Raw genomic sequence first — 72,089 nt, 5'->3', positions numbered from 1 at the left:
GTTCAACGTCCTGTCAACAAAATAAAAAGCTTAAGCTTGGATCATTTCTTTTGGGTACAAGGGAGAGCAAGGGCCTAGAGTTTAAGCTTAGATCCTTAAAGCACACTACCTTAACTAATTCCATTTTACAGTCCAACTACATATGGTAAGTTTCCAAGGAACTTAAACAAAGTTATAAGTATCAAGAATAGAGATAAAATGCATGGTCCATGGAAAGGTACTCCATTATTAGGCGTGTCCGCTCCAAAGTCCAATTTTTTATCTATAGGGTATAAGGAAAAAGCAAATAGCAAAGATAGCATGTGAGGCTATGAGGTTTCTAACTTTGTTTGATAATCAAATTCAATTTGAAAACATGGATGAATGTTTAAAACAAAACTCAAAAAAACATGAAATATGTTATGAATTCTTGGATAAATGAACTCTTCAATTGACAGTCCATTAAACTTTCATGGTAGTATAAAAAATCAATAAGTTACACCCACCAGAAAAGGCTTTCTAGCAAATGCATTACCTCTATGAAAGCCTTTGGATTAGGACAATGTTGTTGTTTAGATAATCTAAGTGTGGACTCAGCAGCACTGCAACCATTTAGAAGAGCAACAGCCTTAAAAAACTCCAGTAAATTCATTCGATCTGTCTTAGAAAGTTCAGCTGTCATGCCTACATCAAGTAAGATAACATGAGGCCTTGAACTAAAGAGGTGTTTATGTGCTTGCCTATCTTTTACACGAACAAGAATATTTCCAGGATGCATGGCTTCATGAACAAAATTATCTGCCTGGAGAAGGAAAAAAAACCCCATAAGTTTGAATCCAATCTTTAAATTTTAGCATGACTTATGCCTACGCTTTTCAGAGACAAAATCTTAAACCAAGAACAAAACTATAGGATAGAAGAAACCATACAAACAATCTAATGCAATGTAATTCAACATTTATAACCATCACAATAAGAATAAATGTAAAAATGAACAGATTGAAAGAATGAAAAAGGGAGCATAAGAAACAATGCCAAAAGCATTTTTAAAAAAGCATGCGTCCCAATGTGAGCAATGGCGCTTTTAATCTGCTCATGTCCTTCAAGGTCATCAACATAGTGCAAAACACTTTCTCCATGTTCAGAAGTCTCTACCAGAACAGCAGGGTGCACCAAGGGGTATAGAGGCTTTGGAAATGAGACATCCTTCCATCTGCGGAAGTTGTAGATAAAACTGCTTAGGTTTGCAGCTTCCCTAGCAAGATCAACTTGAGACATCATGTAAACTGCAAATTGTTGTAGACTTTCATCCAATTTCAACCATTTCAATGTAGGGATGAACTTTGAAATTTTAGCTACAAAACTAATAATCATAAAATCTCTTCTAATTGCTTCACTAACCCCTGGATGCCGAACCTTTACAGCAACTACAATGGGCTTGGTTTGTTGACCAGGGCACCTATATTTGTTGCTTTATGAACTTGAGCAATACTTCCAGATGTCAAAGGTTCCTCTTCAAAATTTGCAAAGATTTCAGTTGACTTTTGACCAAATGCTTTTTCAATAGATTTCTTTGTGAAAGAGAAACTATGTGATGGCGCTTTAGTTTGAAGCTGAGCAAGTACATCACAAAGATCTCTAGGAAACAGATCTGGTCTAATCGCAGCCCATTGACCCCATTTTATAAATGCTGGGCCTGCTTTTTCCAGCGTACGGTGGACAACGCGAAGCCACATTTTTTTGAATTCAACACCCAGAGAATCCACTAAGGGAGCCATTACTATGCTAGGTAAAAAAAAAAATCGCTAAATAGATTGCTCTGAATAACAAAATTACAATCTCCAAAAGGAATAATAGAAAAGATGCTAAATAAATACATCCATCTTGTGCTTGTATAAAAAAAGTATCCTTTGTAGAGAAGTCTCCTGCTTCCGCCCATTTCTGTTGGGTCCAGGCTATCTCTCCGATCACGAATGCCATAAAACCAAAAATTACCAGGTTCGACCTACTTAAAGCTAGACTCACTGCACGGGCAATTCTAGTTATTGGTGTCAAAGCTGGACCATCATAGTAAAATACTTGAAAAAGCCTCTTCCAAGTAACTTGTGCATTGTATGAAAACACATAGCTAGAAGAAAGGGTATGGAAGTTTCGAGGTGGATAACTCTTTGATAATCTTTCATTTACTTTGTAAAACGCATAAGGAGTGTCTTCCCTTAATGAATGTTTACACTGTGAGCATAACCTATATAGGGAGTAAGGGAACTCAACTTTTGTACGCACCACAATATTCTTTGTTTCCGGAAGCTAGGCTTCCAGTTTGAATGAAGGGATCGGGCAATCCTCTTTACATATCCATAGCCCAAACATCTGCACGATGTCAAACATGTTTCCATTTCACTTTGCCTTAATCTAACAAACTGAAAGGATAATAGAAAGAATAACAAAAAAAAAACAATAAAATTAACACTATCAATAACTCATTGCCGAAAAGATAAAGTTCTAGAATGAAACTAAGCTTTACATGGCTAAAAACAACAACGGTGGAAGCATCAGGGACAGCAAGGAATGATTTGGTTCGGCTGAGACCAAGGTGATTGGCGGCCAAAGAGTGGCAAATACCGCACGCACGTACCTAAGAGAAAGGCAGGCAGACAAAAGCTGTAGCTGTTCTGCTTCAGATCAAGTGATGATATGGTTGTTTAAGGGTTTTTTTCTTTTTTTTCTTTTGGTTTTTGCTTTAAAAAAGAGAATTTCTTTTGTAATTTGGTTTAGGTTAAATTCTCTATTAAGATGTAACGTTTTCTCAATTAATTTAGTTCAATTTAGGAAATGAAAGTTTTTTTAATTTGTTCAAGTAAAGACATAATTATAGTTGTGATTTACATACGCCATTAAGTCTACTATTCTTTTACGTTTGCTGTTAAATTCAATCCAATTAATGTCTTATTTTAGTAAACAAAACATAAATTGCAACCAAAATGGTTGAAAAAAATAAAAACTCGAAATACTCAAATCAAACAAAAACATGATGAGCAAATTGGTTGAAAACAAAATACCTAAAACCAAATCATTTTGAAAATGAGTTTTTCAAGCATTCTCTCTTCAAGGTTAGTATGCTTTTGTAGAGTTTTTTTCAATCATTGGTTTTAGGGTTAAAGATTTTTCTCTTTTCTAGTGACTACTTTTAATGTTGTTTTCGAGTTTCTATTTCATTTTTTTCAGTTCATCAAGGGGTGAGTTGAGTCACAGGTGTTCAATTTTGAGATTTTATAAGCTCATTATAATTAGCTATCATCTTGTATTTTATCATGAAGAAAAAAACCATCTTCTATCACCTAAGTAGATTTCAATGACAATTTCAAACCCTTGTAGAAGGTTTCATCGATGCAAACAATACCCAATAATAATTTTTTATATTTTTGTGAAAGAACAATACATTATTAAATAGTTAAATATATTGATGAAAAACTTTTATGTATGTGACTTTCATTTATGGTATAATCCAAGATTTTATGATAAAGCAAGGGAGATCATTAATATATTTTTTTTAAAATTTAAAAGTCTCTATATTAGTATTTATACCTTCATAAATATCCTATTTATTGTTGTACTTTCAATTTTCTCTTCCTTTCATTTTTCATTTTTCCATTACTTTTTTTCATATTCTTTCTGTAATTGTCATTTAAGTTAAGAAGAAAAGTATATTAAGGATTTGAGTGATGAGATAAAATATATATCTTGTTTCTTTTTGTGAAAGTTCATTAAAGTAATTATCTACATAAACCTATATTCTTAGCTATAATTTTTTTTCTATACAAACATGTTATGATAGACAAAAGAGGTAAGTTTTTTAATTCTTTTATGATAAAATTCTTAAAGAAGAAAATGATACATTTTTTATATATGTTTATGTCTAATTGATATTTTTTATAAGTTAAAGAAAACATTTATTATATATATGATATGGTCTTTTTTAAATGAACAATAAATTACTTCAAATTTGCATTTTTTTCACTAAATAATTTAAAGCTTCTCATATTATTATTATTATTATTATTATTATTATTATTATTATTATTATTATTATTATTATTATTATGCATAAAGCTTTTCATATATTCTGTTCTACTTTTGTTTGATGTTTTTCATCTTTCATTTTGTTTTTCAAACAATTCACACATTATGAATTAATATATTTGTGTGGTTCCTATCTTTAACTCTTTAAAAAAGCTATCAATTAGCACTCATTTTGTATGTTTATACTCCTATAAATATGTTGCAAATATTTCCTAACTTTTTTGGATTTTCAATTAGAATAATTAATTTTAACTTTTTAATTTTATTTAACTCTTTTTATATGAATGTGTTCTTATTAAATGAGGACATGACAAAATTAAATTGATTTTAACAAGGCATGACCATGTTAGTTTTGACAATGATTGCATAAATTTAAAGTTTGCACTCAATATTTGTCACAACATTAATCTTAGAACTTTTTTTCTTTGTTCAAATGCAATCATGATTGAAAATGCTTAGAATAAATGATCTTGTGGTAGCACAAAATGGAGTTGAATTCTTTGAAAATTTTTGGCTAAATGCTTAATTTTGAATATAACATTTGTGGATTTTCTCAATTAAAAATATAATTTTTGATTTGATTTAATGTAAGACTAAATGTTTTAGAATTAATTCAAATAAGGATTTTGTAACATCAATGTAACTCACGCATGTTAGGCTAAAGTTAAACTTAAAATACATATTTGCATAGGTAAGCATCCAAGCTTTATTGTACCCCTTATACAGATAGATTATGATTCTTTCCATGAATGAATGATGAATATTTTTTGTCCAAGCTTTATTGTACCCTTCATACAAATAGATTTTGATTTTCTTTCTACGAATGAATGATAAATATTTTCTTAAAAAAATAAATAATTTTTCATTAAAATAATCTTATTTATATTATAATGGTCATGTGACTAGCATTTTAGTTGCCATATTATCAACACTCACACATGAACTCAAGATAGACAATCATCTATTCAATTAACCATAATATCATCCATAAAATATAAAAAGAAAATTAAATTTTGCCATTAAAAAAAATAAAAGCAAAAAGGTTACTAGAGATTGGAGATAAGTGTGGATGAAGAGATCAAAATCAAAGAGAGAGGCATACATGCTAACGACATGTAAGATTGTGCAGAAATTGGTTTTGAAAAAAAAAAACAATCAAAAACTAGTTTATAAGTTAAATCGATTTCGGGTTTTTTGGTTAAACATATAAATTGATTTAGGTGGTCGATTTTTTGTTCTTAAATTCACAAACCAAACTGACCAAAAAACTTGATTAAATATTATTAAAATATTTTATATTTTTATTAATTTAATTTTTTATATTTTTTTTATCTTTTACATTTTATAATATATACAAAACTAAAACTCTAAAAGTCTAAAAGTGAAACTATAAAACCTTATTTCCTTGGTTACTTTCTCTCACTGGTAGCCAACGCAAGTACGTAACCCTCACTAGCTCACCCAGACACCCACTCAATCACTCACCCTTACAGCCATTTCTCAGTCAACCTTTAAGGCACAAGCTTCAATCAACAACCACTGACCACCAATGACCACCACAACCTTCAATCAACTCCTCTCACCTCTCACAGGTCTTCATCCGCTTGATTTTCTCTTTTTTACAACTCAACTCAACTCAATGTAAGATCTTTAATCCTTTTTTACCTATATTTTCGGCTCGATCTTCACATCACAAGTCAAATTTTGCTCACTTTGATGTCCTATTTCAACTAATTCTTATCATAATTTTTTAATCCTCAATCAAAATATATTTGATTATTTAAAAAAACAAATTGTGGACATTAATCGGTTCCAAGTGGATTTTGTTTGTAAAATTCTTATATATATAGTTGAAAATTGAAAGTGCTCTCTGGAGCTTCACTGTGGAAGAGAGATTATATTGTCATTACCATTGTTTTTATTTGATAGCTTTTGCATTAATCACATATTACCTTTGTTGGTGGACCAATCACCGAGACGCATCTTGCAATTTAGACCCTTAAACATGTTCTTCTCTCTTGAAGACATTTCAATCCCAATACCCCACCTATTTTTCATCCCTTAAATAATACTAATACCCAAAAATTTCTTCATATATAATTTTTCTAAATTTGTTTCTTCACTTATGAAAGTGATAATTCAATCTACAAAATTATGGATATCTGTGTGCCTTTATCACTTTCCAACCTTTGGTACCCATATTTTGTTCTCCAAAATCTATATATTTATATATATATGTGCCAATAGTTTTTTTTGGCTTAACCCTTTACTGCATTAATTCTAAGCCAAACTATAAATGTAAAAGGTTTGGCCCATTGATTTATCAACTTTTACAAAGATATACAATACCCTTATAAGTTACTAATTTTGGAAAATCTTTTGTGGATTTTGTTTTTTTTTTTTTCAAAGAGAAACAAAGGATTAAGCTAAGAAAATAGTACTTTCATATAGCTAGGAAATTAAGTTTCCTTAATTTTGCATGTTGCAACTTGAACCAGTGAGAACTAGCTTCTTATCTACCTTTGGCTTGTATGCCTTATTAAGCTCTTTTTATTGAATTTATATGTTAGACAACAAACTCTCATTGCAACCTTTTAAGTTAAAAATTCTTGTATCGATTTAGTAGAAATCTTTTTGGGTTTCGAGTCTAGGAAGAAGTACTATACGTTGAATATTATAACTAGTTAGTATTGAAACTTAAGCTTTTACTTTGTTTTGTCATTTTCAGCTTATTTTATTTATGTTCACATACCATTTCTAGTCTACTGATCTAATCATATGATCATTGAACCATCATATCAACAATTTTTCTATTCAATATTTCATGTTCAAAAGTTAGCAAGCTAGCTTACAAAAATATACTTTTTGATAAGGGTGGATATTTGGAAATTGACTTCTATAATGCTTGGATGGTTGGGGTGGTATTAGTTGGATGCTTTTTACAAACTCAATAATTAATAAACATCAATCTTTTGCTGCTATTCTTAAAATCAAACTTTTAGCTTTTTGCATAAAGTAGCTAGCTATAGGGATATCTTGGTTTGGATATGTTCTAATCCTCATCGAAAGCAATGCAATATGCTATGATCATAGATTTTGCTTTGCATTGTTTGTACCTAAACTCCTTACATTCATGGAAAAAGGACATAATGATGTAATGATAAATATTCACTTAACAAAATATTTCACAATAATAATTTCTATATATATGGTACTTCTCAATGCTTTGTACAAAATATTCTTTGTCGTAAGATTCCCAAGTCATGTCATGTTAGGCTGTCAAGAACAAAAACTAGCTATCACTTGGTAATGGAATTTGAGAACTTTATCGACTTCAATTTTGATGACTTCACTTCTTTGCAGAAATAATTAATGTTGTAATATTCGTGATGCTGTCATCAAATTTTTTCTTATAAGATTGACTTTATCCAATTACAAAGATTTTTTAAGGAGTTTCATCAAATGATGACATTATCCAAACCTAAAATTTTCTTATTTTAATATTTTTCACTTGAGTCCTTAAACTAAAATTTAAAAATAAGTGAATAATTATTTGAATGCATTATGAATATATAAGTACATATAAGATTGACTTTATCCAATTACAAAGATTTTTTAAGGAGTTTCATCAAATGATGACATTATCCAAACCTAAAATTTTCTTATTTTAATTTTTTCACTTGAGTCCTTAAACTAAAATTTAAAAATAAGTGAATACATTATTTGAATGCAATATGAATATATATGAATACATATGGATTAGCACCCAATTTAGGATTATTGTTGCAAGTGATTAAGATTCCCTTGACATACGTATTTAAGAATCACAATCTAAGAAAGAATATTTTAATACAAATGGTAAATCTACTTAGGAGTATTTAATTATTACCATGTATACAATTCCTTTAATTATTTATTTTTTGATTTGATTGGACATTTATTTTGTTATTTGATTGAACATTTATTTTTAGCATATAATGCATATTTGATTGGACATTTATTTTATTATTTTGTTTATTTGTATAAACTGTGTTTACTCTTGAAACTTACATTTTTGTTATTCTTTTGTTAAAGATAAGTGATAGAGGTACTACATAAATGGATACTCAATCAATCCCTCAATGTGAATGAGACACACATGGAACAAAAAGTGAAGTTGTGAGCACAAAACTGAAAAGAAAATGACCTAACATATGGTTGGAGGTATGGGATCATTTCACCAAATTTACTAGTGACAATAGCACTCTCAAAGCTAGATGCAATTATTATGATGGAGAATTTTATGCTCACCCTAAAAAAAATGGAACATTTGCGTTAAAGAATCACACAGGTGTTTGTAATAAATTTTCTCATGCTAGTGCTGATCCTTTCCAAATGGAATTAGTTTTAAGCTCAAGAAGATATGTGTCTTTAGGTACTTAAAAGTTTAATCAAGATGTCATTAAGAGAGTTATGGCTGAGATGATTATTATAAACGAATTGTTCTTTAGATTTGTGAAAACTAAAGGATTTAGGCATTGTATCTATTGCTTGCCCTAGATTTCTTATGCCATCATAATGGACTGTTGCTAGGGATTGTTATCAATTTTATGTAGATGAAAAAAATTTCCTAATGCAATTCTTAAAATCATTTATTACGAGAGTATCTCTGACTACTAACACATAGACCTCATTGCAAAGAGTCAATTATATGTGTCTTACTACTCATTTTGTAGACAACGATTGAAAACTTAACAAAAAGATTTTAAACTTTTGTCCTATTCTTAATCATAAAAGTAAGGCTATTAGTAAAGCAATTGAGAAATGTTTGTGTGATTAGGGGATTGATAAAGTTTTCACTATTATAGTTAATAATGCTAGTTTTAATGATGTTGCAATCTCATACTTGAGAAAAAATTTTAATAATGCAAGAACTAGTATTGTAAGAAACAAATATCTTCATTTAAGATGCATTGTTCATATTGTTAACCTTATTGTAGCTAAGGGTTAAATGAATTAACTAATTTAGTTGCTCATGTTAGAGGGGTAATTAGATATGTGAGACAATCACTCTTTAAGTTAGCTGAGTTTAAAAAGTGTATTGTCAATAAACATATTCAAAGCAAGAGCTTGTTATGCTTGGATGTTAGCACTAGGTGAAACTCTACTTTCTGGATGTTTGAACAAGCTTAAAATTTTGAAAGAGCTTTTAAAGCATTTAATGATGTTGATCCTTATTATAGAACTAAACCCTTGTTGGGAGATGAGGTGCCCATTCAAAATGATTGGGCCAGTGTTAGAAAATTATGCCTTTTTTTACAAAAAAATTTATAATCTCACAATCAGAGTTTCAGGTTCTACATATGTCTATTAAGGAGGGCATGGACTTTGATGTTCTTATCTGGTGAAAATTTAATAGGCATAGGTTTTCTATCCTTTCCCATTTAGCTCGTGATGTGTTGACAATTCTTATATCCATAATTGCTTATTAATCTACTTTTAGTATTGGTGGCCATATACTAGATACATATAAGAGTTCTTTAACTCCTAAACTTATTCAAGATCTTATTTGTGCTTAAGATTGGTTATGTGAAGCTTCATATTTTGATCTAAATACTTTAGAGGATGAAGTGGAACAACTTGATAAAATTGATTTGGGTAATTATTTTATTTATATCATTATTTTTCAATGCTTATTTCTTTAAATCTTTTAGTTAAAGCTGACTTTTTTATTTTTTTATGTATTTTTAGATTTATCCAAGATTGGATTAGACCCTGTAAGTAATTAGTAAAGTTTATTAACTAATTAAGGGAATATTGGCATTATTTATGTTGAATGTGATCTACACATTTAAATCTTTCTCTTTTAGATAGTTTTAAATAGAATAATTTTTCATTGAATTGTGTTTTGCTTTTATTTATTTATTGCTGAAATTTTAAAAGATGTTGCTCACTACTCACTGCATTCTATTTACTGCTGCCTGCTGTCCACTACTGGTTACTACTTACTGGATATTAATGTTTGAGACTTAGAATTTAAGTGATGTAATTGGTTAAGATGTTTGTTGTTGCTTATTGAATGTTGTTTGAGAATTAGACTTTATGGATTATAATTTGCTATGTATTTTATGTGTTTACGTTGTTTAAGACTTAGACTTAGACTTTCTGAAACTTGTATTTAGATTTTATTTAAGAATTGCTCACTAATTTAGAGCTTGTGAATTACTCACTGACTTAGACTTTATGAAGCTTGTGTATTGCTCATTGATGTTATTTAAGATGTAGACTTATTGTGTATTGCTCACTGATTTTATTTGAGACTAAACTTACTATGTATGAAGCTTGTGTTTATAAAGTTTGTGTTTATGAATTATATGAATTATAGTGAAAGTTGAATACAGGAAATAAGAAATAGAAATATGAACCGATTATACTAAAAAACCTACCGAAATTGACAAGATTAAATCGGTTCAATTTTCTCAATTTTATATTACTATTCAATCGATTCGATTTTATCTTTAGGCTAAGTTGATTAAATCAATTTTTGGCTTTTCTTAATTAAACTAACCAAACTAATTGATTGCCCAGTCCTAGCGACATGGCAGATGGTGGCATTAGAAAAGGAGCAATTATAGGTAACGACATTTTTGAATCCTTTTAACGAATTAGGTGTAGCCTACCCATCCTCTCCACAACATGGATCAATGCTGAAGTTTTAATCTTTCTTTCCTAGTACCTTTGCTATGTCTTTTAAATACTGCATTACAAAAATCAACAAAATCCCTATCTATACATACATAAACATCAAATAATTATTAAAATCAAAGGTAAATAAATAAAAATTTATACAACAAAAAGCCAATACTTTCATGGTTTAGAAGTGTAGCTCTTAATACAAAACTTGGAAGGCAACATATTAAAAGGATTGAAGCTAGAAAAAGTCAATGAGTGGACATTTTTGTTCTTCTAGAGTAGGAAATGAATCAAGACACTTAATTCACACTTGAATGCAAAACATGGCTAGAATGAGGATTTTAGTTGTATGAAAATGAAGCAAAAAGAAAGAGACTTTTCGGGTTTGTTCTATTTTTGAAGATAGAAAGAAATAGATCTTGAAGACAACTCATAAAAATGAATTCAACTATTATTTTAAGTTCGTATTACTATAAATAATTTTGTGTAGTCCCACTAGAATAATATCTAAAGTATCAAGTTATATGAAAAAAATAATTAAAATATTGTATGATTTGAGTGAAATAATCCTTCCATTAACAAAGATGGGGCATTGAAACCCATGTGTTTGCATAAACATTTATCTGGTCTATTAATAATGAACATTTATTTGAACTAAGGATAACTTGGCAAAAATGCTAGTATAAGGTTGATAGATTGTTAAGGGTGCCTATGGCATATAAGGGTCTTGAACATATGGTTATGTAAACTTGGGTGGATACAATGATTCTTTAATAGCTATTTCTTCCCTTGCCCTGTGTGTTTCAACGATCCCTTTTTCTTTCACAAGTTCTGCCAGTATCTCTTTTAATTATGCAAATTGCCTATCTATGTTTTGCTGCATCTCTCCAATTGTTCCTTGTTTTTTCTTGTGCCTTTTTTACCCTTTCAATTCAATTAGCATGCTCATTCTCTATGATTCTTAGGACGCACTATCCTTAAACCTTTTATTAATTACCTAAAGTCAGATGAGCAGGATGTGAATTTTATTATTTGCTTTAAAAAATAATTCTTAAAAATCTTCCAATATTTAGGCAATATTTTTGAAGATATCTTTTGCTTCAAAGGATATATTTGTTATTAATATAAATATCATTGAATTTCTCTCTTTTCTTGCACAAAATAAATCATGAAAGAAATTTTTTTAAGCCTAATTAATTCTTAGTGGAGTACTTTTGTTAATTTTTTTTTTAGTGTAAAAGAAGAAGAAAATTGGAGGTTCATTTACTCAATATTATTGCTTTTGTTACAAATTAAATTTGGATTTAATTGGACTAATCTCTTATTAATGTAATAATAAACTACCCTCATAAATATTGTCATTTATAATTTAGAAAGCCAACTAAAGAAAGAAAACACCATGGTTGGCACACCTTCCTTATACTAACTTACCCTTTAAGAAGGAAAAAAAATGGTGAGTCTAAACCAAATAAACCTTTAATTCACTATAACAATTTTTAGGGTTTTTTACTATTTAGAAATTTGTGAAAGAGATTAGTTATTACTTTTAACTATATTACACTTTATAAATGATGTAAAGCCATAATAAATAAAAAATATATATATAATACTTCACTCAATACTTAATAGTATTAATTTTACCCTTTGCATAGTGATTTGTTAGTTATTAGATTAATCGCCATAAACATGTAACTTTCAATACACCATAGTCAAATATACAAAGAAGGAAAGATGATAAAAAATCTTATTAAAATTTGAAAAAAGCCACTACAATAACAAGATAGAAACCAACTTCATCATTTAGAAAAATTCAACAGTGTCCCATATGGGCTGTTTCTAGGACCAAAGGAACTAGAGGAAGTGGGAGGGCTAGAAGAATTGGAGTAAGAGATTAATAAGAGAACCATATCAAGCAAGAGTTCATAATAATTTTACTGTTCAAAGAGGACCCATTTTTAAGCAATTGTTACTTTTGAGAAACAATGAAAAAATAATTTTGGATCGATAGAAAAAATCATAAATAAGAACATTCAAGCCAAAAAGAAGAATCTAACAAAAAAAACCCCTAAGAAGAATATAAACCTCTACAAACTTTAAAAAATTAGAAGATTAAAAAATAAAGCTTTGAACTCTGTCTTTTATCAGTTCACAGCTAGTTGAAATTAGCTTATATGTTTATATTATAAGACCCACCTCTAGAACCTTACAAATTTAAGATTTTGAAGAACAAAATTAGAAAAATTTTTAAAAATGTGTTCAAAAGAAATAGAGCATGAAAATTTTTAAAAAATTCAAAATTTTTACTAACCTTGAATTTTCACAACAATATGAAATCCTATTTGAATTAGAAATTGCATTAGGGCTTTTACTTTGAGAATAATTTTTCTAAAATTTTAAGATGAATAGAGGAGAAAAAAAAGAGAAAACAGATCCTAGGTTTTAAAAAGAAAGAGAAAGAATGAGAATAAAGAACAATTTAGCAAAAAAAAAAAACATATGCTTTATATTAATTTGAAAAGTTCAAGATTAGAATTTGTATATTATCATTCTTTAAAGGTCTAAAGTTTAAAAAATAGTCCCATAAGAGAATATTGTTACTAAAGATTGGTATTCTAAAAAGGTCATGAAAAAAAAAGTTTTGAACATATGAAGGAAAGGTAAATGTCTGACAATTAAAAGACAATAATTTTCAATATAAACGTGTAATAATTTAATTTCATACATGTACTATCAAAAAATATAAAGAAAATAAAACATAAAATAGTTAAAAACTAAAGCAATAAATTTCTAATTATGTTTGTTTAATGTCTTGATTATGTATGATATGTCAAATGAAAAGGAAATTGAAAGTACTAATGATATCAATCAAGATGTTTGGCATGAATAACATATATGCAAGGAATGAATCAAATAAATTGATTTGGATATTTCTAACATAATAAATCAACATGATTTTTTATTCGACAATCTTATAAAGAGATGAAATTAATCTTGATAATTGAAAAACTAAATACTAATTTTAGACTTGGCGATGTGTTGAATTGATGAAGCAATTCAAGTTATTAATCTATGTATGCATCAATAAAGAGTAAGTCATTTTAATATGTCAAGTTCTAAAAGGAAGGATATAAGTAAGAAATTATATGAAGTACCTAAAAAATTTGGAAATGGAAGACATGCATGTTTAATATCTTGATCATATAGCATAATCAAATGCATCTGTCAATTTTAAGAAGAAATTTTTTTTCTCAACTTAAAGCATGTGAGGCTAAAATGTCTAAATGTATACAAACATTTGAATCAATATATTAAGTTAAAATTTACAAAGATTTTAGAATATCTGCAATGAAAAAAATAGTTTAAAGTTTTTCATAAATGTGATTGTAAACTTACATGAATATCTGCAATAAAAAATGTCATATAAGAATTAAAGGGGCAAGAATATTCTAAACTTTGATGAATTCCCTATCTACTAAAGCAAAGATTAAAGCAAAGATTATAACTATTACTATTTTGTAAGGCAAATAGGGAAACTCTAAACTAAAAATCATTATTTAGAAAAGTAGGGAATAGATTGAGAACACTTTAGTTAATTTAATTTTAAGAGAAGATTAAAATATTATAGACACTTAATTTTGTCTAGGTTGATCAAAATAAAGCTCAGATTGCATTCACAATTTTGATGTGTCTAATGTAAATTTATTCGTGTATTTTAATCATGTTTATTACATATTAGGTTCAATTATTATTATTATTATTATTATTATTATTATTATTCATAAACAAAAGAGAAAAGCAAAGAAGTAAAATAAATGTGGAGATGGCAGAACAAGTGAGGAGCAAAAGTCCAAGTCCCAACTATTTGCCACTCCATTTTTCATGGCTAGACCTAACCAGTTGAAAATAAAGATTATAATCCCTAAAATTAAGGATTTGGTCTTAGTTTGACTTTGATAAATAGGTTTTAAGAGACTTGAGTGAAAGGATAAAAGCAAAGGGGATTCAACCAGAAAAATCCCAAAAAGTACAGCCCATAACCACCTTCATCAATCACAAAATTACCTTATCACCACTATAATCGAAGCCCATCGCCATCATCACCTAAGTCGATCTACAACTAACAAAAAAAAAAAAACTTACTTGAAACCTATTCCTCTATCCACGTTCATCGAACGCCTAGGCATAAAAACCAAACCAAAAAAAAAAAAAAACACATCTTATAGTAAGGAGAAGCAATGCCGAAAATCAAAAAACAAAAAATATAAAAAAAAAGAAGAAAATAATCCCTAAGATTTTAGTTTTTAGGGTTCCAATTAGTTTTAGGCCTTGATTTTTGGTAAGAAAAGAGATCTTGGCTAGGGGAAGAATATATTAAAACATGGTGGTGATCAGAAAGGCAATGAAAGCTATTTCTAGGTTTGGAATTGTGATCTTTTGGCTCAAATTTAGGTTGTTTAAGATGTTTTTAAGAAAATTCAAGCACAAATCTGAGACTAGGAAGTTAAGAAGATCTTTTGGTGAATTTTAGGTTCAAATAATTTTGGTGATCAATGGCTAGTAATGCGCCGACGACTTCTACAGGCTAGTTTCTGGGATTTATTTTTGGCCAGTTAAATTAGAGAGTGAAAGAGAGCTATAAAATAGGGTAAGGTAGAACGAAAGAGTGAAGGAGAAAAATGAAACAAAAAAAACTTGGCTTTTATACATAAAAAAAAAAACAATCAGGATCTACGTGTGAACCTGAATTCGACTTGGGAATCGCACAATCAATCTAAGCCAGTAAGTTGCCTGCATCGAGTTAAGCCGTTTGAGCTATTCTATCTCATAAGTTGTTTGACCGAGTCATTGATCGAGTTGAACAGTTATTGACTAAAGTTGACCATGGGTATTTTCAGTATTTTTGCATTTTTTTATTTTCTTTCATTTTTTACTTATTTTTTGTATATTTTTATGATTATTTATTGCATTTTTTGGATAAATTTTGATGTGGTTTTAAAAATATTTTAAAAATTGGCATGAAAAATATTTAAAATAAATATAAAAATATATATGAAAAAAATTGAAATATTAATTTTTTCTAAATTTTTTGAAAAATAAAAAATAATAGACTAAGAAATAAACGTAAAAATTTTGTTTCAAAAATATATATTAAGTAAAAAGTTAAAATATCAATTTCTCCTTAGAATAAGTCCCTAAAAATATTTTTAAAAAATTGAAATATCAAATTTTCCTAAAATATCCTTTGAAAATAAGAATGAAATAAAATAAACAAAATTTTTATTTCAAAAATAAACAAACTAAGTTTTGAAAAATGCCTACAAAAAAGTTGAAATAACAATTCTTCCTTTGAATAATATTTTTAAAAAATTAAAATATCAATTGTTTTTGAAAAATAAAAAATATAATAAAAATTTTTGTCTAGAATCTCTCAATTGGAATTATATAAAATCTCAAGTGGTGATCTCAATAATTCCTAGGCTAGATGTTTTTCCAAAATTCTACTAAAAGTGCTAGTAAGATTTTTGAAAATATTTTCAAAAAAATATAATAAAATAAAAAAAAAATAAAAAAAAAATATGGAAATTCTTAATTAGAACTTATCAAGTATGTAGAATGTTCTTACGATGGGATTAAAACAAAGTAACGAGTAGTGATTTTATGATAACTCTTAGTTGAGAAATTTTCTCAAGATTTTACTAAAATTGTTGGAAATATTTTTGGAATTTGACCAATACTATTTTTATTTACCTAAATAATAATATGAATAACTAATAAATGTTTTAAAGTAAATTAAAATTTTCATCGATGATGAAATTAAATGGAAGTCATAAATGGAAATTTTCTCAAAATTTTTATATAAGAAATTCTTTTAAAATCATCCCAAAAGTGTTGGTATGATTTTTATAACTATTGTAACAAGAGAATTATAAAATACTTTTCTTCTAAAATATTAAAATAAATCCGATAATAAAACCCATTCAAGGAAACAAGCAATTTCTTTTAATATTCTTGAGCTAAGAAAATTTCTTAAGTTATACCGAAACTATTGGAAATAACATAAAATTTTTTCAATATTTGAATAATAAAAAACAAAAAAATGATAAAATAATAAATAAATACCAACAAAGACCATTTTAGGATCTTATAAAGTTAATTTGTACCATTTTTGGACTAGCGTTATAGAGATGATATAACTTTCATTATACATAATCGTACTCCCAAACACAATCTCGATGTCGTAGAATAAAATATAGGATTAGTGACCAATCACATCTCAACAAAAGATTGGTGGTGACTACTTTGTTTTTTTTTTTTTTTTCAATTTGTCTAACGGTCTCAAAACCGTTATAATAGTTTGGCAATTCCATTGAAATACTTGAAAGTCAAACTAAAAATTGATTTTATATGATCCTTTGTTGAATTGTCTAATTTTCTTTATTCATTCATTTGATTGATTAATTAAGTAAATGTAATATAAGTTCGGATCATAGGATGGAGCTTTTTGCACAATTGAGTTCAGTATCAATATCATCTCTTGACTTTATATCTTTAATTCTAATATATTGAAAAAATGGTAAAAATTAAAATTTGATGCCTAATATTTGATTTTCAAATTTAGTGGCCAATGAAATTATTTGAATTGCCTATTATATATAATACTCAAGAAATATATTATTAAAAAGCCTAAATCAAAGTTCAATGACTTCCATTAAAAAAGAAAGATACTTAATTGATAATATATAACACATTAGTAAATATCTCAACAATCACTTTTAAAAAAAAATAAAAATAGCATGAATCTTGGGTTTCAAATACAAAATAACCAATAACACTTGATTCTTTGAACCCATTTCTTTTATCTTTTTCCCTTTCATCAAAACAAAGTAAAAATAAAAAATCATCAACATTCTCCTTTAATTTTCCTCTGTAAATCTTTGAGTTTTTTTTTTTTAATTTTTTTCTTTTGGTAAGAGAAAATTCGAGTTTTTTTAGAATTAATTAAAAATGGTTTTAAGTTGGAAAATTTTTGGGTGTCAAGCCAATTTTAACACTAAAAAAATGAATGATTTAATGTTAGTGTTAACAAAAAAAAAAAGATGCAACTGCTACGAACACATTTTATATTTGGGGGATCCAATAATGTGGTGTTACTTTTTAGGAGCCCTTTAATCATCTTTTGTCTTTTTTTCCTTCGATTGTTTAAAGTTTCTATAACTTCTTTTACAAGAAAAGTCACATTATAGCATAAAAGAGAAATTTTAAATGTTAGGTACATACTTTCATTTTTGAAATTTTTTATTTTTTAAAGAAATAAAGTAAATTATTTGAATTAAGTTTTAAATTTAAAATTTTGATAATTCTAACACGAGGTATCAATTATCAAGTTCAACTTCGGCTTACCCTTCAATGCCACCATGAAATCTAACAATGCCTTTATTTTTTTTTTTAATTTTTCTCTATTTCTAATATTGATTTCTACATATTACTATCTATGAGATAAAGAACTTGATCTATGAACTTATAAGTAATTTAATATCTTCTTCAAGTTATGTGATTTAGGTGTTAAGAGTTTAAGATTTTATTTTGGAGATCTTAAATTCAAAATTTGAAATCGATATATAATAAAATTTATATAAAAAGAAAAAATCACCTTCTAGTATATATACATTAAAATGTTACATACCAAAGAATTGCTTACACAAATGTGCACTAAAGAGTTAAATATTTTAAACAAAACTTTGAATGTTTATTTGTAAATTGTACTACTTAGTGGGAGTCATATAATTAATTAGTTTTTTCAAAGAATAATAAATAAAGTAATTATCTCTTAATGTGAATTAAAGGCAAAACATCTAAAGCACGATTAAAATGATTAAATAAGGGAATATGGTGACAAACTTTTATCTATTTTCTTAAAATATTTTGTGCATCTACATGCGTGTGTAAAAGGAGATTTTAAGCTAAATAATAAAAGAAAAAAAAGCTCAAATGTTGAAGCAATCAAATAAAGATTCACATATTAATATGTCAATAATGATAAGCACAACAAAAATTTGCCACACCAAATTATTCTATTCTCTTCAACCATTCACAAGAAAGTAAACAAATTGATTAAATAGTTGAAATGTGTTTTTTGCTTTCTTTATATTAGTAATTTTGTTTGCGGGGGAAAGGTATTGGTAATTTAGACATTTATTAACATATAACCAACTGTTAAGCAACCTTAAATATAGTATATTCAAAAATTGTTGAGATTTTCATGTAATATATATGTATATTACATAGTTTCACAAATTTGTTAGGTAAAATTGTGATGTAGATATAGTCAACAAAATATATTATAAGTACATGTGTAAAGATTCACTAGACAACTTGATCGATTCTAAAATTCCCTTTTTAATTTTTTAAAAAATATGTGGAAACATAAAAACTATAAAAACAAATTTGGTTTCAAATTTATCCAAAACAAGAAAGAAACTTTTAGTGAAACAAAGAGGTAAAATCTTTTTTTGTTTTTCAAAATTATCCAAAAAAAAAGAAATTTTTTGTTTGAAGCAAGAGGAGTAAAAAAATTTTTTTTTTTTTGTTTTTGATGAAATTTTCTTTTTTTTTATTCATCAAAAAAGCATTGCAGGAAATCATCTCTCATGTGTCCTAATTTTGGGTAACTACTACAACAGAAGTTCAACATGGGTTTACCCTAGACTGGTTCCTTGCAGCTTGTTATATGTTAGGTTGGGAATTTGGCATCTAAAGGCTCCTAAGTTGTTCCTCATTGCTATTTACTTTGAACTAATAAGGTACCTCGATCTTCATTTATGATAGGCTAAAGCGAAAAGGCTTCAATTTGTATTAAAGTGTTTTGCTAATCATTATAAAGGTATTCACTTCATAATAGTGTAACTACTTTACTTTTTTATAAAAAAAGCTAAATCACGAGTATAGAGTTTATACATGTAATGTACATGTGAGTGTGTGCAAAGAAACATATAAACCTTTGACACTTTTACCAAAATACCCCAATTCTAAATGTCTCACAATTTATTAAAAGTTACATAAATAACAACAACTTCAAATAAATGATATGATTAAAAATCTACATGAAATGTAAAACATTTTTTATTTTTTCAATTTTTTTGTTTTTGTTTTGTTTTTGTTTTTGCTTTTTGAAAACAAAAAAAATTGCAATTAAGGAATTTAAATTAAACATTAACTAGGACCATTAAATCAAAGTATAAGATAACATGCAATTAATTTTTAGCTTGACTCTCTTAAAAAATAATATATTCAATAAAGTCGCTAAGTTGTCACAATATACAAGTCTGAAAACCTGGCTGCTTTAATGAAAATTTTAATAATCACAATTTGGAATTGCCACCATTTTTTTTTTGTAGGTGTGATTAATCACCTAAAAAAATTTAATTTTTTAATAAAACCGAAAACAAGTTTAAAGATTATCAAAAAGATATTTTTGGTATTTGAAACAAAAAATAGATTTGAGAATTTGGTTACACGTGGGGAAATATTAGCACCCCACAGAGCCTATTTGAAAAATGATACCAATTAATTACATTTTATCCTTGGATTTTGAGAAAAAATGATCCTAGCTTTAATATTTAAAGATTATTCCTTTACAAATTCCATTTTTTGTTATTTTAAACGAAAAGGAAAATCCTTTTTTATTAAAATAGAAACTTTTGGTATTGAAACATTTTCTTAACTCCCTTATATTTAGATGAAATTTTAAAAACATTCATTTACTTTGGGATTTCCATAATAATATATCAAAATAAAGATAATATTCTTTATGAAAACAATTATTGAGAATCCCTTTATATTTAGGTCGATCTCAAAAATCATCTTTACTAGGAGTATTACCTCGTTTTTTTCTTAAACATTTTTTTTTTAATTTTTGAAACCATGTATACAACAAAATGAATGCAATGAATCATAAAATAAAAATGCATGAAATGTGACAGGATATATCATATGCAAGAAAATGTAAGATGAAAGACATCTGTGTATGGACATAATAAAATGATATCAGAATGGCAATAAAAAAATGATAATGCATGTATAATTATTAAGAAAATAATTATTTCAAAATAATTAATATGATTACTTTAAGTATTTTTTTCATTTTTCATAATATAAAAATATCACATAAAAAATTAAAACGTTTCTATTTATCATATCAAAATCTTTACTTTATTATTTTAAAATTTAATTTTTTATTTAAAAAATATATTTTTGTGATTTTTTACTTTAATATTTTAAATATTAAATATGATAAAAATAATGTATTAATATTTTTAAAAATATATGATGATTTTATTTTTATAAAAAATATTATTAGCGATTTATAATTAGAAATCGTGAAACCAATTGTTTTATATATCCATTTTGTTATATATATTTTAAATATTAGCACACTTATAATTATCAAATTTATTATTATATGTTTGGATCTATTTTTTATTATTAATAAATTGAATATATTTTAAAAAAATATTTTAAAATATTACTTTGACCCTCTCAAAATTAAATGTCAAGATCCACCACCAATGTTAGATGCATGAAGCAATCCTATTATGGTGCATGACATGAGTAAATTAACAAACACCTAGCAAATACTAAAAACAAGCAACTGGTGACTAAGGGAGAAAGGAAAGGCTTGGCTAAGGCAATAAGCAATGCCAAGACCAAGACCTCTAGTTAATGTTTGTGAGCACTATATAGCCATTTTATCAAACACTTGAGAAAGTCATGAAAATATGTATTTTTATTTCATCAAACAACTTGAAAAAAAAAAAACAAGGACACTAACTTTCTAACTTTGAAAACTTTTCAGGCACTAGCAAACACTTAAACACTCATCAAACACTTAAAGAACTACCATTTATTCAAAATGAAACTATTATCAAACACTTGAAAAACTATGTTAATGAAAATAAATAAACAACTATTTTTGTTCCTCTAAGCAAACACACATCTAATCAAACTGTAAAAACAAGATTATTACAAGCATAAAACATCATAAACACATCAAAGTCATGAATCAAATATGGAAATCATCAAAGAAAGAGGGAGGAAAGTTCGGCCACCAGGAGAGATTCCATGACCAAACCTTCTCCTCACAATGCATAGTGTTACTTTGTGATCTTTTCCTTCTCCAAACTATCGAGGGATGGGTAGGAGGAGAAAGATGGATAAAAAAATCAACCAATGAAGAAAATCTAGCAAGATGAAAAAAAGACCAAATGAAATGAAAAATGGAAATGCATGAAAAAGGATAGAGAAAATTACTTAGATGTAGGTTTATCTCTTATGGTGTTTTACATCAAGAGAGATATTGTAATGGAAAATTTTGATTGTTAGAAAAAAGACCCCTCCACAACTCTTCATACATGGATTTAAATAGTAAAAGCACTTTTCTTAGCCATTATATCAAATCACATCTAAAGGTAGCCATTCTTTTATCTTTTTCCTCTCATGCTTAGTCATCACTATCCTATAATATAAACCTTCGAATTAAAACCATCTCCATCCAATGGCTAACTCCTCTTCTAACACATTTTCTAAAAACATGTAGAGCTACCCCTTAATCTATGCAAAATTACCCATATACCCCTTATTAGTGATTAAATGCTCTTCTTTCATAATTATTCTTAGATCTTATGTTTTAATTATGATTTTTGTCATTTTGTTATACCAAAATTCATAAAATAATATCTAGTTATGATATGGAGCTTTTTCCAAAACAATTGAGCCAAAAAAAAGTTAAATTATGAAAATACCCTAAAGGGCATTTTTTTACTTTCACATATCGTTTGAGATCCAACATGATTTCTAAAGGTCCAAATCATAATTTTATTAATACTAAGTCTTAATAGTCCTAAGTCAATCATAGATTGCGAAGGTTGACCTGAAATTGACTAAGATCGATCAAAGGGCATTTTGGTCATTTTAACTCAAATTTTAGTTTTTCCAAAGATTTCCTTTCTATACATAAGGCTTTGAAAAAATTTGACTAATTCCAAGTAATCTTGACCAATCTTGACCAACTATGATTTGGGGCCTCATCAGGGTTATTTTGGTCATTTTGTCAATTTTTGCTTAAAACTCAAAATTTGTTTTAGAAACTTCAAGAATCCAATATCTTAGTTTGATTCTTCCAAAATACCCCAAATTTGATCATATTTTGACCGATTTCAAATAAATTTGACTAAGTTGACTTTAGGTTGATTTTTTTTATTTTTGCCATTTTCTCACATCTCTCCTAAAAATCAACTTGCTCAAAAATTTTGCAATATTTGTAAATCTTAAAAATATCTTGGACAAGACTTGGGTCCCTATTTTAAAAAAATTGCAATTGATTAAAATATGTCTGGACAAAATTAAATATTTATAAATATAACACAATTATTATTGTATCCAAATAAACCTATATTTCAAACAAAAGATTGATTTATCTTAATGGTTTATTTAAGTACAAAATAAAGCTAAGGGTTTTTTGGGTACAAATTAAAATTTAATGGATTATTTGAGTGTAAATTAAAGGTTAAAGACTTATTTATTCACAATAAAAATATAAGGACTGTATCTAAGTAAAATAATAAATTTTTTTTGTTATTTTAACCTTTAATAATCTTATTTATGGTGAAAATATGGTTCTAACTTCTAAGTAGAGACATATTATTCAAACGAAATACTAGCATAAGTATAGGAAAATCACAATTCTTACCTAATTTTTCTCGACTATATATTTAAATGGCCATTTTCAATTAATTTCTAATTATTATAATTATGAATTGTAATAATAAGATTATCTTTATTGATAAAAAAAGAGTTTAAATTGCATAGAATTGTTGTCATTATGATAGAATTTTAATAATATGATTATCTTAAGATAATTCTTTTAAAGTTTGAAATTTTTATTATTAAATTATTCTTGATTTTAGAAAGATTTGATCTTCCAATATATTTTAACTTTGGTAAAATTTTAAACAATTTTAAATTTTAAAAATAAAGATTTGATTTTTATTTGAATTTAAAATATAAATAAATTTATATTTTATCTTACTTGTTATTAAAAATATTGTAAATCTAAGCATCCACATCAACACATCTTATCAAATAATTATACAACTTTTAATAAAATATATGTGATGTTTAAAAATTTTAAACCGATAAAAATGGACATCTATGTTCATTATATTTCTAAATTTTTATTTTAATTTTTATTATAATTATTAAGATATATCCAAACTTATAAATAAGAATTCTACTTCTATTAAAAGATTTTCATTGAATAAATTTATTTGATAAATAAAAATGAGTTAAAATTTTAAATTGATTTTCTCATAGTTTTATTTTTCATTAACGTTAAAAGTAATTGACTTTATGTTAATTAGCATATCATATATTAATATTTATGGAACAAACTTTACATCTTAACAAGCACTTTATTAATTTTAATTGTTGTAAAATATGCAACTATAAAATCGATATATGATTTTTTTTTATTTTAGAGTTTTAATTTTACATTAACCTAAAACTTTACATGTTAATATATATTTTATTAATTTTGAATATTTATATAAGATACAACTTTATATTCAATATATATTATTATTTAAAAATAGATAAATGGCAACAAATACTAATAAGTACCAAAATAAACTTCTAATACAAGTCAATTTCAACTTACCGGCAATTGAAAAGTCAATCCACAATTCATACCATAACAACTACATTTGAAAAGTAACTCAGAACTGCTCATAACACTTTTGTAATTATTCATGTCCTAACGCCATCATTATTTGGCTTGGCAAAGCACTGGCAACGCACTCAATGTCCTTATAATCCATTGGAATTGCCTGACGGGTAAAGAAAAAGTGTTCATGTGTCGATTTCCATTTACCGGCAGTTCTATTGGTTCGGCTTAAGCTTTTATAATAAGTGTTATCGGAGAAGAAATATTTTAAAATATTATAAAGAAAAAGTAAAATAGTATTTTTCAAATTTAATATAGAAATCTTATAAAATATTGAGAAAACCAACGTACTTTTGTATATTTTTAATAAAAAAATAGTTAATTTTATTAAATTGAATCACAATTTTTTAAATAAAAAATAAAATAAAATAAAGCGATATTTTTATTAATCATTATACATTACAAATTAATTGAATAGAAAAATTAACAAAACAAAAAAAAATTAATGTAAAATAATATAATCTTCTTTATAATTTTATAAATAACTGAAGAATAAAATGAGAATATAAAAATTTTTACTAAATATTTGTTATAAAAATTAACACTTATTGCATAAACTTTAATTTATAATTTTATCTAAAAATTTAAATCCACTTTGTATATAAGTTAAAATTTTTAAAGTTTTAAAAATTAAATACTGAATTTCTACTTCTAAAATAAATAAACCTTTTCACAAGTGAGAACAAACACCGCTATCATCAATCATCTTGCAGACAACATGAATAAATATATTGTCAGGGTTGCTGCAGGAATGTTTTTTTCAGTGGAACCATTTGGTAAGGTTGGATGATGATGCTTCACATCTTGAAGTTTCCAAGAAAGTTAATTAGTCATTGTCATTGTAAATTTTTAACCTTTTATTTTATCTTTAATCAATTAAAAGCCTTTTGACTTTTCGCTTTTCAAAATAAATAGGAAAAAAATTATTTTTAAATACTAAAATATCTTTGCAGAATCAATTTTTTCGAATTTCATGGTTGTTAAAATGTTCCAATTAACTTTAGATCTTTTAAATAGAAGATACGTGGGTCATGTCCAACTATTATATTTTGGGAGGAATTAATTTATATAAGTATAAATTTTTATATTTTTTAAATTATTAATTTTAATATATTTTTAAATGTGATTAAATTATTTTTTATTAGTTTCTCTTATTTATTAGATTTATTAAAATCAATAATTTAATTAAAAATATAAAAAATATAAAACTTTTTTTTGTATAATTTGATCGCTCTTCATTACACTTTAACCAAATACATAAGTAAGGATAACTAAATTGATTGATAAACAAAACCCTATTTAAAGATGATTGTTCCATTTTTTTTTCTTTATAAAAAAATTAGATATGATAATATATATTTATATTATATTTATTTCGTATTAAATATGTATAAAATATAAAAATTATTTTATCATAATTCATATCCACACACTAAATATAAATTTATTTTTTTATTTTGTCAAATTCATATAATTTTTATTAATATTTTAAATCATATTATTTTATATTTTTATATCATTTTCGTGTTATGTATAAAATTATCGTATCAATTAGAAATGTATGATTTTATTTGATCAAATGTATGATTTTGTTGTAAATAATATTTTTTTTGTAAAAATATCTAAAACAAGAGAAAGAAAAATTTTTAAAAATAATTTAATTTTTAATTTTTTTGAGTCTTTTATATTTATATTTATTATTATATTTTTTAATTTATTTTATTATAAATAATAAATTATAAAAACTCAAAACTCATAAAAAAACACATCCAAATACCTAAACCCATAAAATTTATAGAAATAAAAGAAATAACAATAAAATTCAAGGTAAAAGAAAGTGGAATAAATAACAATATAACCTTTTGCTAAAATTCATAAATTCTACAATTGAACTAAAATTTTGCATCAAATGGTAAAAATGGAAAATTAAACTCAAGTAGATCTATATTTTTAGTAGGAACTAAAGTAAACATTTGTTCCATAAAAAAAATAGATATTTTTTGAGACTCAAAAGTCTTTAAAATGATTCAAACTTAAAATTTTCATTTAATTTGCTAAAAATTGAACTCAAATTCAATTTAACATAATTTAATTAGAAAAATTAATAATTTGGACTCATTCATCCAAACATGAATAATTCAAAAAATTAATTTAAAAATTAATTTAATTAAAATTTAAAATTTAATAATAGACCCCTTTACTTGCATCATCAAATTCAGGTTCAAAATGTATAAAAAAAAAAAGACGAAACACGTGCTACCTTCAAGCACGTGCAAGAGCCAGAGGGGCCAAGATTGACAATTGGGTGGCAACAAAAAGAAAAACAACTTTTATATATTTTTTAATTTGTTGTTTAGTTTGAAGGAGAGGAAACTCAAATGGGAAACATCAACACCACCAACGTCAATTGACAAAGCTCTCTCTTCTTTTTCTTTTATTCTTTTTCTTCTTTCTCTGGGAAAACCCTCTTCTTTACTCATTCACAAGTGGCTTTTTCTTTGTTTCTTTCTTATATTTTCTTTATCGTAATAAAAATAATATTACTCCCATAAAAGGATTTGTTTTCCACATACTTTAGTTTTTGTTGTTGGTTTTTGGTACATTAACTCAGAAGAAGAACAGCTTCGACCCGAGCGAAAGAGATCGTTTGGCTATCATTTTTGGAAATCTATGGAGCAACTTGTCAACTTTATAATACGGCCTCCGAGGTAGTGTTTTCTATTTTAATATTACTTTTTGGGTAAAAATTGATCTTGTTTCCTTTTTCATTCTATTTGTTTATTTATTTATTTGCTTTTGCCTTTGTTCTGTTTGGTTGATGAGAAAATTTGTGATTTGAAATTTAAGTGTTTTTGAATTGTATGGAACAAGAAAAGAATACCCTTTTTGCTTAAATGAGACTAATTTAACTACTTGCTTGTATTTGGACGCTATTTATGTAGCATCAGATTTGGAATTTTTGTTTTCTGTATTAATGTTGATCTGTTTTCTAAGCAAGCAGACAGGGTTGGAATTTGATCATATTAGCTAGCCTCTTTGTTCCATGTGATCTTTCCAAACCAAAATTTTAGGGTTGGAATTTAATCAGATCTGATTAATACTGATGGTTTTCTTTAGCTTTCTTGTTTCTGGTACTCGATTTGATTAATTTTCTTATTTTTATATAATTTTGCTTTTTCTATTTTTTTTTTCTTGTTGGGATTGGTTGGGGGGTATGTGAATCTCAAACCTTTCACGGGATCCTGGCGTGCAAGTCTGAGGGTGATTTAGTTATTGTTTTCTTTCAGACTTAGATTTTTTACCTTGCTGTGTTTGATATGGTTCTGAAAGCTTTAGCAGTCACAAGGTTGCTAATTGACAAAGAGGCAGTTAAAGATGAAATTTTAAGTAACTTGTTTTGTTTAGTTTTGATAGAAGTTCTGGGCAAAAAGCTGCTTTTTGTTATTTTCGTAAGCTTAGCCGTGCAATGGAAACTATTATTGGTAAGAATTAGATCTTCAAGACTTCAAACTTATAACTAGATAACTGGGAAACATAAGTTATTTGGCTTGAAGTCTGTTGTTCTAATGGTGTTCTACTTTGAATATAAGATGGTTGTAATTTGAAGAGTTTATGGATATCCTTTCCTTTAAATAGGAAAGAAAAGTTAATGGAGAGTTAGTCTGGAACTTTTGTAACGAAATACTTACATATGTTTGCAACATCATTAATTTAGGACTGTGAATTATTGCCATCTATAATTGTGTTGTACTTCTTTTGCTCAATTTCTAATGGGTGTCATTTTGGGTGGCAGAGCTGAATACAATCCAGAGAGTGATCTATTGGATGAAGAGTTCATGTTGAAGGGGAAATGGTACCGAAGAAAGGATATAGAGGTAATGTTTAGCTATGCAAGGGAAAATTTTTGCGCATTTCTTTAGCTTCCTAAAATTCTTAACTTTCTGGTTTCTTCAAACTTATTTATGATGTTAACCTATTAATTTCCCTGATCCTTCACTTAAATAACTTTCTTCATAAAAAGTAGAAACACAAGAGATATGACTGCTTTTTGTTGTCATCAACTCATTCAAATAACTGATAAACTAAAATCAGTTAGCTAGGTTCCCCTAGCAATGGTACCACTTTGCTTTCTCTTTCCTTTGGACAGAGAAAATTACAGAACAAGTCAATTTTTTGAACTTTTGTTTGAGTTAATTCATAATTGCACAACAGCACTTGGTAACTATTATGCTGGCACATGCTTTGTGAGACGTTATAAACTATTGAAATTGAAACTTCTAGCAAATTTATAACTGCTGGGCTGTCTTCTTCTTATTGATACAGGATGGGTTAAGATTAAATTCATTCTACATGTAGGCCTAGGTTTTTCATCTGATGTGATTCTATATCAATGGTAAAATCAGATCTGAAACTACGTTTGCATTATATTGTTATAGGGTGGGCAGGTTAGAATTGTGCTTTAACAAGATATGTTGTCTCTTTGTAAGATGTAACCCGAAATCCGGATTTGATTGATTTGCAGTAAAGCAATATCAGAATTAAGATCTGGTCAATTTAGAAAGGAAATTTTTGGCATCAACATACTCAGAAGAAAATTCTTAGGAGGATATGATTAGGACTTAGAGCTGACTGGAATTACATCTAAATCTCGAATATTTGGAAATATTAACAAACATAGGACTACTGTTGATTTTCTAATGTAATGTGAAAATGTTGTAGTATCTCATCCCAATAGTTTTAGTTATTTTTTTATTAGTGAAGGGGTGGTGATTGAGGGGGTTAGTCGACAACTGTTTCTTATACATACTTTACTAGAAGATATATATATAAATGTACATATATAATTATATATGCATTACGATTGTTTATAATTTGGATGGATTTAAGTTGGTCTGGATCATAACTGATTTGTTGGCCATTTTCCAGGTTAAAAATGGCAGGGAAGATGTTCTGCAGTGTAGTCATTATGTTCCCCTGGTTAGTCCTGAAGGAAAACCTCTGCCCTGTGTAATATACTGCCATGGCAACAGGTGACAAAGAAGCTTTGATTGGTTCCTTTGTAACTTGCAGGCATTATCTATAATTGTTTGTTGAAATTAAAAAATAAATAAATAAATACCTTCGAATTTTGTGCTCATATAAAAAAAATATTTTTTTTTAGTCCAACTGGCATGTTATCAATCAACACCAGCCATATAATGGTATTAATTTTCCTTAATACAGTTGTGTCTGAATAAAAATATCTTCATTTTTATATACTTTGTTTTCATTTCTCCTGCTTATGTAGTGTTTCTTGAATTAGGAATTAACTTGTTCTGGTGATTATGAAATGGTGATAATTATAACTGCACTTATTGTTAGTTAGGCAATTGATTTTTCTGACTATGTTTTCTAATGCTATCATATAATTATTGCTTTTAGCACCATCAGCAGTTTAGAGAAATGGTTCTTTTATATTTAAATTCATTTCATAAAGCTAAGTGTTAGCAAACTCCCTTTTGTCACTTTTCTATAAGCTAGGGACCAAATATTATGACATTGGTAGGAAAATGAAGGAATTAATATACTTGTATGAAGGTTATTTTAATTAAACCATCGGCATTAGAATCCCGATTAGCATTATCCACTAGTAATCTTATATGTGGATATTTTTTTGGCTAGTAACCTTATATGTAATTGACTGCTTATTTGTCTTTGTAAGATCTTTCTGATGCTAATTAAGTAGTTGGTGTCCAAAGCAATATCAGAGGATCAGTCCTACTGACAGATTGCTGAATGACAATAAGAATTTCCTTTTCATGAACATTGATAATCAAGAACTGTTGGAATGATATATAACTGGGAGAAAATATGAGATAATGCATTTTGAAAAGAATTGTTGGAAGTAGGCTGCCTTGGTTTCAGATATCAGTTGCTTTAGTAGTCTACATATGTGCCATTGCTGTGCTGCTGTTGGCTGTTCAGGGGTTCCATGACTAGTTTCTGTTATATACAATAAGTTCTTACTTGAGATCTAATTGTATTTGTGTTTCCTTTCGTTACATCATCTCTGCTGGTAGCTAACCAAGTCAAATGTTGTACACTTGTACTTGCTTTTCTTTATTATTACTTTGTTGTTACTGTTTTCTAGACGTAGTTGCTAACTGCTAGCATATCTTGATTTTGGCAGTGGCTGCAGGGCTGATGCTAGTGAAGCTGCTATAATCTTGCTGCCTTCAAATATTACAGTTTTCACTCTTGATTTTTCAGGATCTGGATTATCTGGAGGAGAGCATGTCACCTTGGGATGGAACGAAGTAAGTGATTAACTAACTAATTGAAGAAAATCTAGAACTTATTCTCCTTTTTTGCTATGAATGCAGGAAATGCCTCTTCTCATGTTTGATTAATACTTTTAGTAACTTTTTCCTTAAATTGCTACTGGTTGTTAACTTGTGATAATGTGTCTCTCTGCATATTGGTTATATCAACTGTTATTTTGTCTTCGGTTATTTGGAGTATTCTTTATGCAGATATGTTGTACAGTGACCTTGATTAGTTTCTTCTGAGAAAACTTGTTTAAGGTTAAATACTTGGGGTTTTTAGGTTTTTGTAAGTTTACATATGCATTGAACTTTTTCTTGAATATACTCATCAACATTGCCCACTGGTTGAATAATGCATTAAATGTGAAATTACAAACTTGTAAGTTATAAAATTAACTCAACAAGACAGCCTAAAATAGCCTTATCAGATGCATATTTCTCACCAACTTTTGTGCTGTCTGCATTATCCTTGTTAAGGTCTATTTACAACTTTTTAACTGGTAATATTCATTTAACGCATTTTTCTTCTCCATATAACCCCACAGATGTTCATGTTGGTGTTTATTGCATGGCATAAAATGGCTGCCTGATGTTCTTTCCTATTTTTCAGAAGGATGATCTGAAAGCAGTGGTTGATTATTTGCGGGCAGATGGAAATGTCTCTTTGATTGGCTTATGGGGCCGCTCAATGGGTGCTGTTACCAGGTTTTCTAAAGCACTTGCCATCTTCCTTTGAGCTTGCTGATTTAAAGTTTTGTGCATGGAAGCCCGTTTCATAATTGCCATCTCAGTAACTTTAATCAATTCATGGAGTTTTAATGCTATCTTGCCTGGTCTTCTCAATTATTTATTAAAATAACGGTTTAGTTGGCTTCTGCTAGTATAATTTCATGTTTTATTCATATAAACCTACTATAGCAGATGTGTTTCTGCATTTTTATGCGATATTAAGGATGTAAATGATTGTTCACAGCCTAATGTATGGAGCTGAAGATCCTTCAATTGCGGGAATGGTTCTTGACAGTCCCTTTTCTGACTTGGTTGATCTGATGATGGAACTAGTAGATACCTATAAAATCCGTTTGCCCAAGTTCACTGTAAGTGGATACATTGTATTACATTTTTAATTATTATTTATTTTGTTGATTCTAGTCCTTTTTAACTTTGTGCATATCTAAATAACCACTGTGACAAAGGAGATATTAAGGGTGGTAGAGGTTGTATAGGAAATTTAGTGCTGGCAACTATTGAGGAATTTTGATGTTATATCAGAAATAAGAGAAATTTTAATGTTGAGATTGTAGTTCTTCACTTACTCATTTTAACAACCACATCCTACTATTAGCATGTCCACTTCCTTCTCTGATTGATCAATCAACCCAATGATGGACAAGTTCCATTTTACAAGTTATTCTGTAGAGGCATTATATTGCATTTTATTATGTCTTGTTGATTCTAGCTCATTTTCTTTCTAATTAATGACATTCAAACACTACAAACAAAGGAAAAATTTTAATAGCAATGACATAAATTGGAAATACAGCAGCTGCTTCATGTTAAATATGTTTAAGCTGATTAGGCTGATAGGCTATACTGCTTTTGAATGTGAGTTATCAACCTTCATTTTCAGGGTCTATTGTTGCTACCATGGCAAGTTTATCACCTTTACTTGATTTGCAAAGTTAAAAATTTTCGTATATGAACCTTGAAATAATGGCTTATGTTGTCCTATGACACTAAACTTTTTCATTTGCTTGCTCCAGGTTAAGTTTGCAATCCAGTACATGCGAAAATCTATCCAGAAAAAGGCGAAGTTTGACATAGCAGACCTGAACTCCATCAAGGTTTTAGTCTGTAGATAATTTACTTTTCTATGCTGATTGTGTAACTCATGTTTCTTTTTTTAGCATGGTGGAGCTTTTTCCTGATTTTTTTGCATTAATCTCTTTTTATAAACATTTACTTTAATTTATTTTATAAGTGTTTGCTTTAATTTATTTCTTCTTTGATTGATTGGCGAAACCATTAAATGGAATCTTAGGCTTTGCTTGGTAAGGATGATAGAAAAATGGAAAGATTCAAAATTAGTAGAGTAGAAAAGTGGAAAGATAGAAATCATGTTTTTTCCTTCCATTGGTGTGCTTGCTAAGAAAGATGGTAGAGTGGATGGAGAAAATAATTTTCTTTCAATCCATTGAATGGTAAAGTTGAAAAATGAAAGGAAAGAACATGAAAATTACATTATTTTACCATTATATCCTTTGTTTAGTGTAGATAAAAAGATAAAATCTTAAAAATGGATAATGTTGTAAATTTTTAACACTTGATTCACGCCTATCCCATTTTCTCTGCTCTAATATTTCCAAGGAATGATTTGGTTTTCTGAATAAGGATGAAAAATAACCATCTTTCCTATTTTCTTTAGTCACATTTTTCTCTCTTACCAAGCACTAATGAAAATAATTTTCGTCCGACTTCTTCACCCACCCCCTTCCATCCCCCTACTTTTTCTTCCTGCTGACCAAAGCCCTTTAATTCTCTTGAGACGTTTGTTTATGTTCGATTTGATGTAACCAATTATTTGGTTGCGGTAATACCATTTGATTTTGCCTTAGTTATTGTCTGACCAACTACTATGTGAACCTGAAAGATCAATCATATTGTTTGCTATTCAATCCAATCATATAATTAATACAAATAAATAGATAAAAATCCAACCTTCCTGTCTTCTAGTCAATTCATCTTGGCCAACAAGCCAACAAGCTGAGTTCAATATAGAGCAGTAAGATGTGATGATAAAAAGAACTTGTGTTATATTATCTCTCTCTGACATGTATATGTGAACATATACATGCTCGGATTCTTGTGCATGGCTATGCACAAAAAATCAGATTTGGAGGTATCTTGGCTGATTTAGCATCTTTAGCTGTAAATTAAAGGGATTGTTATCTATCTCTGCAAATAGACAAAATGCCAGAGTAGTGATCAGCAGATAGCTTTTGCAAATTCCTAAAACCATGCATGGAATTGCTACGGGATGTTTTGCTACAATATAGGAAATACATGTAAAACATGGGCTATGGGTGGAGGCAAGTGTAACATACTTATGAAATTGGAAATTGAATAATACGAGGATCTCACTGTTCAGTGCTTTTTTTTTTTTAGTTATTATTATTCTTTACTGTTATACATACAAGTGAATTACATTTCCACTTGCCTTCATCTTGATCTAGGTAGCAAAATCTTGCTTTGTTCCTGTGCTGTTTGGCCATGCTGTTGCTGATGATTTTATACATCCTCATCACTCAGATCGCATATTTGAAGCTTATGTGGTAAGTTTCTTCTTTTTTAGTGATAGAATTTGATAAGGAATTCTGAAGGTATGGAATCCTATGTTGGAAAAAACATGGTAATTGTATATATCTATATTATCAATATATATATATATATAGTCAGTTCCTCTCCCTTTCAACTAAACTTTTTGGGATGATTAGATCTTCCAGTTAATGGTTTTTGAATTATCTTTCTAATTATTTGTCCTACTTGCTAGTTCTGTATTTTATCTCCATGGCCTGCGATTTGGGAAAAAGTACGAAGTTTTTTGTTCAAGAAAGAAAAATTATGCAGTTTATATTGGAAGAATCTTATAACATAAATGGTTGCATCCATTTTCATTAGCTTGATTCTTCTAAATTTTGTTGTGCATTATTAACATGGTTTTTCATTATCTGCATTTATAAAGTATAGGTGATAAACAGGATGCTTGAATTTCTTTCAGTTTTCTAACCATTCTTGCATTTCAGGCTATGCCTTGTATATTGACACACACCTTTTGCAGGGTGATAAGAATATTATCAAATTTGAGGGAGATCACAACTCTCCTCGCCCTCAATTTTACTTTGATTCCATAAATATCTTTTTTCACAATGTCCTGCAACCTCCTGAGGATGAGGTGGGGGCAACTCTTTATGATTCAATACATGATTACTTTGGTAAGGTAAGTTGAGCTCTAAAAATATCTTTGGTGGTCTTAGTTTTATTGGAAGTGCCCTATGTCGTATCCAAAATCCTTTGCTAATTTTTAATTGATTTACCTTCAGGGTAGTTGGGTCATCCCTGAAGTAGGTTTGGTCCCAGAGTCTTCAACTGCATCTAAAGGCATGACTAATGTACCTTGTATTTTGTAACTTAAATGCTAAGTTTTAGCACACGGCCAGACCTATTAATGGTATTGTCATACACATTGTCTTAATGGTTATTTTTTATTACAGAACCAGCGACTAGCAGCACAGCAGATGCCATTGAACAAATTCGCTCTAAGAGACCTATGAGTCGCACAGAGGCCAGTTTTGGTTGCTTTTTCTTTTTTTTTTCCTGTTTCTCAAGAATGAGTTGTAAAGTTATTTCTTCATTCATATTCAAATTCACTGCATTTCAAGGGATTACTATACGCATATGAAAATCTGGAAAATTGGATGAACAACTATGTCTTCTGCTTTGTATTTGAAATAAACATATGTACATAGGAAAAAAGATATGGGAAAAGAAAAGCAAAGCAATATTTATGAATTCAAAATCCTTTTAAACGGTTTTCTCCTTTCATTATTGTTTATGGTTTATTTATCTACTTTTAAAAAAATTCATGTCTAATATTTGCATCTTTGATTATGCTCAGGTTCCTTCTGATATCCCATCTAAAGAAAATCACCCTGGATGTCAGGTATATTTTTCATTTTTTAAACTTTGCTTCATCACTTCAACTGGATATATGATGTGCAATGCATAGGAAAAAATCAAAAGTTTTACAAATGGATATTGCATCCTATGAAAAAATGCCACACAATGCAAGGGCATCGGCACCTAGCCCATTTTATGTCAGCTTATTATGTAATTCACATTGATTAATACATTTGACATGTGAAATAACATGCTTGCTAAATGTCATATAATACCGATTGACATTAAAAGTTGTCAATGTGATATCACCATAGGACAGAACTTAAATATGTAGCTCTGTTGATAGAGCATAATATTCGATTATGTATATAGCAGCTTGTAGTTAGTCTTTGTGCTATCTTAAAGATGCGTCACGACTCTGTTCTTTATTTACTGGTTAATCACTGTGGTTTTGTGTGCATCTGTATTGATGAAAAGCTAAAAAGATTAACAAATAAAGTTGTGAGATGAATACAAAAGAAAACTTGAAGTGGAAAGTGTCATAAGGATTAGAAATAAATGGGCTTAGGATGGGGGAGGGAGGAAGATAAAGGCATCACTGACACTAAATGGTGTTTGCTGCAGGATAAAGATACTGTCGATGATAATGGTCCGTCATTATCCAATATGATAAGCTTTGAATTATCCAATGGTCATCCATTTGGACCACATGTGCCAACAACAATGGATGACGATCAGTATGTGGAATATCAACTGGATGACTTGACAGGTTTTCCATGTAATGTGGAGGAGGAAGAAAGGGTGAGTTGAAACTTTCATCTTCCTTCGATGTCTAGGCACATTCTTGGCTATCTAAATAACTCGTAATCCTTTATCTATATTAACTTGTTATATTCAGATGCTTATGGAAGCCATAATTGAGTCCTTAAAGGACCTGGAAACGCCACAGCCTCAGACAGAAAAGCAACTCAAGGCTTGTGCTGGTTCTTCAGAGTCTTCACAGAAAGATGAAATAAATAGCAGTGATACCTCTTCCGCCACAGAAAGGTGCAGTTCCTTGCCCCCGGAGTCCACTTCTACTCCAGTGGAGCATCATCCGGCGCCCTTTGAGGCAGAATCCACCTTAGTAATCAATAGCTCCAGTGTCGCCCTGGAGCATGCATCTCCTGATATTAGTGTGTCATCTGTAGGACCTTCAATTGATACGCCTTCATCAATCCTGGAATCAGGGAGCACGGGTACCTCTTCCCGAAGTGATACCTTAGCAAGCTTCCAAAGTTCATCTGATGCTGACATGTCAGCTAGTACAAAAGCCACTGTAACAGTTGTACGGAACCCTTCTAATAACATCATGGATGGTTTGATGCGTCGTTGGGATCTCAACTTCTTCCGAAACAGTCGATGAAAGTTAAGCTAAATCATGTTTGAACAGCCTGGTGATTGTATTATTTTGTAACTAAGATAGCGTAGGAATTGTAGCTTTGTAAGATGTTCAACAAAAAGGAAAGGCAACAAGAAAGAAAAAGAGAATGGAAAAAAGAAAGGCTTGTCATGTGTTAAGGCATTTGATTATAGTGGAATTGGCTTTCATTATCTATTGCTTTTATCTGGGAAAAGATGTAATGATTTTTTGCCCAATCAGGGAACCTGTCTGTTAATACCATTATAAATACTTCGTTATTTTGCTCGTTTGGTACGCCCGAGTGTTGTTGCAAGTCGCCAAACCTTTTTTTTTCCAAAAGGAGATAAGTAGTTTATTTATGTATGTTGAGATTTGAATTTTAAATTTATGTGTTATCTTTTAAAGACGGTTATAGGAAATAATTGAATTAAATTTTAGGTTCAAAACTCTCTTTTTTCGGGGCAGATGCTGGGCAAATTGGTAGGCAAATATGCAATCATGTAACGCTATTCATAGCCCCACATGAACACCTGATACGCAGAAAGCGGTCTTTACTCTTCAGTCTTATGGTTGAAATCTATGACCACTAACTGCATGCCTTAAATAAGGTAATAGTTAAATATAAACAATGAAATCACTGAGTAGTAAAAGGTTCATATTGTAAAGGATACAATTTGGATTAGGATACAATTCGGAAAGGATGCAACCAAATGACAGGTAATCAAGACTTGTCATGACTAAAGGAGTCGATCAAACTGCTTGTAAATCAACTGAACCATGATTAAACATATGCTCAACAAATCATCCCATGCATAAATCCTCCTCTCTAACAACTTATGCAGATCTTCCCATTTGTTAAACAAAACATAAAACAGTTGTGACACATGGCTTCCAAAGAGGATATGAACCCCCCCTATCATACAAAGTACTAATATATATAGACTTCAGCCTGTGTGTGGTAAGCATTTCTTCAAGCTTTTCCTACTTCATTGATAATTGATTACAATAACTTGTAACAATTTTTTTTTAGAAAAAAATAATAATAATAACTTATAACATTGATTTGCTTAGAGAAAAAGAATTTGCTTTAGCTGTTATGAATGCAAATTCAGAAGACCGAATCTTCAAACACTTGAACTGCGGCGTATATTACCAAATTTTAATAGTGGGGATGCCTCATTTTTGTACAATTTACCTATCCTTCAGCAGCTTCAATGCGGTTTCAACCAGTGAATGAATTGTAGTGCTGTGCCGGCTAAGCCCAACAGTGCCAGAGAATATGTTGAAGCTCTCTAGCTCTGCTGTGGTCTCTAACACACCCTCCAGCTCTTTCTCCATCCCCATATCCTTGAAAATGTACACATTCTTTACATTGTCATGCATCATCCAAATTGCCAGCTCTATGGTGAACCTCCTCATTCTTGGGACCTTAGCCGATGGATGGCTGTACTTTTGAAGAATCTGGACCAATGCTTTAGCTAATTCCTCCTCCTTAATTCCAGCTCTGTCAAACATGATGCTTGATTCTTCAGAAGTCATATGTTTGAACACTATTGCTGCTAGGCCAACCATTACTTCTTGCAACTTGTTCTCTTCTGACATAATTGCCTTGAGCACCTACCACAATGATAAAATGTTACGTAGGAGGAATCTACCATATACAATAGTTTTCTTCTACATTGGAAGTAAAAACTTACTGTTGGCGCTGCAGCTATGACACTCTTTAACTGGTAGAAGCATTCTTCTGCACTGTAGGTGCACAAGTTTCTTAGAATTCTTGCAGCATTCACACGAAGTAATGGAACCTCTAATGCTTGGACAAGCGTTTCCAGCGTTTGCAATCTCAAGATGCGGTGGCAATTGGTTCTACTTTCTAAGGCCAACATGGCTACCGCTTCTCCTGCAGCTCGTCTTACATGATTCTGGTGCTCTGGCATCTCCTGGTTGAGAAAGATATTGAACAATTCCTTGAGTACCCCGCCAGTGCCACCGATCCTTTCTGTTGCTTCCTCTTCCAGTGCCAGATTGGTGAGAATTTCTATGCTTAGTTTTTGCAGCAATGGATGTTTCTTTCCATGTCTTAGAATATCTCTAATGTTGCTGATTGTGAAAACTACCTCTGAGATTTCTTTTCTGAGATGTTTTCCCGGGGCACCAGTCGTGCTTGCCAGCATTTTCACCACTTGAAGAGATCGTTTAACTGTTAGAATCTGAGATGGAGCAACATTTTCATCCCTCAACAACTTTTCTCCAGCATGTGTAAAATCTATGATTTTAGGTAAGAGGCCCCTTGTGTTTCCAATCTTTCCGCAGTTGTCATGATCACAAGCGAGCTTTTTCAGAATAAGAAGTCCTAAATGATTGAATGTCCAGAAACTGTAATTTGCATGATCAAGAATGAGGTTCTTTTCACCAACTTCATCTGCTCCGTCACCAGAACTTCTATTCGTTTGAAGCAGGGATGATATTGATTCCATTGCACCTGGTATACCAGCTACACGTAGGCAGTTTTGCTTCTTACCAGCAAGTTTTGACAGTATCTCCGCAGCTGATTTCCTGATCTCTTCTTCTTGAGGGTCTTTCCAGTTCAACATCTCAACTAATCTTTCAACCACTGATAAATTTATCCCAATCTTCTGCAACGTGTCATCAGAGTACCATTCACTAATGGCAAACTGGCGAAGAATTCTAGCTCCAATGAGCTGTTCATCAGAGGAATTTGAAGCCAATAGATCCATAGCAAAGGTAGCAATATCCATTTTCAAGCCATCAAAAATGCTTCCATTAACACATCTTGAATAAGCATCATAGAAGAACCTTTTGATGGAAACCATACCTGAAGGTCCAAACTCGCACTCCTTATTTACTTCTTCCAAAAGTTTACAAAATTTGACTTTCCACTCCCAGTAGGCTTTCTCCATCAGAAACAACAGAGCTTCTGCCAAGGCCAAGGCATAGAAAATATTCAGAGCAGATTGCCTGTTCCTTTTATCAGTATCTCCCTTCTGTACCTCCCCATAGTTATGCTTGATGAGCTTCATGGACGAAAGTACTACACAAGTTGTTGCGGATAAAAGCTGGAGCCAATACAGGACTTTGCTTATGTTTCTTGAAAGGAAAACCCATTGAACATAAGGTAGAAGAGGAACATCTGAACTTATCCATGTCCGAGTTGGGGTTCTTGTATGATTCCATCTTCCAAATTGTGAATCATCAACCTTTGTTATTTCTCTAGTATTTTGACTTTGCTTCCTTCTCAAGGAAAGTGGATAGAGGATTGCTTTCACAGTTCTAATGAGGATGTGCGAGCTTGATCTAAGTGCTCGGAAACTGTTGATACCAGCATCCGTAATCGACCAGGTAGCTTGGTGTTGCCATTCAAGCTCATGACTTCTGCTGAATATTCGAGCCCCTTCAATTAACAAAATAATGGTGATAAACCAGAAGTCAGTTTTATCTAAAGTGATAGCAAAACCACCTAGAAGAACTACTGTTGCCCAGATAAACCCCAGAGTTCCAAGGCCAGTAGCTGACTTCTCAAAGATTGAAAGCCTGAGAGCAAAGAGTGTTAATTTCTTTTCTGGTGCTCTAACCACAGATGCAGAAGAGACAGATTCTGCATTACTTTCTCTATTCTCGGGAATGCTCAGAGGTTCAAAATTAGTGTTTGAACCACAGGTCTCACTTAGCTTCCGAAGCTCATTAATCTGCAAACGAACACTTCCATCATCTTCCGAAGAACTTCGACGATCCATGTTCCAGGACGAAACCAGCCTGTAGGAAAACTAGATGATAAAAGACTGGCTTGTAATGGAAGAGTACGTGATATTCCAAGGTTTGAAGTTGTCTTTGTCATGAGTTGTGAAATGGCAGAACGAAAGGGTGGCGATTATAAAAGAACAAAGGGAAATGACCTTAGCATGCACGTTTGTTTCGTGGAAATGTAGAGGAACGAGTAACGTTAAGTCTCTTGTCTTTCTGTCATATTTCCTGGGAAATTTTTGCCTTGGATTGCTGTCACTTGCTCATCTTTTTATTACTTGGAGGCAAAGGGTTTTATCCTCCCAAGTCTTTTTGTCTTCTGTTCATTAGTTTCTTGACAAAGCATCCAAAACCAAAAAAGCCTTTTTGTTTTTCCTTTAATCAAAAGTGAAAATCACTTTTTTATTTCTGGTTCACCCCTTTCTCTGCCTCTTTGCTTTATGTGAACCAATCCCATTTGAGATGCAACCAAGACTAATGTCTCAACCAGTAGCTTGCTTGGTCTATCCCATATCCTTTGATCTGCCCTACAATTCATTATTTCTTGGAAGCATTGACTTTTTATCCAAGTAGCTGTTCAGAAATGAAAATAATATGTTCATCCAGCTTTTAAACTAATCTTATTTTTCCTAATCTTTCTTTCTTGAAATCTAGTTGGAATATTTATCAAAGCAAGGATACTTTCTGAATAAAGATAATCTATATTCCAGAGAATATACTACTGTCAACTTAAAATTATGATTAATTAAAAAAATTGTATTTGAATTTTCTACATGTTTATCTCTTATAATTATTCATGTCAATCCTAAATATATAATAGTGTGATAAGAAAGATATGAAAATATATACATATATATATGATACAATTTAAAATTAACAAAAAAATTTGGCAAAATAAAAAAAAATGTATCTCATATTTAATATGTTGATAATTTTTATATTTTACACAATACCAAATAAGTACAATATGAATATATGAATTATCAAACTTATCAACAATAGTTCAAGCAATAAAATTTCAATAGTTTTTTCACTTTTAAGGATTATAGCTTATTTTCTTGATTCTCAATTTGATTTCTAGTTTCTTATTATCATTTATTAACTAAAACTTATTTACTGTGTGATTGTGACAATTTGGTTGGTCGTAGCTTGCAGGGATTGGTTGCAGAAATAGTTTTATTGTGTCAAGTTAAAGAGTGTAATGGGACCCAACGCCTCGCTTCTAATCCCTTTAACTGCACGTATGCATTAGCATTACTCTTCCATGATCTGGCATAGTCTTTGACAGAGAATTATTGAACTGAATTTCTTGTTTCAAGTGCGTGAATGTTTTCGGCAAATTAAACAATTGACGTCTTATTATTATTATCTCAATCTTTGTCATTCCTTTTGCGTATGGCCACGATGATCGGCAGATTTATTTATTTGGATTTATTTATTGTCTTCCAACTCTTTCGAAGTCTCGTAGCTTTCGCTTTTTGGTATTCAAGTCATGGTTTTGCATAAAACCAAACTAGCGAACATAGCGCGGATTATAACTCCTGAACCAGTCATCGACGGCCATTCTTGGTGTTCAGTGGAACGTTGGCCCAGAATGGAAACAATTAAACAACACATATGTCCCCCGAAAGATATTAGTAGCATGTTGGAAAAACTCAATGCCTGATTCAGATGAAAAACAAAACTTCAATCATAAATAACTGCCATTCAATAGAAAGGAGACATTTTAGAGGAGTGAGTAACTACCACTCCAAAATCCTCTAAGAGGCCAACGGAAGAGGGTGGGATAGTTGGTAAAATTCAAATATTTAGCTTAAAAGCCTTTAATTTCAGTCTCGTTGCCAACAATTCTTTTTGGTGAATAATTTATAAATCTAATGTAAATTCTCTCTCAGATCTCAAATCTATTTTGATCCGAGATTGAGGAAACCTCTTACCTTAAGTTTCTTTTTCCTTTTTTTAAATCCTCTTAAGAGATTTAGACAAAAGTAAGAGGACAATAAAGACAAAGTATAACCAAAAGGCTAATTGCACGCATACAACGAGAGATTAGTACAAGCTCCATTGCCATCCTGTCCTGTGTTGCTGCAAAGAATTGTCAAGAGGTAATTTCCTACAATACTAAAGGGCACAACTTGTGAAACTTCTTAGGCAAAAGCTAAGAAACTTGATGACATCTCATAGTTTAAGAAAATTTGACCTGCCACAATAACTGCTAAGGAGCTGCAGAATAGATCAATGAGTTGGAAGCTAAAAGTTGTGAGCATAAAGGGAACATCTCAAATGATACTGAACCAAATGAGCTTTTGAATAACAAAAGGTTGAGATAGTTGAAGGTTGAAAAGGAATTCCAGTGTTTAGAGACAAGGAACAGAGAACTGCAGAAAATGGTATTACCGTTGGCAAGAGGTAAATTACAAAAATTGTAAACAGGCAATTTGCATAAAAATGGTATGGAAATGGAAGAAGCACAGGACTCGATTAACCATGCCAACAAGAAGTGTGAACAAGGAAGAACATGACAGCTTTTTATCAACAATCTGGATAAGTTTTTCTCAACGGAAAAGTTTGCTACTTTTATACCCATTGATGATGAGATGCTAGTTTGGACAAGATTTGAAAGAGAATAAAAAGGAATATTTGTTTGTCACCAATGTTGAAGTCCAAATCACCAAAATCTAAATGCAGTACTTCAACCATGGGATCTCTGGCACGTGGAAACATTGCTTACACCTTGTATGTTCAAGAAAACTTCCAATCCACTAAATCAAAAATCAACAATTCAGTCCAACTGCGGTCTTTTAATTCAGTCCAAGTACAGTCTTATGTCTCAAGACTCAAGCCTGAGGTAGAAAATGGGCAGGGTGAAAGTTCAGGAGCATTCTTCATTGATCCAAAGTGACAAAACAATTCAGGAAATCAAGATGCATACAGGAGATAACATTTGTGTTGACATCACCGTTCCCTCATCTAAACACCACTAATTTGGGGCCATTCAGAATGAATGTGATAAGCAACCATATGAGAATATGGTAGAACACATGATAATCAACTACTTTTATTTTTGCTGCTGAGTGCAAGAAACAAGTAGTTTTTTACTTAAGCAAGTGGAAAAGGGATGTGAAAATTGCATTGTTGATACAATCACTGGAAATACTGTTCAAACAAGGAAAAAGATTAAAAGCTGACCAAGGCAAGCAATTCATGGAGAGAAAAACCAACCCAGGCAACTGACAACACAAGTAGGTGAAAGGAAATCAGGATGTAGACTGGCTTCAGTTTGAGTTATTGTGCAATTCTAACAAGGGTAGGGTCAAGTGGAAAGGGTACAAAAATGAAGGGTCTTGTTGTCCTTGTTGATAGGACACCGATACGTCATATGAAGTTGGGATTGCAAAGGAGCATCTTCCTAGTCTTGCAGAGTTGATTATCTAATTCTCATCTTTCTTTATTGTTTGGAGTTCTTGTGCTTGGCATTCTGATGCTTTTTAGTTGTTTTTTCTTCACTGGTGTACTAATGACTTTTGCTGATTTCTTCATGAAACCTTCTTGATTCATTACCAGATAAAAAAGGGGAAATGAAAGAAAGAAAGAAAGAAAACAGCCAGAAGACAAGCAGAAGCAATTTACAGAAACATGACAAAAATGGCTCCATAACCCTAAACTGTGGAATCCAAAGGGTTAAGATTAAAGTGAACACTCCCTAAGATAGATTGAATTTGATTGACTTGAAATACTTGATTCAATAACCTACACCATTTTATGTTTCAAAAATGTGCTGCCTTTAGAAAGTTGTACCCATTAATACATGATTAAGCTGATAGAAAATAAATTGAGGAAAAGTACTAAGAAATAGACACAGCAGATTCATTTAAAGATTGACGGGTACATCAATCAACTTTTTTCTTTTTCCAAATAAAATTTTAAAGACACATTCAGTGAATGCAAAGCAATTCAAGTCCACTAAGAAATTCACCCCATAAACAGCCATGTAAAGCCAACTCTTCATACTAAATAAACCTTCTAAAACCTTGTATTTGAACTTTTAAATCAATGCTGCTACAAAGATATTCTTAATCCAGAAGAGGACAGCCAAATATAACTCCAACACAATTGAAGTATGGTGTTTATAAAATGAAAAAGGTCAAGTTTTGTTCCCACTTGAGCAGCAGTATTAGGACCCTGCAAATACCAATGTTATCACTAGAGGAGCTTGGTTTATCCACCACAGTATTCACTGACCTTGATTATCTAAATTACACATGTGATTATCACAAAAGAACATCCCTCCAACATTTTCAAAAGATAAACCCTACCTCAGCAAGAGCACACTTAAGAACTAAGCAGTTCAGAAATCCAAAAAGGAGAAAAATGGGAAAATAAAACCATAAAAGAGCAAGTACACTAATATCAACTAATATACAACATAACATATGAAAAGTTCTGGTTAAGCACTTAAAAACCCAGATAAGTCAAGTTAGCAAATACAAATAGGGCACTTTTTCCCTTAGCATAAACTTCAGATGGAACTGTGATAACAAGGTTTCCAAGGGTACGTTAAGCGGAATGCTAAAACTAAAACTTTAGACAGTTTTCTTCCAGATGTAACTACGATGAAACCAAATTATCAATTGCTCTCTGTGGCAATGCTATTAAATTTATAGTATTCATCATATGAAAACAAGCATATGAGATAAAATAAGTCCTAATGAGTAGCTCTAGCCTAAAATGCAAATCCTTACAACGTCATAAGCTCATGACCCAAGACCTGCTTAAATGCATGAACATCTTGCACCCCAACAATTTTGATTTCAGCATGAACTTTGAAAAACCGTAATAATCCCTAATATGATATCATCATGAAACAATTAACAACTCTTTCATTCAAATTAACAGTTCCTAATAACACAAAATTCGACAAGAAACCAAAAACTACCTCAAAAAACCAAACTGAAGAACCCTCCACGAGCAAAATCTCAAATGAATGGCCTTCTCTGCCTGACCTTAGCCTTCTCAGCATCAATGATAGAACTCACCAAATTCACAGCCTCCTCAAGCTTCCCTTGAGCATTAACAACAACATAATCAAATCTCCTGACAAACTTTACCTCTTCTCTAGCAGTAGCAATCCTGACAAGCAATTCCTCCTTACTCTCAGTCTTCCTCTCAATCAGCCTCTCCACAAGTGCCAACTCACTCTCAGCCACCAAAAATATAAAGACACCAGAATCCCCAAGAATCTTCCTCAATGTTTCAGCCCCTTGAATATCCACTCTCAACACAATATCACAGCCTTTTCCAATAAAATCTATTATTTGCTTCTTAGGTATTCCTTTGTAATCACCATAAACTAAAGCATACTCCAAAAGCTCATCTTTTTCAACCATTGATAAAAACTCTTCCTTTGACACAAAATAGTAATCTTTGCCATTAACTTCACCAGGCCTCATATCTCTACTCGTAGCAGTAACAACAAAATGAAGATTTTCTCTAACTTCTCTTAGTCTTTTGATAACTGCATCTTTGCCTACCCCACTTGGACCACTTATAACAATGATTAAAGGATTTGGGGTGGGGCAAATAGAGTCAGAGCTAAAAGAAGAGCCTAGAGAAGACTCCAAAGCATGAAGTAACTCTGGTTTTGATGCTTTGTCAAGGGAAGGAAAGGAATGGAAATTTTGGGTACCAGCCATTTTGATGGTTGAAGTGAAAAAGAAGCCTCTGGGAAGAGTTTGGGGTTTTTTGGGTAGAAGAATTGAAAGGGGTTTGGGATGAAAGAGAGTTGTACAGAGTCTCCGAAACATGAGGGAATTTGGTTTAGTTGAGATCCAAGAGACGGTAGATGAGAAAATCAAAAACAGGTTTTTGTTGCTACTCTATTCGGCTGTTTTGTGGTTTGGACTTTGGACTAGTTTGGGCGTTTCAGGGATTTGGTCCGCTTGACCGAGTTTCGGGGTTTTTTTTTTTTTTATTATTTTTTCTTTCCCTGAGACTGTTGAATGAGGATTGCAAATGTGTTTGGTTTAAACAAGATTTATGATTAGTTTAACATTGATACTGAAAAGTACTTTTTTGCGTTTTAAATTTGTTTTTATCTGATTTTAGTGTTAAATAATAGAAATATATTTTTTATTTAAAAATTTAGTTTATAAACTCAAATAAAAAATTTAAAGAAATGCTTTTGCCATCTATGTTAATTTTTTCAATAAAATAAACCTATTATACCCATATATTTAAATTTTTATTATTCTATGTATTTTTTAGATATTTTAATTTATTATATCACTTTTTTATAATAATACTTCAACAATAACAAATTAAGTCTTATATTTTATAACTTTAAAATTAACTGTATGAAAGGCCAAAAAAATCATGTTAAGTCATAGTTTTAAATCTTCTTGCACTACTTATTTCCATTAAAAATGATATTTTCATCTATTTTCTTATCTCTCATATCATTTCTTATTATTTGCATGTACGTCTTTTGTAATCTATCTTTAGAGTTTAGTCTTTTCTAAATTTAAAAGCTCATTTCTCCTAACTAGTGTATAGATAGACTTACATTTCACATGTCCACACCATTTTCAATGGCTTTCTTTCATTTTTTTCCCAATTTGAACTACCTTTAATTTTTCTCAAATCTCTTCATTTTTAATTTTATCTCTTCTAATCTTATCATACATCCATCTAAGTATTATCATCTCAACTAGCTTATTTTTTCTCATGTTATTTCTTAATAGCCCAACAATCAATCCCATATAAAAATGCAAGCCTTACAATTATTTTATATAACTTTGCCTTTAACTTTAAAGACATGTTGCAACTATACAACACACATAAGCACTTTGCCACTTTATTCATCCTATTTGAATCCTATGATTTATATTGCTTTCTATCCTAATATCATTTTGAATAATTGATCCCAAACATAAAAAATGACTCTTCTTTGATACTACTTCACCATCAAACTTAATCACACTAGCACTTATTTCTCTAACACTATTAAATTTATATTTCATATATTCAATTTTAAATTTACTCAATTAAAGCCTTGAAACTCCACCATATTCTTCTATAATTCTAATTTTGCATTAAGATCATTATTAGTTTCAACAACTAAGACTACATCATCAATAAAATAACATGCACCATTGCACCTTATCTTGGATATGTCTAATGAGCTCATCCAAAACTAATGCAAACAGAAATGGATTTAGTGTTGAACCTTGATGCAATCCTGAAATGATAAAAAGCTATTAGTCAAGCTCCTAAACGTCTTCACATTCGTTACAACATCTTAATACATATCTTTAACTATGTTAATATACTTTAAACGAACTATTTTCTTAATTAAGACCTATCAAAACACTTTTCAGAGAACTCTATTGTATACTTTTTTTAAATCGATAAATATTATATCTTTTTTTCTCATCCGAAAATTTTACAATAACAGCCTCAATAAGTGAATTTCTTTTATTGCATAGCATCATAGCATAAGCCCAGATTGATTTTCAGAAATAGTAATCTCATATCGTAACTTACATTCAACTACTTTCTCCTAAAGTTTCATAATATGAATCATAAGCTTTATTCCTCAATAGTTTGAACAATTTTGTATATCACATTTATTCTTATATAAAGGCACTAAAATATTCTTCCTCCGTTCCTTTGGCATCTTTTGAATATGCCAAATTTTATTTAAAAGATCTATTAAACATTCTATTCCTATTTCACCTAAGCATTTCAAAATTTCAATTGAGATTCCATCTGGTCCTATAGCTTTCTTCATTTTCATCCTTCTCAAAGCCTTTTTAAGCTCATACTTTTTAATATTATGTTTAAACACAATTTATATCATTAAAAGGTATGTTAAGCTCACATATATCATATTCAAAATTACCACTAAAAAGATTATCAAAATAATCTCCCCACCACTTCTTAATCTCTACATTCTTTACTAATACTCTTTCGTCACACTTTTGATGCATCTTACACTATTTAGATCTTTACTCTTCTTATCCTTTATCTGAGCAATTTAAACAACTATTTCTCTCCATCTTTTATCTTTAGTTTTTTGTATAATTCCTAATGGGCCATAGTATTTGAATCTCGAATAACCTTTTTGACTTTTTTTTTACTTGTCTTATGCTTCAAATAACTCGTCCTGTCCCTATTACTTTTTAAATTCTTATAACACTCATGTTTAGCTTTAATTATCATTTTCGTATCCTTATTTTATCACTAAAATTTTTTTCCTAACGGTGTATAACCCTTAGATTTGCCAAGTGTCTCTCTAACAACCATTTGAATTCTAGTAGAAATTTTCTTTTACATCACTTCTACATCTTTATTAGGCTTCCGATTAACCTCTTTTACTAGTTTATCTCCAAAAGCTAACATTTTATCCTCTTTCAAGTTTCATTACTTAATATATGATTTTATGACTCTGATGTATCCTTTTTGACCCTAAAAGATGACAGATATTTAGAACTAGTAGTCTCTATTGTATTGTCACATTCTTACTCAATATAACCTGTAATCCTTACAACTACTTCTATTCTCTTTCTCATAAAAAAGAAATCAACTTTATTAGCATTTAATCCACTTATAAAAGTCATCAAATGTGATTTTCCTTTCCTAAAATATGGATTTAATATAATTAGGTCAAATGTAGTAGTAAACTTTAGAATAATCCTTGATTTTGTTTCTTTCTCCAAAGCCATATTTTCTATACACCTTTTCAAAGTCACTACAATACTTGCTTATTTAACCATTCATGTCTCCTCTAATAAATAATTTTTCTCCATTTGGTATGGCTTTCATTACCTCAACTAAATCTTTTTAAAATTTTTGCTTACTCATTTTATCTAAACCTATTTATGAGCATAAACACTAATGACATTAACGATTTTTTCTCCTAATATAAATTTAAAATGTAAAATTCTATCTCTATTTTTTTTAACCTTAACCACATCATCCTTTAAATTCTTTTCTACAATTATCTCTTCTTCATTTCTATTCTTTTCCTTACTTATGTATCAAAGCTTAGAGCCCTATATTTTTATCTCTCTAGCCTTTTTTCCTACTTATTTAGTTTTTTGAAAATACATAACAGTAATTCTTCTTCTACTTATGATCTCTCCTATCTTTACTAATTTATCAGTTAATGATCCTATATTTTCAAGTAGCTAAATATAACTTATTGTCATGAACTAGTTTTTTTACTCATGTTTGTTTATTAAAACAATAGAACCCTTATATAATTGACACCATATTCAAGCAGCAATATGGTGTGTTATTTTTGGACAATGGCTTAACAACCTTTGCCCATTTAACACTACACCCAAATTTTGATGTAACGCGAACAAATCTTATTTTGATATCTTATTATGGTTTGATTATATTTTTGCTAACCGTCATCCTATCACAACCTTATTTGCTTTATATGAGCTTGAGACCAATAGCATATAAATGAAGTTATTTTTTTATAATAATACTAAATACTTAAAATTTTAAATATATAATTTTTTATTATATTTTTAAAAATATTTTTATAGTAATAACAATATTAAATTAAATCATAATATAATTTTTAAGTTGAAAATAAAGTTTTGTTAATGAATGTTAATGCCACTCTTTTCAGCAAATTAATTATTATTTTAATATAACAATAATTTTATAAGTAATAATTTAATTGATTTTAAAAAATATTTTTAAGACACATGTTAACAAAATCCTTAATATTCGCGTTTCATTTAAAAACTAAATAAAAAAAATTATTTTGAAATGGATTCAATTTTAACTTGTAAGTGTCATTATTTTTTAATTAATTGATATATTATCAAAATTAATTTTTAAAAATTTTGGGATCCATATAATTTATGTGATTCATATTTTTTCAACTAAGTAAATATAAAAATTCAAAAGTTGGTTACAAATTAAAAAACAAAAAGTTGTAACCAATGACTACCGACCCAACAGCAATAGCAATTGGAGTTGGAATTACCACCGCCTTTCCCCGAAAACTGACAAAACCCAACTTGGTAAGTTATCTCTTTCTTTTTCTTTCGGAAATTCGGAAACTTCAAAGGTTCCTTCCATTATTTGAACCTTTATCACACCTTTTTCACGCGAGGTTTATCTTTGTTCGCCGTCACGCTTAATCAATATCAAAAACAGCTTTCGCCACCTCTGCCAACACCCCCCCCCCCCCCTCCAACCCCCCTTCTCAATTTCCAATTTGCATGTTTTATCAATCTTGTCCCTAAATTTCCATACCAATTTTCTCAATCTCCAAATTTCAAGTTTCAATTTTTTTGATTTCATCCATCGCCACAACTGCCTCTTGATAAAATTCCCTAATTCTCTTCCGGTTTCGAAACTTCTCTCAAATTAGGGTTCTCAAGCTTTGATCCAAATTTACGAAAATTCCATCAACAAAACCCTAATTCACTTCCTACCCATTTCAATTCCAATCAAAACAAGAAATACCCATTTCCTCGATTTCTAATAAAACAATCGCCTTAAAAAATCTCACTCACCCTTCCCAAAAACCCCTCCTGATTTTCATTCCCAATCAACCCAAAAGAATTGTAAAAATTCACCAATTACCCATTTCATTTTCGTTGTCAACCAAAATAACAATACCCAGATCGTCAAAATCTCAAATTTATCCTTCCACAGTTGATGGGCACAATTAGCTTTCACAGAGAACTCCCTAAACCTTCAACTTCTTCTTCTCCTACTTCTTCTTCAACCTCCTCGACGTCTCGAACCGAGACGGTGAATGGGTCCCACCAGTTCAAGATCAAGGGCTACTCCCTTGCCAAGGGCATGGGAGTGGGCAAATACATAGCTTCAGATACTTTTATGGTGGGCGGCTATGAATGGGCCATTTATTTTTACCCGGATGGCAAGAGTGCTGAAGATAATGCTTCCTATGTTTCGCTTTTTATTGCTCTGGCTAGTGAAGGAACCGATGTAAGAGCGCTTTTTGAGTTGACCCTTTTGGACCAGAGTGGGAAAGGTCATCACAAAGTGCATAGCCATTTTGGGAGGATGCTTGAGAGCGGGCCATATACACTTAAGTATCGTGGGAGCATGTGGTGAGTTTTTTATGTTTCTTCTACGTTTTACAACTACTTTTATTGCCTTTTTCTTGGATTGAATTTCTGACTTGATAGTTAGAATTGAGAACGGAAAATTAGAAGTAGATAATTATTGTTGAAATGTTCATTTGGGTTGAGTTACTTGCTTTCTTGGTTACATTCTAGAACGAGAGTTATGGAAGTTCGATGTCAATTTATGGGTTTTCTTGGGAAATCAAATGAGTACGTGCTGAGATTTTTTTCTGTTTCTTTGCATTGTGAAACTACTTTTATTGTTTTTATTTTTGTGTTGAAAGCCAGATATTCGAAATGGAAACTGGAAATAGATGATTGGTGTTATTTGAAATGAAGTTACGCAAGATTTAGAAATTGACATTGAACTTTTATGGTTTGCTTCACATATAGGATGGTATAATAACAAATAAATTTATGTACCCTTTGGTTGTTATACTTCATGGAAAGTGATTGTGCATTTGGATACAAAAGAAAATACTAGTACTTTCAAAGAATCAAAATGCATGAGTGATGTGTTTTTACCCCTTTTTATTCACCTTTTTTCAGCAATTTTATCTTATAGGGTTTCCTGCTGGTTTCTTTCATCAATATTAGAATCTATGTAACATTAGATCTGCAGGTTAAAACTCATTAATTTTTAAATGCACATTGGTCTTTGCTAAAACCACTGATATGTTCATTAATCAAATGTTTATCAGTGCGTTCACCTGTTAATGGCCTGATGTCTGATTGATTCTGCAGTGTGGGAAATTTATGGAAATTCTTTGCTGAACCAGTAAAAAATCTATAATCAAACTGTCTTTTTCTATCTTGTTATTATGGTCTATGCTAGGAACTCTGTAGTTAATATTAATGCCTCTTCAGTATCATTTTGTGTGAAAACATCATTAAATGGCTGCCATGTTCTGTGTTGCAGGGGTTATAAACGCTTTTTCAAAAGAACTCTTCTGGAGACATCAGACTACCTTAAAGATGATTGCCTCTCAATTAGCTGTTGTGTTGGTGTAGTTAAGTCACATACAGAGGGACCTAAAATTTATTCCATTTTGGTGCCACCTTCTGATCTTGGTCATCATTTTGGGAGGCTATTAGAAAGTGGAAAGGGAGCTGATGTGAAATTTGAAGTTGAAGGGGAAATATTTGATGCCCACAAGTTGGTTCTCGCAGCTCGTTCACCTGTATTCAGGGCACAACTTTTTGGTCCATTGAAGGATCGAAACACACAATGCATTAGAGTAGAAGATATGGAAGCCCCTGTTTTCAAGGTTCTCCCCCTCTCTTGGCCTAGTCTTATTTTCACATTTTTCCTTTCATCCCTGTTATCTGGCCTATTGAGCAAGCTCATAATATTACTCAAAACTAGATCTAATTTTCAACAATACCAGATGCTTAGGATTTTATAGGTATCGAAGCTCCACTTAGCTCTGTTCCTTGAGATAATTTTGCTTCTGTACATTTGCCTTTCATTCTTCTGTTTTCTATGTTTTGAATTAAGGTGTTGAAGAGGTTACTGTTCTCTAGCTCTTTTGGTAGCTCTGTGATGGTAAATAAATATCAAGTTAGATTTGAATGTAAATGAAGGATATGATTAATATCAGCACCTAATATGCAACCAAAAAAAAAAGAAAGAGTTTTTGCAAGATTTTTTTTTAACTCGGCTACTTTTGTCTGTATTTTCATCAAACGTTTCTAGTTACTACAAAATTTATATGTAGATGGTAAGGTTAAGGCACATTAAAATGCTCTTAGGTGCCATTGCTAGTGAGTTCTTAATAGAGTTCCCCGTAAACTTGTACGTCAAAGTTAAGCTTTATGAACTTCATTTTCTTCAGCACAAACTGAATGGTAATTGGTATCAAGAAAGAGAAGGCTGTTTTTGTTGGTGTTAATGTCTTAATGTGAATTGTGCTTGAGGGAATAGTTTTATGGTATTTTCTTTTCTGGTTCAGGGATTGTGATCCCGGGTGAGATTTGTCTTTCTGTTGGCATATCATAAATCTCAATGCTATGTTAAGTGTTTTGACAAAATTTCTCAGCTGTCTGCAGAAGTGCTTCAGCTAGATGCATTGAGGATGGTGCCTTTGGATGAGTAAATCCAGCTGTTTCTCTTGTAACATCAGCATCAAATGTCCTAAGTGTTAGATATTTCCTCTGCATTAATATCTATTTTAATTCCTAAATGCTGCTTAGCGTGCATGGTAGTGGATAAAATGCAATGAAACATATTTTAGTAACTGTGAAACTTTATACAGATGACATCATGCGTTTTACTTGGGTGAACATGGAGTTGGAATACTGAAGCTGATTTCATCAGCAGGTCCATGCTATGAGATTCTTGGCTCTGCTTACCTGTTGCCTTATCATGAATCAATATTTTAACTTTTTTTGTTTTGATTAAACACATTAACGTAGCATTTTCCGTTCTTTTAGATTTTTCTAGGCATAAAACCTGCAGTCTTTTGTGAGGATTCCCAAGGTGACTTCGTAAGCTTTCTTGAATATAACTTATTACCATGGTTGGATGTTTGCAGACATTGCTCCATTTCATTTACTGGGATGCCCTACCAGACATGGAAGAGCTTGTGGGTTCAACCTCTAAATGTTTTTCTACACACGTGGCTCAGCATCTGCTTGCAGCTGCTGACCGTTATGCACTTGAGAGATTAAGATTGCTCTGCGAGGCCAAACTTTGTGAGGGTGTTGCAATAAACACAGTTGCAACTACATTAGCCTTGGCAGAACAGCACAACTGTTTGCATTTGAAAGCTGTATGTCTAAAATTCATTGCATTGCCGGAAAATTTAAAAGGTAGGACTGTGAAATCGATTCTATTTTAGATTCACTAATAATATGCTTGGAGAATGTCTCTTCATAATCGGAACGCACAATAATTTCACCTCATTATGCCATATGCTAATTTTACCCTCTAAGCTACTTTCCACAGTGCATTATTCCCCAATATATGGAGCAGCATCACATTGCTTTTTAGTGAATAAAAAAGAATCCCTTTGGCGTACAATTTTAACTGTTAAATGTGAAGTAGGTAAATATGGCTGCGTCACTGCTGCACTTCTATCAGGCTTTGTTTGATAGAAAGCATGGAAAGGAGTAAAGATGAAAATTTTTTTAATCCAATGGCAACCACTTTCTTATTTTGTAACTTAACCATTGGATTAACAATCTTTCCATCCTTAGCTCTTTTCATCTATCCTAGCACATGAAGCCTTAATGTGCAGAATGAGATTGATGTTCTGGATTGCATAGATCTTGAATTCCTTGCGACCTATTGAGTTTATCTCCAAAAAGAGGAACCCTTTTTAATTTATTTTTATATTTTCTTAAGAGATTGTAAGGAATGACAAACTTGTTGCATTGATTTCAGCTGTGATGCAAACGGATGGATTTGATTATCTGAAGGAAAGCTGTCCTGGTGTTCTTACTGAACTGCTGCAATATGTTGCGAGAATCGGGGAGCATTCTGTTATTGCTTGTGGATATGGAAAAGAAACATCGTTAGATGGTTGTGATGTTAATGACCGGCGGGTGAAACCAAGACTACAGTGATTTAGGGAATAACATATAGCTCAGCCGTTTTTTTTTTTTTTTTTCGGAAATGAACATATAGCTCATCCTATGATCAGTAAGAAAACTAATAAAAGTGAGCTTAGATAGCATCAGGCATTTTTGGGTTGTACTAATATTGACTACTTATGAAAAATTTAAGCTCAATGGCTGATTTGTTTGTCATTCAGTTTTTTGAGTTTGTACAAGATTAGATGCCATAATTCATGCTTTTATGCAGATTCAGATCAATGTGGAGTAGGTCTTATGGAGCAACTCATTGGGAAGATTAACTAAGAATCTAAGATCAAATAATAAGCCCCACTATGATTGGCACATGAGATTAGTGTTTGAGGGATTTGAGACATACCCTAAACGAGCTGAACGGAATAACATATAATCCCGTATAAATATGTTCGACTTCATTTATGATTTGCTTATTGTAAATGTATACTTTTCCTGTCATTAATGGTAGCACACAAAAAAAATACCCGAGCTTCTTTACTCTTTTGTCATTAGAAGTGCACAACTATGGAATTATGTGCCGGTATCACAACATACCAAGAAACAGGCACCCCTTCATTTCTAACACACACAACGCTGTTTAATATAAATACATGTAAAACACGAACCGTAATTGTGTCGACGCATTAAACACTAAATATTTATACATATATATATATATTTTATGTTTACCAAACCTATATAAGATTTTTTTATCAATTTTAAACTATTACTTTCATATTTTTTTTCTATATTTTTATGTCAGTGTTATCTCGAGTGTTAATTGACAGGTCTTTCTAAAAGCAATTGTAACAGTGTAATAGGGTTTGCAACACGAACAGAAGCAATGTAGGTTTCTGCTTCAAGACCAAATATTAGATAACAATCAACTTATTTTCTTAATCAAAACGCTTGTTTAAGTTAAAAAGGAAATAAATAACAGCCCTTACTTTAGGTACAACAGGGTAAGCAGAAGGATATAACAATAAAATCATCATAATTGAAAGCCAAGTTTGAGGGCTAAGGGTGTTACATTCACTTTATAAAGAATGAGAACATAAGTAGAACTACTTCATGAGTTACAAAGTTCACTTTGCCTTTTCCTCGATTGTGTGACTTCACAAATCTTATATCGTCCCTGACCAGGATCACAAAACCATGAGGTGAAGGATAGTAGCCACTGTTTAACCTATCTTTCAAATTAGTTCTTTAAATTACAACTCATAGCTATACTTGTAGTTTGTCTGATCTTCTTTAACCAGCTCTGCTGGAGAAAGGATGATATCACTTCACCCGATGACTCCCAACTGTCAGAACACCAATTCGGGATTAAATTCTGACCAGTATTTGGTTAGCCGTTGGCAGTTGATATTTAGGTCAATACCACTGACTTCCAGATCCACCTTGTGCAGCAGCAACTTTCCTAGCCATGTACTGGGGTTTTGGCTGCAATCCATTTGAACCTTCAACTACTTCATCTTCTCCCCTATCATTTTTACAGACTGGATTTCTTCGTGGATATGAACAGTTTGAGGCAGTATATTGATTTGGAACTGTTGGATTCCTAACCATTCTTCGTTGTTCAAGAGTCTCAGCCGCTGCAGCTGCCCCACAATTGTTGTAACGCAATACAGATCCAACTACTTTCCCAGGTCTGGCACCACCTGCTGCATTCATTATGATGAAGTTGGTAGTGTAAAATAGTACAAGATAAGTTACTAGGAGCAGATGCAGTGTTTGGGAGATGGAACAGTAAAGAGATGAGCAGTTTATATAGACTTTAAAGTCCATGGCAGCAGCACCCAGTAAATTAGTAGGATATTTACTTTCTTTCCATCGGGTCATTTTAATGCATGAAATTGTACATGCATAATAAACAAAATAATGCCTTAAATGTTACATGTTAGAGTTGTAACAATCATACTTCTGTCACAACTTTATGCTGGGTCTTTTTAAAAAAAAAAAAAAATCCTTTTGTCCTACAAGTTAAACAAATTAAGCATTAATAAAACACCAATGAATTAGGATAAAAGAAACTTTCAGTTAAAGATAACATGCTCATAACCCCTGGTCTGTATGACCTCAAAGAAATACACCACCTTACACTTGCCAGACAAATGAAATCCATTTGGAACATCAAATATTAAACACATTAAGGTCTTGAACACAACTACATTACACATTTAAAATCAAATTATTCATCCATATTACTTTGCTATGTTAAAGTGAAAAATTAATGCAGAAGCTATTTCTATCCAGAGATTTAGATGAAATAAAGATAAGAAGGCCTCTAAAATCAGATGCATGATAGTTCTTGTAACCATTTACCAGCATCAGTGAGACACAAGCATACAAATAAATACAGAGGGAGAGATATTAACTTAGAGAAAAAGAACAATAATAAATTAGGGGAATGATAACACCAATCTATATCTATTGAGAAAAAACATCCATACCTTGGATGCTTTGAGGAACTTGAAGGGGAAGCCTTGACATAGGGATCCCACAGCTTCTCTCTGTTGGGGGTCTCTCAGTCTCCTTGATGGAACATTTAGATAAGTTATCTGTCACATCTGTTGAGTTTTGCAATGAATTATCTGAATATAATACACATGGCCTGCACACATTTTCATCAGGGTACCGGTCAGCATAAAAAAATGGTGAAAATGTATATTTTACTTCCTATGAAGATTATAGCTTTGGATGGATTGGTTTCAATGGGTGTTCATTTTACTTCTTATAATGGGCTTGTGTATTTTCTCCTATTAATAAAATTATCTCGCCTTCCAAAAAAAAAATGGTGAAAATGTATAATTTTTAGCACCTGGGAGGCAACCCAGGATATGTTCAGCAGCATCTCAAATTAATTGATAACAGTACCTTGGCAAAGATGCATGCTGTCTCTCAGGTGGAGCTGCAGTTGTACCATTTCCATAGTGCTCCTCGAGGAAAGCAAACTGCTTCTTGAAATGGTCAACCGCACTGCATTCAGAAACACACGAGTAACAGCCTATTCAGTTAGGAGATTCAGAATTTTATAACATCATATCTTTTGACCTAGATGCGTAAAACCAACACAGCACTGGCAGAGTCTCCTATTTCAGTTAAAATCTGATGTCTAGCCTTCAAGCACAGCTCAAATTTACAGGAATATTTACAGAAGGAGGTATTTCAAAGGCAGGAAACTTATTTTGATTCTGGGATATGGCTGGCATACTTACAGCTTCATCCAAATGAGTGGAATCAGCTATCATCAATGGAGGTTTCGTATTCATTTCATGCCTATAATGGCTACAGTTCTATTTGGAAGAAAAATCAACAACCTACCATAGATGAGCACCAAATGTCAAAGGCAGAAGTCTATTGATTCCAGACTTGGATGGCACAAACATATAGCTTCATATCAACAAGTCAAATCAGCAAACCATTAATGAAGGTTCTTTAATCATTTCATGCCTATAATGGCTAAAGTTCTCTTTTAAAGAGAATCCACATCAAGCAACAAAAATCTCTTAAAACTAAAGGACAAGGGAAAGACCGCATTCATAGTAGAACAAATAAATTATGGCTGGTTGGAAAAAATGTCAAGGATAGAACCCAAAAACGAATAACGGTTTGATATGATGACATGTAGTCAAAGATGCCAGAAAAATAATTGTTAATTTAGAACAATACCTTGGATACATGAAGCCAGTTGGCTCTGATCCTTCCAAATACTCTTTCAACATTTTAGGATGGTACTCAAGAATTTCACGATATATGAGCTCCCTAACATCTTCCTTTGTAATCCTACGTCTCTCAAACTCAAATTCCATCTTGGTAACTGGTTGAGCAGAAGGCTCCCTTTCAACTTTGGCCAAGCCCTTAAAATATGCATCAGCAAGGGCCTACCAGCAAGGAACAAAATATCCGTGTTAGCAGGAGATTATACATTGTAAAAAAAGTAGATGAAAAGTAACAAACATAGACCTCTTCAGCAGTAGGTCGATCCTTGTGTTCAAATGCAAGCATCCTTTCTAACAAACGAAGTGCAAGAGGATCTGCATTAGGGAACTTCTGGGAGAAAGGAATGGGCTTTTTCTTTCGCATGCTGCTCAAGTATCTCCGAGCCTTCTCATTACGTACCTGCTCAGATGATATCCATATTTTGGCTTAACATGGAACACCATAAACAAATGCAAATGGTTGTTAACATACCCTAGCAATGGCTTCAGCAGATGGCGTTCCCAAAAGATCAGTCATCAGATCCAATTGATGGACAACATTTTTTCCAGGAAACAGAGGTTTCCCTGTTAAAAGTTCGGCAAAGATGCAACCAATGCTCCATATATCTATTGCTGGGGTATACTGAAAACAAGAAAAAAAAATGTAAAACTAGAGGTGAACATAAAAGTTCAGACACATTTAAAGAAAACAAAACACCATTTAATGGTAATAGACACTAGAAATGTGCAACTAGAGAAATAAAATAAGAGGAAAAACTTCCTATAGCCAGAGCATCTGCAGAGGCCAACTACTGCTTGTTGCACAAAGAATAAAAAACATTAAAACCATAGCTTCGGCAAAAGTGAGTGGTCAGACTGCCAAATTGTGCTTCCATGGGAAACAGACAAACACATTCAATGATGTATTCACGAGAAAGACTACATATTCCTTTTATAAAATCAATTGAATAAAGTCAGATACAGGAATTAAAGTTGTGGTCGCAGCCACGTTTTTGGTCACGTCGCATTTATTGCGGTTGTGAATGTAACGGATAAAATAGCAGTAGTTGTGCTAATTGTGGTCGTGATTTTTTTTCTATTTTACACAACTTATTATAAATGAACTAAATAATTATTATAATCATAATAACATTTATTTATGATACTTAAAGTAATTTATCACATTTTAATTCTTTCATTTATATGTTAAAATAAAATTTTTAGTTACAACTCATAAATTAATAAGTATATCTAACATGTTCATTAATATATTCATGAATTTTATAGACATGAATGTTATAAATACATATTTAATCTTATTAGGAAGAATGATGATGAACATTAAAATTTTCTTTTATAAGATATGATTATTGGGGTAAGTGATTAAAATATAATTCCTTGAACATAGGTACTTGTATTATACCATTAAATCAAATACACAAGTGTAACATTTTAAATAATTAATTAACAAAAATAATGTAATAGTTAGCAACATAACGATAACCAAACTTATAAAAAAAAATTCAATTAACAAAAACGTTAATAAAATCAAAATTATATAACAAATTTAATTCTTTTAAATTAAATGATAATACATATATTAAGCTATAAAAAAGATTAAATTAACTAATTAAGACCTAACATCCTTCTTAAAATTTCATCTAAATCACTAAAAATTTCCCCGATATCCATTTCCCATCCATAATTACTTTTCCCTCCAATCATTTCACCTAAACCCAAAAATAATAATAATAATAATAAATTTTAATCTTTAAAACCACGTGACATCAGTATTAGCCTTCACTTTGTAAACCAAATTCTCAGTAAATTCCAAACCCGTTTTCTTCTCTTCTCGCCACAAGTAGAGCATGATCTTCAGCCTTCCAAATCCCCATCCCATTTTCCTCTGTTTCTCGTTCCTCCTTGCAACAGATTCATCAAACACAACCAACCACACTTATGTCTTGCTCAGATCCTCATTGCCTCTCCTTCAAGAGATTTTAAATTGACATGTCTCATTCATCTATCCCTCTCAAGAGTCAAATTTGGTGAAGATAACACAGAGCACAGCCTAAAGTTGATGGGTATGAAGGCTATATGAGAGCTGTTTCTTCAAACCATCCACAACTCAAATTTTAAAAAATGGGTACTTGTTTTTTTACCATGAATTAATTTCTTATTTTACTTGGATAGAGGCTTAAATTTGTTGGATTTAGATTTAATTGTTTGAAGTTAGGGTCGGTTTTCCTCTCTAGTTTGATTTTGTTTATTGAGTGATTTGATTAGGAAAATATGAAAAGCGGCTTTAACGTCCCATTAAAACCGGTATCGGCTGTTATGCCGCTATTTGTGGCCCCAAAGCTCCACTATGAGTTTGATTGCCATTCACAACCCCATTGTGGGTAAATAGCGGTGGCAGAGGATGCCGCTATCTCTAAATAGCAGCCGTTACACTGCAACGCCGATGCTATTTGAAACCCTGGTGAGATATGCACATCGTAGATTTATCTATAATGTGCTTTCTTGCCAGCTGCATGAGATATTAACAAGAGAATTGCTCATCTTACAAATAAGAGGTGCTAAACCCTAATTCCATATGTGGCAACCATACAAATTAAACTGAACAATGCAAAGCAGGTTTTTTTTCTTTGGTGAGGGGAGGGGAGAGAGAGAGGAAAGTGAACACCCTTGTAACAAATGAAATCAAAATCCCACATCAACCAACAAGAATAAAGATAAAAGAGAGAGACAAGATCAAGCTACTTTCAATCAAAATTTTCGCACCTTTGAGAAAAAGGATCCACACAATTCAGGAGCCCTATACCATCTTGTTGCAACATAGTCCTGAAAAGAAAGCAGTAGAAAATATTCCATTTTGAACCAAGAAACAAACTTCTGCAAATTATATATAAACTATTTCCTGAATGCAACATCATGTAAAGAGAACTTACTGTCCAGAATATCGCAGTCGGAGTATCATTAAAAGCTACTCTTGCAAGACCAAAGTCACAGATCTTCAGTTTGCAATCAGCATTAGCTAAGATATTTTTGGGCTTTAGATCCCGGTGAAAAACATTTGCTACAGGAACAAAAATGATTAAAAGAAGAATCATCAGAAATGAAACAATCAATAAGAACTTGAAATTGCATCAATATCTATGCACTTCAAAACATCATCTACTTTCAAACAAGTCAATCAATCAACAGTCTATAGTCGAAATTGTTACAAGAGAATAACCTGTGTGAATGTATTTCAGGCCTCGAAGAAGCTGATAAAGAAAAAACTGGTAGTGTTCTGGGGTCAAATCATCATTTGCTTTGATAACCTGGTGTAAATCAGATTCCATAAGTTCAAATACCACGTAGATATCTTTAAATTCCCTTCTCGAAGGAGGCAACAAGATGTGCTTGATCTCAACAATGTCTGGATGACGTAGGAGCCTGAGAAGTTTAATCTCTCGGAGGATCCGGGTGGCATCAGACACATGTTCAAATATATCATTTATTTTCTTAATTGCAACCTTTTCTCCAGTATGTGTGTCATACGCAGAACAAACAACACCATAGCTTCCTTTACCAATAACTTCCTCTATCCTATACCTGCTCCCCTCACCATATTCGGTGAAAAAATCTACATCCACAGCTGACTGCATAGTAAAGGCATTTTGTATTATCAATGTTACAACCAAGGTTTACATCTTATGAATAGCATGTTCCACATAAAATACAAGAAGACGAAGATTTTGTAATGTCCTATGCCAACACATTGGGACTACAACATACAAACATGATTGCTAACTCAATAGAGTAAGAGTACAATTCCACACACCTACACATTTGGCAATCAATTAAGGCCATATGGTAAAAACACTGCGTTATCACTTGTAAAAGTTCATAACTTTATCCCAAGTGAATCAAATACATGTATATTGCAATTATTACTCTATGTCCTATACCAAACACAATGACTAAGTCAAAAGTACAGAAAAAGAAAATCTAACGTCAGAAGCTTAGCCCTAGATAAAGTGAAACTGACACATTCAGACTGAGAATAATAAAAATTAATATAAAAATTATTTCAAAGAACAACAAAATTACTCCCTTGCAAGAAATTTTATTTCTACACCAAGGACACTTCAAGAATTTACGAAAATCAGAAGCCAATAAATAATAAACAAAATGAAAACTATAACATATAATAGTGTTAGTCAACCTCCAGACCATTAAACCAAACAACCAACCACCACAAGTGCCAGCTACAACGTCAACAAGAATAACAGTAATCCTAAGCCACCTATAACATCCAAAATTAAAACAGAGACAAGCAACAATCTGTGTACAAGACAGGCATTGCTTTAGTGGAACATCCCATAAGGCTTAGAAGACGAAACATGAAACAGGACAAGCTGTTCCTTCCCATCCAGATACAGAGCTGTATCGGCAATCAAGACAGTACTCAATGCAACTTAAAATACAAAAATTACAAGGATCAAAAGGGACAGATTCATTGACCAATAATCCAAGCAAGCCTACTATTGTTTATTCCAATTAACTCAAAACAGGATATTCAAAAAAAAAAAAAACGAAATCAAATCTCACGTCATTAGATCTTATATTTATACAAGTAAATATCAAAACTAAAGAAAAAAAGTTACCTTTCTTCTCTGATCAGGCTGCATCTTAGCATCAAAACATTGGAAAGAAAACAATTGGCATCTAACAGGGAACACCAAAACTAAGAGGAGAAAACAATTTCACTTTGCACTTAAAACCCAAGTCAAAAGATCACAAAAAATTAAAATTTCAGTAATGCCAAGATCAAATTCCTAAAAAAAAAAAAAAAAGAGAAAAATACCCAGATTTCAAAACTGTTCAAAAAAGGAAAAACTTTCACCAAAACAGCAAGATCAACAATCAAAACAACCTTATCAAAACCCCCAAAGAAATGGTTTGAGAGCAACAGTTCAAGTTCAAAAGAAACAGCCAACGTTAGCTAGTTCAAAATTTTGAGGCTAAAGTTAACAACTTTGCTAATAACATAGAATATAATTGAGAAACAAAAAATTCGATTTTTTTTCAAACACCATAAGGCCAAAAGATTTTGGCTTTTGGCGGATGAGCCTAAAAAATAATTGAGCTAGAAAAGGAGAGTCTCTTGGAGAATCTATAGAAGGCGATTAACACTATAAAAGCAAGAAAAAATAAATAAATTATTATGTTTGCAGAAGATGGATAAAGATTGGGTTTTTCTTTTTTATTTTGAAGAGAGGAATGAAAGGCTTTTTGGGTTTGTGGAAATGCTTTTGGATCTTATGTGAAACGGATAAAAAAAGGGACAGCTAGACAGATCAAAGAAGAGGAAATGGAAATCAAGGGTGGTGTGCTTCAAGTTGAAGACCTTCTGTATGAAAGAAAGTAAAGGGCCCAACTGGAATTATATAATTATAAAAATTTAAAGTGGAATTGAAAACGATAGCATAATCATTTTTGTATGAAATGACATTTTTGCCACTCAAACTTAGCTCATATTTTCAATTTGTTTTTGCAATAATTAATTTTTTTTAATTACTATGTTCCACTTTATTGAATATTGACTTGTTTTTGCTTAATTTTTCACCCAAAAATGAGCTTGTTAATAGCTAATGGTATGATTGATTGGGGTTCAGATAAGGTTGAAAACTATTTAACGGGCAAAATAATGGATATGAATCAATCTAGTTTCTTTTTTTTTTTTTTTTTTAACAAAAAGGATCATTGATATGATTAGGGCCTTGAGATTTGGGATTTAAGATACTTATTATATGAATTTAATTTAATTTTATATTAAAATTTATTTAAATATATGTTTATTTGTTTGTTGGATAATTTGTTTATTTGATTTAAATAATTAATTTTTTATCTTAAATATAATATTAATTATAATTATAATTTTATTCTTTTTAATCACTTCTTAAAAATAACTAAATTGATTATCATACTCAATTTTTTGTTACAAAATGGCTTTTCAAGAAAAAAATTTTTGCAAATTTTTATATTTGTTTGACCAAAAATAAATTGTCAACAAAAATAATTATTTTTATATTTATTTAAAAAAAATAAATTATCAACAAAATATAACTTGATGATTAGTGAAAAATAAAATTTTTAAAAGGAGAAGACATTAAAAAACAAAAAAACTCTTCACTAGTCAACATATTCTTTCTTGGGAGTTTAGTTTTACTCAAATTCTCTTCTAGACATGATTCTCTAGATTCAGACTTAGCTTGATCCACATGAAATATTATTAAAATATTACTATAGAATGTCTTTTAATATTTTAATTTAAATATTATAAAATTAAATGTTTTTAATATTTTGATTATAAGTAGGATTATATTTTTATTTTAATATTAAATAAATATTAATATAGTTAAAAATATTTTGTATTTTAATAATAAATATTATTTAATTAGTATAACAATATTACTATGTTAATAATATGAATATTTTTAATCATATCTTAATATTTTTAAAATATTTAGTATTTTTAATATTTCCAAAATAAATGCTTTATATTACTATTTTAATAACAAATATATAAATAAATAACACTTTTTTGTGATTTAATAATAAAGTTTTTGAAATAAAATATTAATATTTTCAAAAATTATTGTTTAAATGTCAATTTTCGTAAAACAAATCGAATTAAAATCAAACTTTTTTTTTTTTACAATTTTGATTGATTGTACTAGGAATTCAACTTAGGAGGACTTCAAATTTATGAGTTGTTTTACATCTTTTAATCATTATTTAAAAATAATAATACAATTAAAATAAAAAACAACTGAATTATAAAATTGTCTTTTCTTCTTAATTTGTATGAAATAAAATCCTCTTTATCCGAAACTTTATAATTTTTCGTTGAGTACATGAACAATATTAACTTAATCATAATTATTTGATAAATTTATCTAGTATGTAATTTATTTAAGTTGATTAAATAAAATATAGTATGGGCTTTCACCAATAAAAAGGAAATGACTTGGTAAATAAATAAATAAATAAAAATAAACCAAAGGGTTTACCACAATTCAATTTTTAATATTGTTAATTTTTTATTATATGCTTATTAGATTGTTATTATTATTGTCTTTGTATTTTTATTTTGGATTAATTTTATAAATAGTCCTTAAATTATAATAAAATATTTAATATGTATCTAAATTTTAAAATTTTTTAATATAATATTTAAATTATAAATATATTAATCAATATGATATTCACATTTAATATAATTAGTTTAAGATAATCATTCACGATAGATAAATAATATTTTAAATATTATATTAATTAATAAATTTATAATTTAAATATTATATTTGATATTATATTAGAATTTAATTATTATTCATTATATTAATTTTTTTATTTTTATTACTATTTTTTCTTTTCCAAATCATTGCTATTGTTTTATGCATATTGTTTTAGTCGTTGTTGATATTGCAATTGCCATGTTAAGCTAGTCCCTAAGTAGGCCACGTGCTATGATTTTTGCCACCGCAATTGAACGAAATGATGCCTACAACTCAATGCCTGTCGTGATCGAAACAAAATTTATTTGATTGGTCCAAATAAATTAATCTTAATTTCCCCCGATCATTAGAATTTCTTTTTTACCATATGGTTTTGTATTATACCACGTAAAGAAAGGAATTATATTATTGTTTTGTACTCTATAAATTTTTATTTAAAAATTATCATAGATTGAAATTTAGTTGTTGAAATTAAAAATGCAATTTTTTATTAATAGATAAAAATGCAAATGAAAATAATATTCGGTAAATAAGTCATGAACAAACTTAATTTTTATTTAGTCATATATGTTTATTACATTTAACAAAGAATTGCAAATATATTTTAAGATTAATTACTTAAACCAATAGATTACAAATATAATAAAATATATTCATATTTGATTCATTTATAATATAAAAGTGTAAACGAAAAGAGTGTTCGATAAACAATTCGTGAATAAATTTGATTTTTATTCATTTATTTTTATTTATTAAACTTAACAAATTATTGCAAATAATATTTAAAATTCGTTAATTAAATGAACATATTTTGAACATAATAAATTTCATTTTTATTTAATTCTTTTACACTCCTACCAATAAATCATTTAATTGTTGACTTATAAATCTTATTTTCACTTTATAAAATAAGATCTCAATTGTATTAAAAGAAAAAAAAAAAAAGGAAATTCCATGTTAATCATCAAAATCTATAACTTTATATAATAACAGTCCCTAATTGTCTATTGGGGTATACCTTAACAATGTAAATAAAATTGATTGGGTGGTTCTTTTGCAGTAAAAACAATATACTTTTATATGGTCAGCGATGTCTATTTGTTTACGTATGAAGGCCATGTGTATTTGTTTCATACTATTTGTTTATGTATGAAGGCCATATGTTTGATAACTTTCTTCATATATTTAAGAAACTGATGATAGAAGGGCATAAGAGAAAAGAAAGGAGGGAAGAGAGAGATGAGGAGAAAGAGAGAGAGAAATGAGCTAACTTTTTGAAATTCTCATCTTCCCTCGAAACTTCTATTTCTTTTTTTATTTTCTTCTGTTGGAATTGGAGATGGAGGGGATGGCAACAGCTATGATTTGGTTGTAATTAGGAAATAGAAAAAGCTTGAGGCATATGTCTTATCAATTCGCTATTAAGCATCGCTCCATTTTCTTCTATTTGGCATCATTTTACAGCTTAAATTTGGTAAATAGGTCATCTATTGACTTAATTCTGTTATTTCAAGTAAATAAAGGTTAGGTTTAAACTTGATAGGTTAGATGTGGTATTTTTTTAGTTTTTTTTTTTTTTTTGAAGTTTTGACAACCAAAAAAAATGAAAAATAAAGAGAAAAAGAAAGAAAAAAGAAGAAGAAGAAATAGGGGTTTCTTTTCTGTGCTTCAAATTTTCTTTTTGGGTTTAGACTTCAATTCAAACTTTTTTTTTGTTTTCTTTTTTACGGTTTTAGTTTGAAGTCAAAGTCTAAAATCTAAACAACATATGATAGTTTTCTTTGTAAATTGTTTCGAATAGATAATGTGGATTGAAAAAGTTGTTCGTTTCAAAAGATCGGGACCGCTTTAGTATTCTTATGGAATGAGACTAAATAAGGTTTTCTTTTCTGTGCTTTAATTTTTCTTTTTGGGTTTAGATTGCAATTTAAACCTTTTTTTAATTTTTTTTACGGTTTTAGTTTTAAACTTAGAAGTATGAAATCAAAATAGCATATGATGGTTTTTTTTTTCTTTTTTGGGTTTTCTTCGTAAATTGTTTCAAATAGATAGCAGTGGATTAAAAAAGTTCTTTGTTTCAAAAGTCAAAGACTATTTGAGTATTTTTATAGAATAATACCAAAATATCTATGTCAAGGGCTAGATTAGGTGCATGCATCATAATCGGCATGGGTATTGACATTGGTTATGAAAAAGAGACAGTATTGCTCTAATTTCTCGATCTCTTTCTAGGTATAGGAAGGTGTTCAAAACCTACATTTTGGGAACACCCATTCTTGTTTTTTTTTTTTCTTTCTTTATGTAAATTTTGTTAATTTTCATGCTTTAATTTTGATTTCTTTATCTTTAATCCAAATAGGAAACTTAGCATCTTTTGAGTGAACTAGGTAAGTACTTAAGTTTTTTTTTTTTTTTCACATTTGATTTATTTTCTTTCTTTTTAAAAAGTTTTTGTTGAATTTTGCTTAGTATTGTTATTTTTGTTAAGCACTTTAAATGTTATGAGCATAAAAGAATTTAATTTTTGGGTTTGTTTCGAAAGCTATTTTGCTTATAACTTCAACTTGGATTTCATCGACCTTAGTAACATTCTAACTAGCCATGGAATTAAGTTACATTGAAGCTATTTTACTGACAGTAGTTCATGTGATACTATTGGATCATGGAACGATAGCTATCCAAGATGAGATTGCAGGATATAATGCATACTTAATAGTTATTACCATATTTGGTGGCATTGTTTTTTTCCCCTTTTATTTTTGAAGTAATACCCCTTTCTTAATATATAGTGTTTCAATAATTTATAATGATTTCTAGGGTCTAAAATTTTTGGAATTAAATATTTTCTTTTTTTTTTGTCTGAAACAGTCTTCGTAATCTATAATTTGGTGGTTGTGTTTCATTTACAATGAGCAATTATAGGTCCTTTAGTGATGATAGTGATCACTGCTTTGAAGAATTTTTATATTAAATTTGTTCTTGCTTTTACCGATGAAAATATTCACTAACCAAACTTGTGGTGAGAGTGGTTTGATTGATTGATATTTAGTTTTTAATCTTTGCATGATTGTATAACTAATTTTTCAATTTTCCCATGAATCATTTTTTTATATATCTTTTTTTTTTTTTAATTTTTTTTCTCTTTCTTTCATTTGGGTGATGATCTTTATTTTTTTTATATGTAAATCCTTTGTTTTCTTCAGTTAGATTTAGCCTAAATCATATGAGAATTGGATTATTTCATTCTATATACAATATTTGAAAGTTGTCTTTAAATCGCAGATTCCTACTTAATTTCTTTTGGATGGCTTTGTATCATTAGCTACCTATAGCAATTGGAAAGGAAAATTATACCAATTTTCTAATTTCTTTTCTAAAATTGTAAAAATTAATATAATTTCTTGGAAATGTAGAAAGAGAATGAAAATAGTACTAATTATTTTCTATCAATGATGAACAAAATTTACAAAAGAAGAACATTTACTTTCTTAGAAAAATGATGTTATAATGTTTTAAAAGATCATTATTTCTTTGGTGTCAGTAATTGTAATTTCAACTCATTTGGTATTAGTTAGTATGGATTCTAAATAGGTATGAGTGATATTTTGAGTTTATAAATTTTCAAATAAAGCTTTAATAACATTTCTAGATTAGCATTTGTGTTAATAAATTTTTCACCTATTACTGTTATTATTTTATTAAGCTTATGTGTCATTGTATTACTAGTAGTTACGTAAGTTTTTTTTTTTTTTGAGTAAATAAGACATCATAAACTTTTGTTTCTTTATATTATCAACTTCAATTTAATTTTTTTTTGCCACAATGTTAGTTTAATTAACCATACAATTTTTTTATGAGTTTTTTTTCTTCTTAGTATCTTGAATCCCTTTCAACTATATTTTTTATTAGCTTTTTTCGTATGACAAGCCATTGGTGCCAACTCTTTTAAAGAACTATTGTAATTGGTTCTACTGGTGACATGAATTTTCATGATTTGAGGTATTTTCTTTGTCTACATGAATGACTTATATATGTCCATACTTGATAATATAAAACATAATTGTTTCTTCTGCAATTATGTAATAAATTGATAAATCAATTTTTAAAAGTAAATGTTCTCTAAGTATGTGAAATTGTTAGTTTTCATTTACTAAATTGAAATTTCAAACTGGTAAATTTTGTGTCATGCTTTTATCTATAGGCTGTAGAGGTCAACAAGTGTGAATGCACAATATGTGAATGAATTATTTTCTCCAACATCAACAAGTGTGTTTATATATAGTTTTTAAGTTGTTATGATTTTTTGTATTTTTTTTGTAGTTAAATTGGTCTGTTGGTCTGCTTTTCCTAGCATTTATATGTGAAAATTGTTATCAATGTAATGGTCCAACTTGATATATGCCTTTTAAGTTAAGAAGTCAGTTTTCTTTATAGGTTAGTTATTTGGTTATCAGATTTTGGATATTTTGTAGATTGAAATATGTGAAGAATTTTCTAACTTATTTTTAATTTTTTTACTTTAGTTTGCTCATAGGAAGTATTCAAAGATGGTGCAACAAGAAATGTGACATAACTTGCGAAATATGCTAATAGGTTAGAGGTTTTTAGCTCTTTAAAAAAAGAGTTCAACTCTTGCATATAACAAAAGGGAAAAATATGCCATTAATTGATAAAACTCTCGATATTTGCTCTTTTTTATCAGGTTTTTTAACCAAATTATTCTCTTTCTCTAATTAGAAGCAGTCATGATGTTTAGGTCGTTGACATAAAGTAATCCTTTTTTTGGTTTATAACTTTTATTGTTATTTCTTTCCAATAGTTTGGTTCAAATGGTATCTGATATGAAATTGTGAAACAATTATAATTCTCTTAAAATTATCGATCATTGCCTAAATTAGAAACTATTAGGGCACTATGGCAGTATAAATACCAAACAAGAAAACTATATATGGCAAAAATCCATCTATGCATATTGTTAGATTTTAGTCTAATCTAGGCCAGCTTTAAATTGTTTTTGGTTCAATTAGGTTCTTGTTGAAGTCATTCAATGTTAACTTAATACAAGTGCTAGGTTTGTTGGAAAATATAAAAGGGAAGTAATAGCAATCAAAATTCAAATCATTTTCCTATTCTTGCAAAAACTTAAACATTCCTCTTATTGCAAAAAAATCACTTTATAAAACTTAAAAGACGGCTTCAATTTATTTTTTAATTTTTGTCAGTTCAAACTGATATCAATAGCTTGTTTGTTTTATACTTATTTATGTGCTGTGAAGATGCTCTAAAGCTTTTCTCAACTTTATTTTTCTTAAGTACAAAGTATCTGTGATTTAATTTTTTGGTGCTGCTAGTTATAATTTATTTTTGGACCAAATTATTCATAGATGGAACCTAAATCAATTATGTATGCTACTTTTTGAGAATTACTATAAATCATTCTTTTTATTTCTCATGTCATATATGCAGCTATAGCAACAGTTTGTCACAATTACAGAAATACTGAAAAACAATAGTTTAGCTGTTAAAAAGAGTAAGATGTTTTTTACTTTTTTATTTTTTAATTTATTGAAAAAATGTGTTAATGTAACTATTAAGTCCTTATAATTATTGGAATCAACCTATACATTTTACAAAGATCACAACTTCAACAGTTGACATGAAAGAGAACTCTAGAGGGTGACCTGTCCAAAAAGCAAATGTAAATCAGCTTAGTAGCTTTTCATGCTTCCTTTTGGGTATGTCATGATTTATG

At 30.0% G+C, this 72,089-nt stretch overlaps 5 protein-coding genes and 1 pseudogene across 14 annotated transcripts; 2 read left to right on the top strand and 4 right to left on the bottom strand.

Moving 5' to 3' along the window:
- LOC111307077 (uncharacterized) overlaps nucleotides 1-2,874 on the bottom strand; it is a 3,531-nt pseudogene extending 657 nt beyond the window's left edge.
- Nucleotides 2,875-26,868: 23,994 nt separating this feature from the next.
- Nucleotides 26,869-37,186, top strand: LOC111307900 (alpha/beta-Hydrolases superfamily protein). Of its 5 annotated transcripts, none has more exons than XM_022906227.2 (14): nucleotides 26,869-27,216; nucleotides 28,302-28,383; nucleotides 29,435-29,538; nucleotides 30,758-30,804; nucleotides 31,424-31,518; nucleotides 31,787-31,910; nucleotides 32,577-32,657; nucleotides 34,047-34,145; nucleotides 34,652-34,810; nucleotides 34,914-34,971; nucleotides 35,085-35,155; nucleotides 35,489-35,533; nucleotides 36,115-36,291; nucleotides 36,389-37,186. In XM_022906227.2, the coding sequence occupies exons 3-14, from the start codon at nucleotides 29,529-29,531 to the stop codon at nucleotides 36,893-36,895; spliced, it is 1,473 nt and encodes a 490-aa protein (XP_022761962.2). In that variant the 5' UTR covers nucleotides 26,869-27,216; nucleotides 28,302-28,383; nucleotides 29,435-29,528; the 3' UTR covers nucleotides 36,896-37,186. The 5 variants fall into 5 exon arrangements, with proteins under 5 accessions (XP_022761962.2, XP_022761959.2, XP_089607996.1 ...); XM_022906224.2 differs by having other exon boundaries at nucleotides 30,678-30,804; XM_089751870.1 differs by having other exon boundaries at nucleotides 30,678-30,804; nucleotides 31,359-31,518.
- Nucleotides 37,187-37,626: 440 nt separating this feature from the next.
- On the bottom strand, nucleotides 37,627-40,793 carry LOC111307899 (uncharacterized). Its single transcript, XM_022906223.2, has 2 exons — nucleotides 38,590-40,793; nucleotides 37,627-38,509 (listed from the first exon to the last, which is right to left on the bottom strand). The coding sequence occupies exons 1-2, from the start codon at nucleotides 40,645-40,647 to the stop codon at nucleotides 38,084-38,086; spliced, it is 2,484 nt and encodes an 827-aa protein (XP_022761958.2). The 5' UTR covers nucleotides 40,648-40,793; the 3' UTR covers nucleotides 37,627-38,083.
- A 3,707-nt stretch (nucleotides 40,794-44,500) lies between these two features.
- On the bottom strand, nucleotides 44,501-46,598 carry LOC111307898 (P-loop containing nucleoside triphosphate hydrolases superfamily protein). Its single transcript, XM_022906221.2, has 2 exons — nucleotides 45,591-46,598; nucleotides 44,501-44,836 (listed from the first exon to the last, which is right to left on the bottom strand). Exon 1 carries the CDS (start codon nucleotides 46,456-46,458, stop codon nucleotides 45,631-45,633), a length of 828 nt encoding a protein of 275 aa, XP_022761956.2. The 5' UTR covers nucleotides 46,459-46,598; the 3' UTR covers nucleotides 44,501-44,836; nucleotides 45,591-45,630.
- Nucleotides 46,599-50,786: 4,188 nt separating this feature from the next.
- Nucleotides 50,787-55,528, top strand: LOC111307897 (BTB/POZ and MATH domain-containing protein 2-like). Its single transcript, XM_022906218.2, has 4 exons — nucleotides 50,787-51,759; nucleotides 52,694-53,042; nucleotides 54,309-54,585; nucleotides 55,160-55,528. The coding sequence occupies exons 1-4, from the start codon at nucleotides 51,341-51,343 to the stop codon at nucleotides 55,339-55,341; spliced, it is 1,227 nt and encodes a 408-aa protein (XP_022761953.1). The 5' UTR covers nucleotides 50,787-51,340; the 3' UTR covers nucleotides 55,342-55,528.
- Nucleotides 55,529-56,307: 779 nt separating this feature from the next.
- LOC111307896 (mitogen-activated protein kinase 16-like) lies at nucleotides 56,308-64,452 on the bottom strand. 6 transcript variants are annotated; one of them, XM_022906215.2, is made up of 10 exons: nucleotides 63,701-64,452; nucleotides 62,284-62,692; nucleotides 61,997-62,124; nucleotides 61,830-61,889; nucleotides 59,539-59,688; nucleotides 59,311-59,466; nucleotides 59,017-59,228; nucleotides 58,222-58,323; nucleotides 57,798-57,958; nucleotides 56,308-57,008 (listed from the first exon to the last, which is right to left on the bottom strand). In XM_022906215.2, the coding sequence occupies exons 1-10, from the start codon at nucleotides 63,722-63,724 to the stop codon at nucleotides 56,719-56,721; spliced, it is 1,692 nt and encodes a 563-aa protein (XP_022761950.2). In that variant the 5' UTR covers nucleotides 63,725-64,452; the 3' UTR covers nucleotides 56,308-56,718. The 6 variants fall into 6 exon arrangements, with proteins under 6 accessions (XP_022761950.2, XP_022761951.2, XP_089607529.1 ...); XM_022906216.2 differs by having other exon boundaries at nucleotides 56,308-57,005; XM_089751403.1 differs by having other exon boundaries at nucleotides 62,284-62,371.
- Between the last annotated feature and the right edge of the window lie 7,637 nt (nucleotides 64,453-72,089).

Source organism: Durio zibethinus, chromosome 22 (genome assembly GCF_047325235.1).
Source record: "Durio zibethinus cultivar Kanyao isolate XHJ-2024 chromosome 22, ASM4732523v1, whole genome shotgun sequence".
Lineage (NCBI taxonomy): Eukaryota > Viridiplantae > Streptophyta > Magnoliopsida > Malvales > Malvaceae > Durio > Durio zibethinus.
This window is presented reverse-complemented; position numbering and strand designations above follow the sequence as displayed.

Bases quoted from the DNA above. Each gene is read 5' to 3' on its own strand.
- LOC111307900 (XM_022906224.2), top strand. From the start codon at position 27,179: ATGGAGCAACTTGTCAACTTTATAATACGGCCTCCGAG. The intron at 34,811-34,913 runs GTAAGTTGAGCT...ATTTACCTTCAG, and splicing joins TACATGATTACTTTGGTAAG to GGTAGTTGGGTCATCCCTGA. The intron at 34,972-35,084 runs GCATGACTAATG...TTTTTATTACAG, and splicing joins GTCTTCAACTGCATCTAAAG to AACCAGCGACTAGCAGCACA.
- LOC111307899 (XM_022906223.2), bottom strand. From the start codon at position 40,647: ATGGATCGTCGAAGTTCTTCGGAAGATGATGGAAGTGTTCGTTTGCAG. The intron at 38,510-38,589 runs GTAAGTTTTTAC...TCATTGTGGTAG, and splicing joins TCATAGCTGCAGCGCCAACA to GTGCTCAAGGCAATTATGTC.
- LOC111307898 (XM_022906221.2), bottom strand. From the start codon at position 46,458: ATGTTTCGGAGACTCTGTACAACTCTCTTTCATCCCAAACCCCTTTCA.
- LOC111307897 (XM_022906218.2), top strand. From the start codon at position 51,341: ATGGGCACAATTAGCTTTCACAGAGAACTCCCTAAACCTTCAACTTCT. The intron at 51,760-52,693 runs GTGAGTTTTTTA...TCTGTGTTGCAG, and splicing joins AAGTATCGTGGGAGCATGTG to GGGTTATAAACGCTTTTTCA. The intron at 53,043-54,308 runs GTTCTCCCCCTC...GGATGTTTGCAG, and splicing joins TGGAAGCCCCTGTTTTCAAG to ACATTGCTCCATTTCATTTA.
- LOC111307896 (XM_022906215.2), bottom strand. From the start codon at position 63,724: ATGCAGCCTGATCAGAGAAGAAAG. The intron at 62,693-63,700 runs GTAACTTTTTTT...TTTACTATGCAG, and splicing joins AGCCTGATCAGAGAAGAAAG to TCAGCTGTGGATGTAGATTT. The intron at 57,959-58,221 runs GTACTGTTATCA...AAATGTGTGCAG, and splicing joins CAGCATGCATCTTTGCCAAG to GCCATGTGTATTATATTCAG.